General features: G+C 35.5%; 7 protein-coding genes across 12 annotated transcripts in view; 2 read left to right on the top strand and 5 right to left on the bottom strand.

Moving 5' to 3' along the window:
• Window positions 1–2,685: 2,685 nt before the first annotated feature.
• Window positions 2,686–7,893, bottom strand: LOC105959748 (two-component response regulator-like APRR1). Its single transcript, XM_012983887.2, has 6 exons — window positions 7,248–7,893; window positions 6,598–6,759; window positions 6,004–6,137; window positions 5,668–5,835; window positions 4,348–4,441; window positions 2,686–3,729 (listed from the first exon to the last, which is right to left on the bottom strand). The coding sequence occupies exons 1-6, from the start codon at window positions 7,378–7,380 to the stop codon at window positions 2,951–2,953; spliced, it is 1,470 nt and encodes a 489-aa protein (XP_012839341.2). The 5' UTR covers window positions 7,381–7,893; the 3' UTR covers window positions 2,686–2,950.
• A 9,473-nt stretch (window positions 7,894–17,366) lies between these two features.
• On the bottom strand, window positions 17,367–21,450 carry LOC105959749 (protein NEN1). Its single transcript, XM_012983890.2, has 6 exons — window positions 20,940–21,450; window positions 19,615–19,772; window positions 19,319–19,365; window positions 19,100–19,163; window positions 18,285–18,970; window positions 17,367–17,764 (listed from the first exon to the last, which is right to left on the bottom strand). Exons 1-6 carry the CDS (start codon window positions 21,220–21,222, stop codon window positions 17,530–17,532), a joined length of 1,473 nt encoding a protein of 490 aa, XP_012839344.2. The 5' UTR covers window positions 21,223–21,450; the 3' UTR covers window positions 17,367–17,529.
• A 2,236-nt stretch (window positions 21,451–23,686) lies between these two features.
• LOC105959750 (Pentatricopeptide repeat (PPR) superfamily protein) lies at window positions 23,687–25,917 on the top strand. Its single transcript, XM_012983891.2, has one exon. It carries the CDS (start codon window positions 23,778–23,780, stop codon window positions 25,752–25,754), a length of 1,977 nt encoding a protein of 658 aa, XP_012839345.1. The 5' UTR covers window positions 23,687–23,777; the 3' UTR covers window positions 25,755–25,917.
• A 62-nt stretch (window positions 25,918–25,979) lies between these two features.
• On the bottom strand, window positions 25,980–29,682 carry RPE (D-ribulose-5-phosphate-3-epimerase). Its single transcript, XM_012983892.2, has 10 exons — window positions 29,198–29,682; window positions 28,665–28,779; window positions 28,410–28,550; window positions 28,223–28,336; window positions 27,805–27,883; window positions 27,470–27,579; window positions 27,334–27,390; window positions 26,624–26,693; window positions 26,423–26,520; window positions 25,980–26,192 (listed from the first exon to the last, which is right to left on the bottom strand). The coding sequence occupies exons 1-9, from the start codon at window positions 29,308–29,310 to the stop codon at window positions 26,471–26,473; spliced, it is 849 nt and encodes a 282-aa protein (XP_012839346.1). The 5' UTR covers window positions 29,311–29,682; the 3' UTR covers window positions 25,980–26,192; window positions 26,423–26,470.
• Window positions 29,683–40,386: 10,704 nt separating this feature from the next.
• LOC105959752 (pentatricopeptide repeat-containing protein At5g66520) lies at window positions 40,387–45,444 on the bottom strand. 6 transcript variants are annotated; one of them, XR_016033677.1, is made up of 5 exons: window positions 45,064–45,444; window positions 41,881–43,907; window positions 41,254–41,446; window positions 40,939–41,151; window positions 40,387–40,631 (listed from the first exon to the last, which is right to left on the bottom strand). XR_016033677.1 is itself a non-coding variant. In XM_088823571.1 (2 exons), the coding sequence occupies exon 2, from the start codon at window positions 43,872–43,874 to the stop codon at window positions 41,979–41,981; it is 1,896 nt and encodes a 631-aa protein (XP_088679697.1). In that variant the 5' UTR covers window positions 43,875–43,907; window positions 45,064–45,444; the 3' UTR covers window positions 41,733–41,978. The 6 variants fall into 6 exon arrangements, 1 of the variants encoding a protein (XP_088679697.1); XR_016033678.1 differs by having other exon boundaries at window positions 40,997–41,151; XR_016033679.1 differs by having other exon boundaries at window positions 41,900–43,907.
• A 7,199-nt stretch (window positions 45,445–52,643) lies between these two features.
• On the bottom strand, window positions 52,644–57,321 carry LOC148767915 (uncharacterized). Its single transcript, XM_088822687.1, has 7 exons — window positions 57,168–57,321; window positions 56,886–57,077; window positions 56,357–56,762; window positions 56,101–56,206; window positions 55,374–55,487; window positions 54,421–54,987; window positions 52,644–53,030 (listed from the first exon to the last, which is right to left on the bottom strand). Exons 1-7 carry the CDS (start codon window positions 57,319–57,321, stop codon window positions 52,644–52,646), a joined length of 1,926 nt encoding a protein of 641 aa, XP_088678813.1.
• A 12,168-nt stretch (window positions 57,322–69,489) lies between these two features.
• The window catches only part of LOC105959753 (galactoside 2-alpha-L-fucosyltransferase), a 2,856-nt gene continuing 433 nt past the window's right edge, over window positions 69,490–71,912 (top strand). Inside the window, exons 1-2 of the mRNA XM_012983896.2 lie at window positions 69,490–69,943; window positions 70,777–71,912. The exon at window positions 70,777–71,912 is cut by the window's right edge and continues 433 nt beyond it. Coding sequence (XP_012839350.2) covers window positions 69,673–69,943; window positions 70,777–71,912 — 1,407 coding nt within the window. The 5' untranslated portion in view covers window positions 69,490–69,672. The remainder of the gene's footprint in view (window positions 69,944–70,776) is intronic.

Genomic DNA, 71,912 nt, shown 5'->3' with positions numbered 1-71,912 from the left:
TCGCTACAAAGCAAGGCTAGTTGCAAAAGGCTTCACCCAACGAGCTGGAATCGATTATCATTCCACATTCAGCCCGGTGGTTAAACTGACTACAATTCGTCTTGTCTTATCCATTGCAGTTCAAAAAAATTGGCCGTTGCATCAATTAGACGTGAATAATGCATTCCTACAAGGACACTTGGATGAAGAAGTTTTCATGCAGCAACCTCCTGGTTTCGAGCATGAAGATCTGCCCTCCCACGCATGTCGATTAAGAAAAGCAATATACGGGCTTAGACAAGCCCCAAGAGCATGGTACACTGAGTTGACATAGTTCCTACTGCACATAGGATTTACGAAGTCCGAATCAGACTCATCGCTTTTCATCCTTAATCATTTGGATAAATCTATCTATCTTTTGGTCTATGTCGACGATATTATTATCACTGGGAATAGCTCATACCATATCTACCAGGTTATCTCTACTCTCTCCAAAAGATTCTCTCTTAAAGATCTTGGACTTCTTAATTACTTTCTCGGTGTTGAAGTGATTCGCAAAGATGATGGAATCATGTTATCCCAGTCAAAGTATATTTTGGATATTCTGCATGACTTCAATATGCAAGATAGCAAGGGAGTCTTCACTCCCATGAGCTCTCACCATACCCTCTCCGTTAATGATGGAGCCACACCAGCTGACGCCACGAAATAACGAAAGGTAATCGGTAAGTTGCAATATTTATCCTTTACCAGACCCGATATTTCCTATTCCGTAAATAAATTATCTCAATTCATGCATTCGCCATCTGAAACTCATTGGAAAGCTATCAAGAGAGTGGTACGATACTTGAAACATACAGCTCATTATGGCCTTCGAATAAGTCATCACAACGACCACAATCTGTATGTGTACTCCGATGCCGATTGGGCAGGAAATCTTAATGATCGGACTTCCACTAGTGGCTATCTCTTATTTTTTGGACAAAATCCCATCAGCTGGAATTCCAAGAAACAAAAAACAGTTGCTAGGTCGTCTACCGAAGCTGAGTATAGAGTTGTCGCGAGTGCCGTTGCTGAAACAAATTGGGTAATGAACTTGTTGCGTGAACTTCAGGTTTCTCTATGTAGACCACCCAAGATTTTTTGTGATAACATCGGAGCAACTTATCACTGCCAAAATCCAGTTCTACATAGCAAGATGAAGCATATAGAAGTTGATTTTCATTTTGTGAGAAATCAAGTTATGAAGGAAGAAATCATTGTCACTCATATACATGCTGCAGATCAATTGGCCGACACTCTCACAAAAGCTCTTCCCAAGCCTGCTTTCCATAGGCACTTATCCAACTTAAGTGTTGTTTCACATAACACTTAACTTGCGGGGGGTGTATTAGAGTTTATATTCAACGGTCCGAGATTCGTTCCGACTATTAAGTTATAGATTATTAGGTTGTTATTCTTGATTTGTATTTATCTTATATCTCCTAGAAATACGGAGAGTTTATTTAGGGTTTGTTTCTTATGCTTATATAATTACGTGTAAATGAATGGAATAAAGTAGCTTCCTCTTCAATCTCTTATACAATTCTATAGAGGTGACTATATTATGAATAATCATTATTTACGAGTGTAGATTTTAACGTATCGTTAGAGAGCTGGTCTTGATTCCTCTTGTTTTGTGTTTGCTTTGTAGAAAAATTACATCGAAGAAGAGATGCTTGAAAGGATGAACCTATCTGAAGAGGTTCTCACGAACTTTTTCACAAGTACTTAGCATTCATAAGCACCGTAATTTGAACATAACTACTTATGTAAATATTAGTGGCGATTAATTAAATAATTGAACTTACTGAATGTTTGGTTAGTCCAATACTTTTTGGGTCATCATGATTAATTATTTATTGGATTTTCCATGGTCCGCGATACAGTTGAATTTTTTGAAATTATTTAATTTTATCTCAGGAATCAAACAGAGGCCAATTGTATTGTCCTGCAAGTATCCGTTGAGCTGTAATAATTTAGGGATGGCAGCAGAGCGGATACCCTCGAAAAAGTGTAATACTAGAACCATTACCATTTAATATAGCTCAAACCATGACCATACAAAATCCTTTTAAAAAGTTAATGGAAATACCAGAACCATTACCACGAATATCCGGATACACACGGATACCCATTTACCATTTAAATTATGGTAATAAAAAATAATTTTAGGTCCGATAACGTTTAAGTAACTCTCAGAAAAGAGAAAGAATAAAAAGAAAAAAAAATTAAATTATACAAATATATCCTCCATAAATTATTTAATATTTTATTTAAAAATTTTGCCAAATTATTTTTTTTATTCATATTGTTGAATTATATATATATATATATATATATATATATATATATATTAAATGGTCGGGTACCCATGACCGTATAGGTAAAACCAGAACCATACCAAAACCATGACGGTTTTCTTTTCTTTTACCAAAACCATTACCAAACCCTAATGGTTTCGGTAACGGGTTTTAAACGGAGCGGATACCCACGAATAGTAGCGGTTCGGGTTTTTTTGCCATCCCTATGTAATATGCTTGAAGTGTGTATTATGGTACATTTTTGTATCATAGCGCTGTAATGCGAGTTACGAGTTTGATTCATTCGGAGTTGGAAAACCAATAATTATCATTCTTTGATAAATAACAACTTAATTTAGAAAAAAAAAAAAAAAAAGATTCGAACTGTCGATAAATTACAAATATTTCGAGATACATCAACCTACCATATAATTGATTGTATTACACAACAAGTAAGGTGCAAGCTTTCAGCTTTCAGTGTGTAAATAAAACTTCACATACAAAAGTCATTTTCCAATATGTCAAAGTTCAGAATACAAGAAATTACAACAAATCATGCAACAAGGACAGAATCTTTCCGAACCATAAGAAGCTTAATCGAAAGATACCTTGTGCACATAATGACAAGTTCATTTACGGAAGAAAGCCGAAGCATCATCCATACTCGGAGGATCCTCCTCTTCATAATCTTCGTCTTCCTCGTCATCATCTTCCGTAAAAGCAGGCTCACCGTTAAGATCAACATTAACCCCGTTCACCTTCCTCACAAACTGGCCCCTATTGCGGGGCCTACGTTCCGCAAGTTTCTTCCTATTAACATATCTAATTTTCTTGTCAAAACATCTCTCCTTCCGTTTTTGCCTGAACTTCATCAGAGCTGCCAACCTTCGATCACCTTTACCCTCGTTGGACGCTTTTTCAAACGAAGTGGTCGGCACTTGGCCCGGTTGTAGGCACATACCGCCAAAGGGGTAGTAAGGATTATTATTATTATTATTATTATTATTATTATTATTATTATTATTATTATTATTATTATTATTATTATTATTATGAAAAGGTAGTGGATAATATGGGATGTGATTGTACTGATGAGGGATTATAGTAGATGCCGTAGCATGGTTAGGAATGTAATAAGGATATGTAGTGTGGTTGTAGTAACCGGATAAATCGTTGGGGTAAAAATTGTTTGTTAAATGTAAATGCGGGGCCCGAGAGAACTCCTCGTTTGAGTGTTTCTTCTGTTTTCGCGAAATTTCATCGGCTTGAGAATGGTTTTTCGTGGAGAGATTCTTCTCTACGTGGCTGGTGATTTTGGGGGTGTCAAAATTTGATTTGACGTACGATAAAAATGCCGAAGACTCGCCTATCTTCAGTTCCTTGTTTTTCGGGAATGGTGATATTTGTCCTGGATTTCAAATACACACACAAAGACAGTCATGTTACGCGGTATCTTCTAGAAAAACGAGTAATATCCATTGAATAGCTCTTATAAAAATATTATATGAAAAAAAAATAAAAAAATCTGACGTGTCACAATGATGAGTTTGTAATACGTTCATGCAACTCAAAGATAAAAGAAAGACTGGTAGAAAACCAAGTATTAGTTTATGTTGCTTTGAAAAGGAACATAATAATTTGTTCAGAAAATCGATAATATTCGGGAAAATACGCGGTTATAATATGACACTAGGTAAAACCTAAGTGAGAAATGTATAAGCCTAACCCAAGATTAGTGATAAGATTCGTCATAGATACACGTGAAAAGATCAGTGCAAAACATGTAGCTCACACCATTTTGTGTGTGTTTGAGCATTTTTCAATAACTTCTCTTATTTAAACAAGATTATTCACAGAAACTACACAACTCCTGAAGCTAATTAACGAGATATTCAAGAGATGAAGTATAAACGTAAAAACAATGAAGAGAAAGGGAAAAGGAAAGAAGCATCCGAGAGACACGAACTAGCATTTAAAAACTATACTAATTTTATATGTTTCTGGCCATAATTTTAATTTATTTTACCTCTCTGTATATCGTTATTTAGTCTTGCGACATTGGGCTGACGTTCCAAAGTAGCCGCACTCACAGTCTCTATAGGGGCAGCAGTAGCATTCATCTGAAATAAAGATGTCAGGTCAAAAGAAATATCACCCCATTAATGAAAATCATTGATTATTAATCATATTGGTCAAATAATAAATGACGAAGATCAGTGCGAAAAATAAACGGCCCTATACATGTATAAGTGATTAAAGAGAAGCCTGCACTAATGTTGTTTTGGGAACCATTGAGCATCCACTTATACAATTGAATCTTCTCGTTAATAGCAACAAACGGTCTCCCTTCAAAGGCATTAAGGGAGTAAAAAAAAAAACCTTCAGTTTCCTGATTAGTAATGAGGTCGAGAATTCCAGATTTTACGGCAAACACTAATATCCGACCTTGAAGTTGTTTTGAGCTAACAATGGTAAAAGTCGAGGGGCAACAAAATTTTGGACCCACAAGAAAATAGAATAGAAAAGCAAACAGGATAAGACACATATTCAACACATGCAGAAAGAAAAGTGTCGGCGATTGACCTTGGTAGGTTGGTTCTCTTCTAGCGTAACATATGCAATACCGATGCAGTAGTCTTCAAAAGTTTTATACGTGCTCTATCCAACTTGGGCCTCGGCAGCAAGCATCGGTACTGCATATGTTACGCTAGAAGAGAGCCGACACTCTCTTTTCGTGTGTGTTCAAAATGTGTCCTACTATGTTTGCTTTATTCTTTTCTATTCACTTGTGGGCCCAACATTTTGTTGCCCCTCTACTTTTACAATTGTTAACTATTTTTTTTCTCAAAACAACTTTAGGGTCGGATACTAGTGTTCGCCGTAAAAGATAGAAAACTCGAGCTAATTGTCAATTAGGAATTGAAAGGGTTGTTTACTCCCTTAATACATTTAAAGGGAGATTGCACAAAAAAAAGGAAAAAAAAAAGGAATGATTAAAGAGTTGAATAAAAGAATTCACCGGTGTTTTTTCTAGTCATGGGTAAAATGAAGCACCGGCAATCTGAAGATATTTTACACAAGTTAAAATAACATGGTATATCAACACAAGAACTAACTGCTATATTGAATGTTCGACGAGTCCATCGATCGTTTAAGTAAACGTCCGTAAGGGAACACAACTATAAATTCCACATGCATTCAGGAGACGGAAAATATGCATTCATAGAGAGAGAGAGACACTCTCAACAATTAACATTTTTACATTTCGAGAACGGAAATGTATACATTGTATTACCCTAATGTGCATCATTTTGCATCGCCACTCAATCCTAAAACATGAACTCACCTGAGTCTCGTGCCGAGTTGAAACACATGTCTCTGAGTTAGTACTCTTTCTAGACTTGTCATCCGTGTCATCAGAAAATAAAGTAGTGCTGTTGGTATTTGCATCACTTGGGTCCGAGACAGCCAAATCAAAATCATAACTTACGAGGTTCTTCTCTTCTAATCCAAGCTGTGCACGTAAAATTGGCACATACATCATATTACATAACATCAAGATAGAAATTACAAGTACATTAGATATATTGTAGAAGAACACATCAACAGATATATACGACACTCCTAGTACGATGATTGTTTAAAGCAACTATACTATACGATGAAAGAGAAGTGTACTTGCCATTCGCCTCCTTCTCCACATATGTGTCCACAGGTTTAAAAGCTCATTTGTACGTAACGGCTTCACTAGATAATCAGCTGCTCCAAATTTCAGACACTTGACAACAACAGCAACCTCATCTTGAGCTGACATCACTACCAGAGAAAAGACAAAGCAACAACAGAAAAAAAATCAAATTATGAGAAAGAATATAATCAGTCATACCTTAAAATGCAGGGAAAATTGCACGTCACCCCCTATAAATTTCTAATTTTCGCACTTTACCCCCTCAAAATTTGGAAATGTGAATGTCCCCCTTCAAAATGTTATTCTTGTTGCACATTCCCCCGATAGCAAAATTTCGATGGATTATTCACTGGATTTGAGTGTTTTTGTTGCATGTTGCCCACTTTAAATGTTATTTTTGTTGTACCTTGTCCCTTAAGAACATTATTTTTCTGTACGACTTTATAATGTTATTTTTGTTGCACAATGCCCAGCAAAAATCGGCTTTTGGGGCAAAGTGCAACCCGAAATAATATTTTGAAGGGGGTGAAGTGCATTTTATCCTAAAATGTAGCATAACGTAAAGAAATACGAGACAAGTACACTTACTGATCACAGGAATGCGCCGCCACTCCTTGTCCCTCATAATATATTTCAACATTTTCAATCCTTTAGTCATAGGTAAGTCGACTTCGGAAAGAATGATATCTATATCAGGCCCCTCAGCGTTCAGTGCATCAATCACCTGTCTCGGCGATTTTACAGATGTCACTGCAAAATACGAAAACTATTCACATTCAGCATGAAAATGACCATGAGGTTTAAATGCACGAAATAACGACAAAGTCAACTATTGCTGATCGAGTTTTCACAAGTTTCTTGAACTTTGAAAGTTATCTTAATAAGATAATTAATCATAGATAGTTCTTATTCTTCTCCGACACAGTCATTCTAATTTCGAAGTCCCGAAACTTTTCTAACAAAACTTGAATCAAATTAAAGCAAGCTAGTCTTAATCGAGTGAGCCAGAGTTTCCGATTAAATATAGCGTATAACATAATATCGGACAATACTGCCACGTTCAAACTAACTATTTGCTTGATGTGCAATAAACGATTTGCGTATGTTAAGATCAAGAAACAACCACTTACGTAATAAAGAAACCGAGCACATTCGTGCTAAATTTGTCAAATAACATTTCTAATTCGATCAAAGAAACACAATAATCAAAAGAAAAATACTTCAAAAACAAATTGTACCTTGATAAGAACATTTAGACAGAAGTGTAAAAACCTCTTGAGAACTCGAGTCATCGTTATCGCAAAGCAGAATCCTAACTTTACTCCTATCAATGAATCCATCACCGTTCTTCCCCATTTCACTCTTCTCCATCACCCTCCCCAATGATTAAACCCTAATTACAAAACTATTAAATCCACCAAAAAAAATAATCGATGCTAGAGAAACTCCATAAAATTCACAGCCTACAGAGGAATAAAAAACACCTCATCTGACCTAATCGATACTGAATTCGTCTACCGAACTGCAAAAGTCCGAAGAGAAGTCCCATTTTACAGATCAGCCACAAAAATCCAGCTATTTCTTTTAAAGCTTCACTTTTTATTCAGAAAAAATCCCCAAAAAAAACAGAGGATTTATGAGATGGAAGTTCGGCAGAACAGTGGAAAGTCCACAATTGACCCGACCCGGATCCAGAGCACGCTAGACAGACCCGTTCGGAGTGTATGTATCTATATCGATAATATATAGATATATATGTATATGTATATATACACACAGACAGAGAAAAACACGGATTAGAGTGGATAATGAAGTCTTCTCATGGTGTAGTTTCTCTCTCTAGTGGTTGAAAATTCTGAATATGCAAACACTACGCCGCAGCACCACTTGAAGAAAGATATTTTCATGGCCGCTTTTTCAACGACTATTGGTGGGGAGTGCTAATATGCGCTTGGCCACCTGTCTATGTTTCGAACGTTGGATCTGAGCAATGGAGGGCGCGGATGGAGAGTTGAGGCGCATGTTAGAATTTTGATGACGTGGAGGAAAATAATTGGGGGAGAGGGGTTAACCGGGGGGAGGGGGTGGGGGTGAATGAAGATAGTTTGTTGGAGATGGATGGATGGCCACGTCAGCAGTAAAAATCTCTATAAAGTTCAAAAGACTTTGTGAATCATTATTCATTGGAATCAAGACGGAAAATTATAGTTTACACCCCTCAAGTTTTGTCATATTTCACATTTGGACCCCCATGTTCACAAAAATACATTTGGTGCGTCGTGTTACAATAATTTAACACTTTTGGTCATTTCCGTCAATTTACCGTTAATTCGTCAGTTAAGGCAGTGATGGGCACCAGCTTGAATTCCGTTATACAAACGGAAAATTGACGAAAATGACTAAAAGTGTTGATTTTTTTAAATATGAGGGACCAAATGTATTTTTTATGAACATTGATGACCAAATGTGAAATCAGTGCAAATTTGAGGGATGAAAACTGTGTTTTTCCCAAATTTGAGGGATGACATCTTATGCTCATTAGATTGAAATACTTTATGATGTATTTAGATTGAAGAATTTGAAATAAAAGAATTTGAAATGGCTCCAAATATAAGGAATTTGAAATTTACCATCATTATTAAAAATAAAAATGAAAGTTATGAATTTGAAATTCTTTGTCAAATAACTCAATCGAAATAAGTTCAATGGATTTGCTATGATAAATTCGATATTATGATAAATTTGATATGAAGATTATTCAACACTGGTAATAAAAGAAATTTAAAAAAAAATGCACAAGTTATGAATATCGATGCCACAACACGAACTTCTTTATCTACTTAACGACCAATTGAAAACTCTTGGACTTGATATTGCTCACATAAGAGGTCAGTTAAACTCGAGAGCACGGTATACCATTGTCATCAAAACTAGATTGGACCGGCCGGTTCGATTAGTTAAACATGGTTATTCGAATCGGCTTGTCTTAAACCATTTGGGCCCTTTTTCTTCCCACATTAATCAACATATGGTTATCGGAATCGGAGAAGAGCAGTCGGTCGACTAGGAATAATCACTTTGAGCCATCTAGTTCAACACCAAAACCACTTGCATATATATTCATCTCAACATTTCTTCTACGAAAAATAACATCGACCTTACCAAAGACTAAAATACCCATTAACATCTAATTTACTCTAATTTCCTTCCCAAACTCTAATATAACCAATATTGTACATTGACCCAAATTTAAAAAAAAAAAATTACATACTAACCTCCAATTTGATCAAATTTTGCCCCGCCCGCCCACCACCACCGCCGCCTCCGACCACCATTGCTGCCACCCTCCATTCGTCGCCCCTAAAGCACTAAAAAATCTATTAATTAAAAGAAAAGTTATGCTACAACTAGGAATACAACCCAAAACCTCTAGGATAACACAAAGTAATACAAACCTAGACCATTTGTGTTTTCTTGTTGTTAATATAATAATATTAACTGAAATGATTTGTGCAGGCACAAATTAAACATTCAGGCACATTTTTTACCATTTCTCAAAAAACAAAAGGTAAAAAACTCAAAAACTCTCTCTACCCTTTCGATTTTTTCTTTCGCAAAGCCCGTGCAAATCGTCAACAGATCGGAGGTAATTTTTACGTTTTTACGATCCTCTTGTTATGTAGATTACGAATCCGAAAAAAAAAACGAAAAAAATCGGACTTTGGCCTGCTCGTGTGAATTTACGCGAGCACTTGGCAAGTGCTCGCGTAAATTCACGCGAGCAGGCCTTGTTAATTTTTTTTATTTTTTTTAATTGCTCGTGTGATTTCACACGAACAGAGACGTTCTGCTCGTGTGATTTCACACGAGCATATCTTCTCTGTTCGTGTGAAATCACACGAGTGGGTTAAAAAAAAAAAAAAATATTGTTAATGTGCTCACGTGAATTTACGCGGTAAAAAAGTGCCTGAATGTTTAATTTGGCCTGCATATATCATTACGCTAATATTAATTAAGTTACACAATAACATTCACTTGTACGATAACATTGATTGTCACAGTAATATTATTTTTTTCTTACAATTTTGCAGGAACATTAATTTTCACAATAACATTATTTTGTTTTTACATTTTATTTCTCACAATAACATTGATTTTCACAGTAAGAATTGATTTTCTTAGTAGCATTAATTTGTTTTAAGTTTTTCTTTTTCTTTTTCTTTTTTTTTTCTTTTCAGTAATTTTACTGTGTTGATCGGTTATTTACTGTTCACGACAGCATAATAGTGTTGTTTCACTGTGGACCACAGTATAATAGCAGTATTTTACTATTGGCCACAATATAATAGCTGCAAAAATAGTAGTACAACTTTGTTGGCGGATCAACACATCAAAATTGTTGGAAAACAAAATCAACGAAGGCGACGGTAAAAATTGGGTTAGCAGTCAAAATTGGTGAAATTATGTTTTAAATTATGGTTTAAATCATGAATTGGGCGTGTTTATTAGAGGTAATTGTGTTATATATTGTTTGTCAATTAATTAAATGTATGAGTCTCATATTCAAATAGTATTAAAAAATGGTGTGGTAATTTTGATATAGAACACATAAAATTGTTTTAAAAGTTCATAGAATATAAAGTTAATAGGTCACAATCTACATGAAATTGGACTCCATTGCAAATGATTATAGAACAATATTTAAAGTAATCTATCTTGGTTAAAGTAAACAGATAATAACTTAGATAGTTATTGTTTTGAGTTATCATGCTAGCACATCCAACATGTGTTCAATTGAGCAAAATGAAAAAAATGTTTTATCACTATTTAAAAATGAAATTGTATTATTTCTAGTTGACAGTAAACGTAAGCATTTAATTGATAATTAACGTACACATCTAATTGATGATCTCTACTTTGATGTCGCAGTGAGAGATATTCCTATATTGAGTTGGGTGAACTCCGGTGCTTGGGTACAGACATTTAGAATTAATAGGTGAAAATTAATTATTGAAAGAAATAAACATCACTAATATAATGGGATTTATATATAACCGTTGAGTAGCTCATGCGTTTTGTTTATGCTAAGTCTTGGTCAAATGGATTTCGTGTCCGATATACTTAAGTACGTTAAGCGGATAAGATTTATGAGAATAAATCATTTAATTTATTTAGAAGTGCATTAATTATTTGGTGTTTATAAGATATCTTAATATAGGGAGAATCGAAGTAACGATCGACCATAGCTCGAATGTGATATTTGAGAATACAAATTAGAGTTCAATAATTATTTGGCAGTGAAAAATAATAATTATTTAATGATTAATTAAATGATTTATTTTTATAACTTGGATTTTATTAATTATTAGTTGTCCAGATTATATTGTCTCATTTAGTCCATATTGTAGTCTAGTGGATTTTCTAAATAATCGATAAAATAAAATTTAACCAAGAAGAGAGAAAGTGATAAAAAAACTGAGGTGAATAAATTGTTTGGAAGAAATTATTTAATTTATTTGGCCGTGAATAAATTATTTTGTGGTTATAAGATATATGAATGTGAGAGAATCTAAGTAATGATCGACCGGATTTCGAATGTGATGTTTAATAATACAAACAAGAGTTCAATAATTATTTGGTAGTGAAAAATAATAATTATTTAATTATTAACTAAATGAATTCTTTTTAGAATTTAGATTTTATTATTTCTTAGTTGTCCGGATTATATTTTTTCATTTAGTCTATATTGTAGCCAAATGTATTTTCTAAATAATCGAGAAAATAAAATTCAACCAAGGAGAGAGAAGTGATCAAAAAAACGAGGTCTCATAGGACTCAATTTTTTGGCTTTTAGAGTTGTAGGAAAAAAAGAATTTCAGTCATTTCCTTATTATTCACGTTAATACACGTTTCGAAGAAGATTTTTTTTCTCTTTTTTTTTTTATCTTTAAGTTATGTTTCTCAATTATGGATTTAGAATTCTTCAAGTATAACCCTATACTTGTAGAATAACTATTAATTTGTGTTGGATTTGATCATCAATTCATCTAGATGAGTGGTTGCGATAATAATAAAAGAATATGAGGAGTGTCGTGCAAGCAACTAATTGTACATGCAATGGATGGTGGATCACATAAGAATAACATCTAATTGTATTAATGAGGTGGAACCCGTGTATTGGCTGAGGTGGAGCTCAAGACACGTGCTGAAGACATGGGGATGAAGCTAACTTCTGGGAGTATATAAAAAGAGGAGTAGTTGTCTTTAGTTAGGGTTACGAGAGAGAGAAAAAAAATTGTTTTTGCATTCAGAGAGAAAGAGAGAGGAGAGAAATCAGAGAGAGAAGACCGAGAAAGAAAAATAGGATTTGTTGAAGAAAATCTCTATAGTTTGATCATCTTGTTGATTGTTTTCTAAAATCTTGCTCTTATTAATTGAATAAAGATCTATTTCATCCTCCAATTATTTTGTGTTCTAGTACAGTTGAATCATTAAATTTCAAATTAAATTTTCATACTAGGGTTCCTACATAATAAGGATTTGCTTGTTTGTTCTGATTTTGCGCAGCAACTATTCTCAATCGTGGTTTGTCCTGATTGAATATTTGTGTTGAATTGAGATTATTTCGCAATAATTCGGGATGTACAATAAAATATTTGAGATTTTGAAAGCGAAATATTTTGGACGTCACAATTTCATCCACCGTCGAATCGTCAAAATATTTTTACTAAATGTTTTTAACATGTAGGCTACGATCAAAAGTAAACGGGTTGTCGATCAGACTCCCAAAGAAGAAGTAATGATTTTCCCAACTTCGCTAGAAATTCCTTAGCATCAACAAAGTTTTGGAGAAGCTTCGTTCGTGATTCTAGAGGACGTTGTTCGTGTTTCATGTTGTTGGTACAATTGAAGACGTCGGATAGTATTTGAACCCTGTTGTAAGTTCTATATTTGATTTTATACTCACGCTATATCTAGAATTATTCCATAAGCGCATTCTAAGAAAATTTTAAACTGTTAAAACGAATCTCAAGCGAATTTATCAATGATGTGCTGCTGGGGATTTGGTTTCCCAACAATTGGTATCAGAACGAGTTGATGGATTTCAACCAAATCCCAGGAGTGCGTTATTGATAAATTCGAATGAAAAATTGAGAAATTCATTTTTATGGTATAAACTTTTTCTAGGATGCGCTTATGGAATTATTATAGATTGTTAGAGAATATTATATTATAGAACTCTCCTAATATTAGGATTCTAGTATGATTCGGTTACCTAGATTAGTTAGGATTTAGTTACCTAGTCAAACTCTATTACCTTGCTATATTTCTCTATATATATTCCATGTAATCAACCCATAACACAATGTGGGTTTCTATTCTATTACGTATTAATATTTCTCTCCTTGTCCTATTCTATTCTTCCTATATGGTATCAGAGCACCAGGTTTTTTAACCTAGCCGTCTTTCTTCTCCATGGCGGTGACCACCCGATTTTCTCCCTCCCCCGGTGGTGGTACTCCTAATATCTTTTTTTTTCTATCTTTTTTATGAACACCACCCGAATTTTCTCCCTCCTCGGTGGTGTATCTATTTTCTCTATCTTTTTCTATCTTCTTCTTCTTCTTCTCCATGGCCTAAAACCTAGCCGCCGCTTCTCTTCTTCTCCATGGTCGGCGACCACCAAACCGAATTTTCTCCCTCTCTCGGTGGTGTATCTTCTCTATCGTTTTTTTCTTCTTCTTCTTCTTCTTCTTCTTCTTCTTCTTCTTCTTCTTCTTCTTCTTCTTCTTCTTCTTCTTCTTCTTCTCCATGGCCTAAAACCTAGCCGTTGCCTCTCTTCTTCTCCATGGCCGGCGACCCCTCTTATATCTTCTCCCTCTCTCTCTCTCGATTCACAAAAAAAAAAAAGTTCTCTTATTTTTCTCTCACCCGTTATTATTATTATTATTTTTTTTTAAATTTGGCAGATATTTCAACAGAGAAATTCTCTAGCGATGTATTTCGCGGTTTCTGTCCAGTCTTCACGTTTGAAGTTTATTCGTTCCGACTGCGGGAGCGTGCTAGCAAGTGATTGTCCAGTCTTCACGTTGGTCACGTTTCGACTGCGGGGGCGTGTTAGAGAATATTATATTATAGAACTCTTGTAATATTAGGATTCTAGTATGATTGAGTTACCTAGATTAGTTAGGATTTAGTTACCTAGTCAAACTCTATTACCTTGCAATATTTCTCTATATATATTCCATGTAATCAACCCATAACACAATGGGGGTTTCTATTACGTATTATTATTATTTATCTCATTCTCCTATTCTATTCTTCCTATATGGTATCAGAGCACCAGGTTTAGGTTTTTTAACCTAGCCGCCTCCCTTCTCCATGGCGGTGAAAACCTAGCCGCCTTTCTTCTCCATGGCGGTGACGACCCAATTTTCTCCCTCCCCCGGTGGTGGTACTCTAATATTTTTTCTTTATCTATCTTTTTCTATCTTCTTCTTCTTCTTCTTCTTCTTCTTCTTCTTCTTCTTCTTCTCCATGGCCTAAAACCTAGCCACCGCTTCTCTTCTTCTCCATGGCCGGCGACCACCAAACCGAATTTTCTCTCTCTCTCTCGGTGGTGTATCTTCTCTATCTTTTTCTTCTTCTTCTCCATGGCCTAAAACCTAGCCGCTGCCTCTCTTCTTCTCCATGGTCGGCGACCCCTCTCATATCTTCTCCCTCTCTCTCTCTCGATTCATACAAAAAAAAAAAAAAAAGTTTTCTTATTTTTCTCTCACCCGTTACTATTATTATTATTTTTTTTTTAAATTTGGCAGATATTTCAAAAGAGGAATTCTCTAGCGATGTAATTTCGCGGTTTATGTCCAGTCTTCACGTTTGAAGTTTCCAGTCTTCACGTTCGTCACGTTCCGACTGCGGGAGCGTGCTAGCAAGTGATTGTCCAGTCTTCACGTTCGTCACGTTTCGACTGCGGGGGCGTGTTAGAGAATATTATATTATAGAACTCTCCTAATATTAGGATTCTAGTATGATTCGGTTACCTAGATTAGTTAGGATTTAGTTACCTAGTCAAACTCTATTACCTTGCTATATTTCTCTATATATATTCCATCTAATCAACCCATAACACAATGGGGGTTTCTATTCTATTACGTATTAATATTTCTCTCATTGTCCTATTCTATTCTTCCTATATAGATTAATTGCGAAATTATTAATCAAATCTAGAACTTACAACAGAATTCAAATACTATCTCAATCACCGTCTTCAATTTTAACAATGATATGAAACACGAACGGCATCCTCCGGAATAATGAAGGTATCTTCTAAAAACTTACGCTTATGTCTAGGAATTTATAGTGGGGTTGCGAAATTCATAATTTCATCGTCGAAGTTGGGTAGACGATCCAATTACTCGGGATTGTAGCCCTACATATTAGAAACCTTCAGTAAAACATTTGTGATGATCCAATGGTGAATCAAGTTGTGGCGTCCAAAATGTATGGACTGCTGCGGTAAATCTGAGAATAACCTTTCGCTTTCAAAATCTCCAATAGTCTATTATATATCAAAGATTATTTACTTTTCAATAATGGTGGGGTTATTTTTTAGGAATTCTAAATCTATAATTGAGAAATTGAGATAGAAAAGAACTTAAAATCTTATATTTTTTGATAGATTGAATTCTTATCTTATGTCTTCCACCAAATCCTATATATAGAGGAAACTTAGATAGAGTTGTACAAGAAAACAAATTCCTTCTACACTAAGTAACCTAGAGTTCCATTAGAAGGGGATTTTTGACGTCCTCTCCTATTCAAATATATAATTGGTTTGATGTGGCTAATTTGTCGGTTGCCCTAAAAGTAAATATTAAAATTGGGCTTAATTCCACTTTGCACCCTTGAAATATACCATTTTGGCACTTTGCACCCTCGAAAAATAATAATAGCACTTTGCACCCTCAAAACACAATAAATCATTCACAATGCACCCTCAATTGAATAATAAAGGCAATTTTATTTTTCATTGGTGTTTTTCTTTTTGGGGTACAAAATAAAAAAAAATTTGTTGTTTTCTTGAACCTCAAACCTAATTTCGAGCGGACAAAGTGCGAAAAAATAAAAATTACACCGGATTATTTAAAAAAAAAACTACATTATCTTACAAAAGAAAAATAAAAAAAATAATCTTTTATCACTAAATTATTCGATTATGGATCTTTTATGTCACTGTTTGTAAAATATTAGGTGAAAATATTTGGAAGAAAAAATAATTTTCAGATTACTTGATAACGTAATAGCTGAATGATTTTTTTTCGTAAAATATTTTATTTTGATAAAACAATATAATTTTTAAATATGTTGATGGAATATATTTTATTTTTGAACTTTATAGTTTCAAAATGATTGATGAATAAAAAAAATATTTGACATTTGGCATCCTAAAAAAATATCACTACAAATATTAAATTTATATTTTTTAGCTTTAAAAAATCATTTGGGGTGCATTATGCATGATTTATTGTATTTCGAGGGTGCAAAGTGCTATTAATTTATTTCGAGGGTGCAAAGTGCCAAAATGATATATTTCAAGGGTGCAAAGTGGAATTAAGCCTTAAAATTGTAATAAGTAAATTAAATAAAAGGAAAGGAAATAAGGTGGATAGTTAAATGGAGAAGTATAGAGAAAATAGTATTTTTAAAGAATTAAAATTATTAATAACTAATTTAAAAAATGAAGAAAGAAAAAAAACCGAGTGAACCGATCCGACTATAACCTAGTTCTCTGTCTTATTTTGTGTCTGGTCCGTTTGAAAAGTACTGATAATAAGGCCAACATGAAAGAAAATCAAATAGGTGTTCGAAGATGACAATTTAGAGTCAACTCAATAGCACACTATACACTACATAAGCCATGATTAATCGAATAATTAAGTCTTATAATTTTTTATTGGTGCAATAATTTGGATTCTCATAAAATTGCATAATTTTGTCTTAATTAATCATATAATTAAAACCAAGCGAGGGTTGAAGTGGGTGTACTTACAATTAATTAACAATACAGTATAACATCGATAAATTAATAGCCTCGCTTAAATAATAATTTCTCCCGGTGAAAACATATTAAATTAGTAGTTTGATAATTTAATATTTCGCTAAATTAATAGAATTTTACTAGTTCCGACTGTATTAATTTATAATTTAAAGAATACATTATTAATTTATAGAGGTTTACCTGTACGTAATACTTATTATTGAAGTTGAGAAATAGTAATTATACTACTAAGAGGCTACTAATTCTTGTTCAGCTTGTAACCAATGAAAATCAAGTAAATTCTCCTTGTGTGAAGGAAAGAAAGAAAGTGAATACTATAGAAGAATTATCCCAACATTTACAGCATAAGGGGTTAAACCTAAGCATCTTTACGATTCAACACGACATTTTTTTTTCTCCGAATTAACTTATATCGATCACAAACAATTAGAATTTATAACCAGCTAGCCACTTGCATATCAGCCTGAATGAACAAAGAGTTTCTTGGCGACCAATCGTACGCCAGCATTCTGCTGATAATCGTAGGCATCCAATGCGAAACAAGCGTCCAGAATATTCCCCGGGGTGAGCAGTGAACAAAGCTCGTCTACTTCATGCCTGTTACTAAACACAACCTTCTGTGTCGATGAATTCTCCTTCTCGTATATATCTGTCGCCCATCGGCTGCTTTCACCATCCGCTACGGTCGGCAGGCTGGTGCATTTACACATAGTCAAAGTCAATCTTCAATCGGAGTAAGTATTATATAATAGCAGTAAGTATTATATAAGCCCAAAAAAAGGATAAATTACACCTACACCCCTAAGGTATGCTAAAATAACTTTAAGGTCCCTGTGGTATCGATAATTACAAAGACCCCCTGAAACATTGTTACAAACCCTAACGGAATAATTAACGGGCTATTAGTTTCAGGAAGCGCGGATTAAGGGGTGACATGGCTCCCTCAACAGTCAACATTTCTTAAATCTTTATTATTTTATATATGATTTATAAATTTTTCGTCTATGGTAGCATTAACGGCCCCGCATAAAACAAATATAGTGCATATCGGTCCCTAGGACATGAAATCTTGGCTTCGGTAATTGTTTCAGGGGTGTGGCTGTAATTACCAATACCACAGGGACCTTAATGTTATTTTAGCATACCTCAGGGGTGTAATTGTAATTTACCCCCCAAAAATTGTTAATACGAGTTAAAAAGAAGAGAAACTTACTGTAATCTGACGGTAGGGGAGTTGAAGAAACCCGGCTTCCTAGTTACAACAGGTCGCCACTCGGACGAGCTACCGGAATTAACGGACAGCTCTTTGGCAAGACTATCGGTTGCATCGAGAATCTTGCATAGAGACGGTGACGCATCGACCACAAAACTCAATCTTGGCCTTCCGGCGTTATCGACAAACTTCGTACTGATCCCGAACCGAACCTTCAGCGATGCACACTGAATTTGCAACGGCGAATTCAGATGCAGTATTTGTATTCTTTGAGTCCCGCGGTAAAACGGCGCTAGGGTAACAGAAATCGAAGGTATCGAAACATCGTCGGGCTCCAAAAAGTCATTATCCGAACGCTCAAGAACTACTCTACTTGGAGATTCTTGAGATGTTGAGCCGTTTTTTAAATCTTCTTCCATGTTGTCCATTTGATCACCGATTGCCGACAAATTAAAAGTATTGGAATTTACGTCATCAGTTTCGCGTGTCGCCAACGATAGTATTGGATGGTTTTTCTCTACTGTGTGCTGTGGTGGAGATGATTCTGAACGATGATCGACCTTGGCATTTGACGATGATGATTGCCCGGCGTGCTCGATGCGACTTTTTCCGTTGCTTCGACTTCTTGTGGTGGCGTTGGGAGAAACCCAGCTGTTGTCGGTAAATATATCTGGGAGGCTCGATTCCTGGAAATAAAAAGATGAGGAACAGGGAATCAGATCAAATTTGATAAGTATGAAACTAAAGAGATGACGATGTTCGATTTACGAAACTTAGATTCTCGTTAAATAAAATCTATAAAATTGGGGAATTACCAAAAATAAAACAGTTGCACAGTACTTGAGGACTTCAAGATTCATGCGAACATCATCCAAACTCCTGGAATGTTGACATAAATTTATTAGTAAAACTTAAGTTACGTAACCAGAACATAAGTTCTTCGGATTTTACAATTTCACAAGACAAACCCGACTAAATTATATAACACTGAAAAAAAACACGTGATAAATTAGATTTGAAACAAACACCCTTACCTATGTGTTTGCTGGCCAAGCCCGAAATATGTTGCGAGAGTTGCCATCTGCAAAAGAGTCTCAGCGTCGTTATTTAAATATATAAATCCCAGCATGCTCATAAAATCGATTTTTAGAAACATAAGACGCACGAGGCCCAATGGATCACGATGCAAGAAAATTGAAAACATTTCAGCAAATATTGGTTACAGCCATTGTCTTTTCTCTTCATGAAGCAGTGGAATTTTTTTTTTTAAAATAATAAAAATAAAAATATAATAAAATAAATAAAATGCTCGATTTTCAAACGAGATTACCTTCATGTCGCCAGCTCTCCTTCCAAACTTTTGTGTTAAGAGTGCAAGTGAATCAATAGTTCCTTTAGGCTCTGGAGCTGGCCTGTTAATCTCAGCAAATGCCTCTCGTATACGAGCGCAATCGAATCTCAATATATTATGGCCCGCCCATATTCTTCCTGTGCACGAAACGTAACAAGATTATTACTTATATAGTAGCACCGAAAATATCAAAAACCTACAGAAAAGAAGCTGGAGCCAAAATTACAATAAAATAAAGAAAACAGTATATCCTAAATCACCTTAAAAGCTAAGTCTCTCGAGAAATTTCTAAAACAAAATCATTTAGGACCATAATATCCTTAAATCAAACTATATGCAAATGAAAGGACGACCTTTTTTTCCCGAATAATTCTTTCCCCCATACAACCACCATAAGGCATCAAAATGGAAAACAGTTCAATAAAAAATAAACAGTAAAAGTTACAATTGAACTAATAATAAAATTTGCAGTTACTTGCAACGAAATGATACTTTTTACGACTACTAGAGTTCTAATTAATTTCTTTAATCGTAGAACTTGTCCGTAATCTGCTAAATGTCTTACATCCTATTAATAACTAATCATAACCGAGTTAAACCTTTACATAAAGAGAGGAATAAAATAGTGATTTCAGCCTCATCGTTCCAAGAAACGAGCAATAGCACCAAAGCATCTGATGAAGGAAATAGGAACAAAAGCGTAATTCACCTTCTATAGGCCACTGCCAATAATTTCAATATAGGGTAAATTACGGTCATCCCCTGAGGTAAGATCAAATTACGAAAACACCCCTTATGTTTGGATAATTACAACCACCCCTCACTATAAATCATCTTACACGTCCACCCTTGTGGTGTCAAATTCAACGGAATCTTCTAGATTCCGTGGAATATTCTCTAATTTGTACTCGTTATACCACATAATCTAGAAGATTCCACTAAATTGGACACCGTAGGGTGGACGTGTAAGAAAATTCATAGTCGAGGGATGGTTGCAATTATCCAAACTTGAGGGTTTTTTTCGTAATTTACCCTTTCAATATAATATACAAACTATCTATATATATGTAATGAGTAAACAGAACAGAGCATGTCATTTACCAACTAGCATTCAATAAATTCACATTTTTTTTTTCTTAATTTATGATAATGAAATTAATAAACAGAAGAAAAAAAAAATGCATCCATCAAAATCAGCTAATAGAAACAGTTTATATTATTATCCAAATCACAAATTCAATTGCAACCGAAAATTCAGCAAATTCTCTAGAAATTGGGGGTGGAGTGAAAATCGGAAACTTTACCGTGAAGGATTTCGTAGACGGAATCAGCAATATCAGCAAAAGTGGGGGCCGAAACGACGGCGTCTTTAGTAATGCCGTTGCATCGGACTGAGAGAGAAGAGATGTGTGAGAGGTCGGCGGGTCGGATCAGGGTCGAGTAATTGTGGAGCTCCACGAGCTTCTTGGGGCATACCAGAATGGATCCGAATTCCAGAATGGCAAAACCCTGTCCGGGTCGGGTCGGGACTGTTGTTTCCACGTCGAAGAATGCTATCTCGGATCTATCTTCTCCCGTCACCGCCATTCTCTTTTGGTTTCCTTCTTCGTACGTACGGGCTGTGTGTGTGTGTGTGTGTGTGTATACACGTAGTTGAATGTGTTGAATATGTGTGTGTACGTATATTTGTATGAAAATGGGTAGCTTGTGGTGAAGGGTTTAGAGAGGGAAAGAATGGAGGAGGGGATAAAGAATACGTGTGAGAACGGAACACGAACAACGATGCGTGTGCTGTTTTTTTTTTTTTTTGTTTTTATGTGAAATTACGCATAAGCCCATCAATTAAGGACAAAATGCAATTCACCCTTAAAAAAAATTCCATTTTCACACTCTCACCCCTAAAAATTCCAAAAAGGGATAACCCCTTTTGAAATATTTTTTTGACTGCGCGTTGCCCGAAAACTAATTTTTGGTGGGCAATGTGAACCAAAAATAACATTTTAAAGCGACAATATGCAGACAAATAATATTTTTAAGGGGTCTTGTGGAGCAAAAATACATTTAAAGGGGTAACGTGTAATAAAAATAGATACTCAATTCCAGTGAATAATCCATCAGGATTTTTCCATTGAGGCAACGTGCAACAAGAATAATATTTTGAAGAAGACATTAACTTTTTTAAATTTGAAGGGGGTAAAATGTGAAAATCAGATATTTATAGGGGTTGATATGCAATTTACTCTCAAATTAATAATCTTGCAAATATGTTCCAGATAAAAAAGTATTTTTATTAATAGGTCCTTCATTACAAAAAATATACTAATCTTGTCCATATTATTGTGCTTTTAAACTAAAGGGAAGAAATCAACATAATGGGGATAGTTGAGAAGTATTTTTAAAAGACTATCGGAGGAAGCAATGTGATATTACTGAGATGTTGACGAGAAGTCGCAGATTCTATATGTAATACTAATTTCAATCGCGCAGGATTAAATTAAAAAAATATTCCAAATATTATATTTTATTAAGATGAAATAACAAATATATCCATAAATTAAATTGACTTTTGTTTGTTCATCCAAGACCAAATAACAAAACAAAAAATTAAAAAAAAACGTAAAATTAAATTAAAGTAAAAAAATTCCAAACCCCCCCCCCAACTCTTTCTTGTCACCATATCTGTGCCGCCCAAGCTCCGCTGCCGCAAGCCACCGATCCCCGCCGCCAGCCCTGCCGCTCACAATCATGAGCGACCTAAACCCACCCAACAACGCCAACGCTGCCAGTATTTTTCAACTTTGATTGAAAATTTCGAAAAGGGTTATTTAAATTCGATAAATCCGTAGTTTTATTTTGTTAAAATGACATTAAGAAGCTTCTGTTAATAAATTGTTGTTTGGAGGGCAGATTTTTTATCTTTTTTGATTCATATTCATTCGACCTGCAAATGTCGTTTTTGAAAGGGAAAATTCGACATTTGCAGGCCGAATTTGGCTGCTATATTTCGACACATGACCATTTTTATTACTGTTTCTCGACATTTTGAAGATATCGATTTCTAACAATAAAAATCGACGCCAAGATGTCGTCTTTTATAGTCAGGAATCGACATGTTCAAGATGTCGAGAAACAGTAATAAAAATCGACACCAAAATGTCGATATGTATGGTCAGAAATCGACATCTTCAGGATGTCGAAATTTAAATTTTTAATTTTTTTTAAATGTAATTGTTGTTTGTTTTTTTTTTGTAGAAGATGCTCGTGTACGACAAACCGCTTCGGAGCGAAAGAGGAAATCCACAGTCCGTCCTCCTGAAACGGCGATGCCACATTGAGACAATTTTTCAAGTACATGGGGCAAATCGATGCAATCGAATGTAGAAATTGGTAAAGTGATATCGAGTCAAAGTACAATGGGAGAAAGTGAAACTCACTCAAAAAATTATGGTGGAACAAACTTTTTTTCATTCCAATTTTTGTAATTCTGATTTTAATTAATTAATTTATTTATTTTGGAACGAGATTAGAATAAGAATTCTTTTTTTAAAACAAGACCGGTATTTTTTTCGAAAGTGCTAAATTCGCCCATAATTTGAACCCAGTAATTAGTGAAGAGCTACAAAAAAAAAATTAAGATTAACACCTTCTTAAGTGATGATATTACAATAAAACCCCTCATACACTATTATATATTAAGAACAAAAAATATAGGGCAAATTACGGTCACCCCTTGAGCTATGGTCAAATTACGAAAACCCCCCTCCTGTTAGGGTAATTACAGCCACCCCTCAACTATGTATTTATCTTACGAAAAGACCCCTCCAGAGGTAAATTTAGGGATGTTAATTCAGTAAAAACGGACAAAAATTTCGGTACGCCAGCATTTCATACCGTTTACCGAACTAAATATACGATTTGGTTCGGTAAATAACCGAATTACATAAATTTTACATAAAAATATTTAAAAGGAGGGGTGGCTGTAATTATCCAAACAAGAGGGGTTTTTTCGTAATTTGACCATACATCAGGGGTGGCCGTAATTTGCCCAAAAATATATTACAAGTTCATCAAAAATTTGGTTGCCGGTTGTCTTTGTCGATGCAGAAGTTGTAGTTAATGGAAAACAAGAAATCAGTGTACCAATGTTGAAGTTTCTCCCTCCAAAAATCATCAAGCATCTTTCCAATTGTAATAATGGACCATCTTCATTAGCTTTATTCTCCTCTTCTGCATCGCCATCATCGCCTACTTCTTCATCCCCATATCTTTCAAATCTATCCGCATCGATACTCGATTCACCAACCACATTGCAAGCGCTACGAATTTTCAACTCAGCCTCAAGAAATGTGAACCCCGCCAAAACCCTGAAGCTCCATTCCGCCATTGTTCACTTTTTAACCAAGGCGAAATTGTACGTGAAGGCAAGGTGTTTGATAGAAGACCTCATCGAGATTTTGAGAAAAACCCGTAAACCCCACAAAGTTTGTTCCTCGATCTTCAATGCGCTCAATCAAATTCAGGCGTCGGGGTGTAGCACCAACGTGTTTGGAGTGCTGATCAGTGCTTTGTGCGAAAAGGGTTTCGCCGACGAGGGGTATTGGGTGTACCGCAAGATCGGGAAACTGCCCGCGGTGCAGGCGTGCAATGTGCTGTTGAACGGTATTTTGAAGTCCGGTCGAAATGAATTCATGTGGGAAGTTTACGATGACATGGTTTCGAATGGTTTATTGCCTAGTGAGGTAACTTACGGAATACTAATTGATGCTTCTTGTGGTCGTGGGGATATCAAGAAGGCGCGGATGCTGTTCGATGAAATGACCCAGAGAGGATTAAAACCGACAGTTGTGATTTACACGACGCTCATACGCGGACTATGTGCAGAGAGTGATATGTCGGAAGCAGAAATCGTTTTCGCAAGAATGCGCGGCTCTGGCGTGGTCCCTAATCTCTACACTTACAATGCCCTAATGGATGGATATGCCAAAATGGTCAGTATTGATAAAGTGCACAAGTTCTATTATGAAATGTTGGATCGAGGGGTGCTGCCGAATTTTATCACATATAGTATTTTGATATATCTTCTTTGCAAAACGGGCGAAATTTGGGCTTTTAGGAGCTATTTTGTGCATATGGTGAAGCTAAACGTCGTTCCGAATGTATACATATATAATTGCTTATTGGACGGCTTCTGTGAAGGTGGCGATTTATCTGCTGCAACGGACATGTATTCGGAGATGGAGAAATTCGGTATTTCTCCAGATGTTGTTACGTATGGCGTACTTATGAAGGGATACTGTAGAATCGGTAGAGTCGAAGATGCGGAGAATTTATTTCGTAAGATGAAAGAAACGGAATTGGTGGCAAATTCTGTTGTGTATAATACATTGATCGATGGGTACTGTAAGAAAGGAAGTATGGAGAAAGCTGTGGGAATTTGTACTCAAATGACCGAGAAGGGATTAAAACCCGATATTGTAACTTTTTGTACACTGATAAACGGGTATTGCAAAGTCGGAGATTTGGGTGCTGCTATGGGACTTTACTATGAAATGGCGATTAAAGGCTATAAGCCGGATGTTGTAGCTTATACTTCTTTGATTGATGGCCATTTCAAGAATGGGTATACCGATGCAGCTCTTCAATTGTACAAAGAAATGATGGATGCTGGTATTTATCCGAATGTTTTCACGATTAGTTGTGTGGTGGATGGATTGTGCAAAGATGGGAGGATTAACAATGCAATTAATTTCTTCTTGGAACAAAGTGGATACGGGTTTTGTGGGGATATTACGTATTCGATCTTGATTAACAGGTTGTGCAAGAACGGTCGGGTTTTTCAGGCGAGTAAATTCTTTTCGGATATGAGGAAGAGCGGTTTGACGCCAGAAGTGTGTGATTATGGTGCTATTGTACAAGGGGATTTCGGGGTGAAGCACGTTTTTCCGGCGATGATGGTGCATGCGGATATGGTGAAGATGGGTGTTTTGCCGAATGCTTTCTTGTATAAGGTATTGAAAAAAGGTTATGGTGAGATGGCTTATTTTGCATCAGCTCAAAAATGTTACAATGAGTTGTTGAATTCGGGTATGGATAATCCGAGCTATTCTTTTACGCAATGACCTGTATGAACTATGGTTTTTATAAGGGGTCACAATTCATGGTTGGTTTGACTATCGCACGAGAAAGAATTAGTTTACGGGTTCCTTTGTCGAAAGAGACTGTAACACCATAATCTTGTTTGCTTAATTTGGTAATAAGAAAGCTGATGTCATTTTTATACTATATATATATATATATATATATATATATATATATATATATATATATATATAGCACAAGACTGATTTTTCAGAAGATTCTTGATCAAGGGGTATTATAACACATACATTTGTACACACAAAACAAAAAGTGTACTGAAAGATGAATCTTTATTACACAAAATTATGCTACAGATATTAACTCTCAGGCCATTTCTAATTAAAGCTCAAGCTTTTTTTACGAGAACAAATCAATTCATTTCGATGAATCTCTCCAAACGCTTTCGCAGCATATGTTCTCTGCAAAACAAATAAATAATATCATAATGTAGAAAAAGCGATGCAATTCGAGTCGGGTTAGCTTCTGAAACGTGCTTCTACTGCTCGAATAGTTGATAAAATCACATTCCAAATGAATTTGTCATGATATACACACTGTCATTGCTTTTTTACATATTTTTATTACAGCGATAAAAAGATCAAGAAACACATAAACGTATATATCAATGATTAGTAAGGCGACTGACTACCTTAAAAGAGAGGTATTTGAACCCTAAAATTGTCTTCAAACGGAAAGTTTATACCGCAACAGCGACAGGCCTTTTGCTCGTTTTGATCCCCTTAATAGCTGCCAACAAAAAAAATTACATTGTACACGAAAAAAAGTTAGGAAAAAACCCCCGAGTACTAATGGTCGAATTAAACTATGATTGAATTAATTTTGTGCTTGCCTTCAGCATAATCAGGAGCTCCAAAAACAGCAGAGCCAGCAACTAATGCATTTGCACCAGCTTCAATTACCTGTTCATATTTTAGCTAATTAAAACCAGCCCACTTCCTACTTTGTGTAGCATAAACATATATGGAAAAAAAATCTTAAATCAACTAACGAAAAAAAATAATTTAAAAATAGGTATAGGTATAGGTAAAACCAGATATTCTGGTTGATAACTCAACATTTGAAGTCGTCAAATGCCCCGAATATGTATCATTTAGTATTTGGAAAGCAGTTGGATTCATTTTCGAAACTGACATGTTTTGACAACTACACCAGCAATATATTTTCACTAGCATACACGAAAAAAAGAAAAGAAAAAAAAAACCCTTTAATTTCAACACTTTGGGCAGCTACATTAAAAAAATATCTCGTCTTGCAATCTACAATTAGAGTACGAAGAAACATTACTTTTGTATCAAATCATTTACTCAACATACATCAACTCCCAAAATTATATGAAATTGATTCCCAAAAACTTTCCAAACATAGCCTAAGATTTCCAATTTTCACTCACTCGAGTAATACAAACTTAATCTAGGAAAATAAAATTACTAGAAGATTAGCATATATATTTATCTATATAAGAAATCCACACGAAGTATGTAACAAAAGCATCGTTTTTCGAGAATATAAGCACGATATGAGAGAGTTTTGAGTTTTGACCTTATAAGCGTTTTTAGGACTAACTCCACCATCAACCTCGATCCACGGGTTCACTCCCTGTAAAGCAAAACACAAGAATGAGAATTCCTCAAGCTTTGTGGACAAGGTGAAGCAAATAGGGGAATAAGTAGACTACCTTCTCAGCACACAACTTTCTCAAGTCTGATATTTTCTTTACTTGGCTCTCTATAAAACTTTGCCCACCAAATCCCGGGTTCACGGACATAATCAGTATCAAATCAACCGCTGTTAATCAATTCGAAGGAAAACAAATGTGAATTCACTACATCAAACATTATCTCAGCTCATATTTCATCGTCTATTATATTCTTGACTCGAGTCACTTCATCTGTAATAACATGTTTATTCGAATGTAACAGTCACATACTTTTCGAGTTGATTTTTTTTCATGCCAACTATAAGGAGCAAATTCTAACGAAATTATTTTACTTAACAAAGGAAAATACTTACATTCAAGAACATACTCTATGGCACTCAATGGAGTTCCAGGGTTCAGTACAACTCCAGCTTTAGCACCCAGACTTTTTATCTAACGAAGGCACCAAAAGAGTGTTAATTCAAATGTATAACACAGAAATAAATTCCAACCTTACGAATTATTGTCTCGGAAACACTAAATATAAAAAGATGCAGGTAAGAATTTCCTTCATCTTAGCAACCAAAAATATAATTTGCACTAATTTGCTATTATCACACTGTGAAAAGAGGTGAATCTACGATGTACGTGTTTATCCAGTCAAAGAAACCTAATAATATGATCAAGACTCACACATGAAAATAATATAGATCGTGCCGTAGATTAAGTAATAAAATAACTTTGCTATTAAAAGGAAAAATTAAAAGATTTGTCAAGTTAGTCGAAGCTTACTTGATCGACTGTGCGGTGCAAATGGATGGTTGAAGATTGTTCACAATGAACACTAACAATATCAGCTCCAGCCTTAATGAAGTCTGGTACTCGCTGCTCAGGTTCCACAATCATCTGCAGTGCTTTTACATTGTTAAAAAATTGCAACGGCATTCGTAAATTTAACATCACAAAAATATTAAAGTACCAAATGCACATCCAATGGGAGATCCGTGACAGGGCGTAGTGCATCAACTATTAGGGGCCCAATTGTAATATTTGGAACAAACCGACCATCCATCACATCAACATGAATCCAATCGCAACCTGCCAACTCCACTGCTTTAACCTAATCGATAGGGAAGCGAGTTATACGATTAAATTGATATGAAGAATAGCAATGCAATATGAAATAATTTTGTTTACGAGATCGAAGGACATGAAGAAAAAGCAGAAAGTAAACCTGCTCTCCTAATTTGGCAAAATTAGCGGAAAGAATTGACGGTGAGACAATGATGTCACTTTTCGAGAACCTATCGACCCGAGATGTTGCTTTCACTACAACTTGAGATCTTCTTCTGCAAATATACATAAGAAATCTAGCTAAAACATTTCAAGCCAGTAACACTTGGGATTAATTTTTTATTTTTTATTTTCGGAAGAAGATTGAATTCCAGATTTATGAGCATCAAATTGACAGAGATTTTTTACTTGGTGACGGAAAGAATGTACAACTAATTTTTTTTGGTTACTGTGAAATGCATTCTAAATAAGAGATAGTTGATAATTCTCTCTCTAAGAACAACTAAACTTCACAGAAGCATTTTCACAAACACATAGACGTCAAAACCCAAATAAAGGGAACCAGCAGTCAAACGGATAAATTGAAGAAAGCTTGAGCAACACGACATCAGAAATTAAGAAACCCTCAATCTTGATTAAAAAAAATTAAAGAAAAACATTGCCCGTCAGAATTATGTAAAGAAGAACACGTACCTGGTAGAAGTAATTGAATTGGGAGTTGAAAGAGAAAGTTTTTGGCCCTTAAACCCGCCGGAAATAGATTGCGCCAAAGCTGATGAACACAAAGAAGCAGCTACTGAAGCCATAATTTTTTTATAATTTTCTGCTTTAGGGCAACTCAATTTCAATTATTTGGAATAATATTCCGAGGAGGATGAGAGGAGAAAACGGACGATTTTCCCTCTTCGGTTGAGTTTTTGACAAATAATAAAAATAATAACAAAAATCAAGAGAGAGAGAGAGAGAGAGAGAAAGGAAAAGATATTGGTTATGGAGGAGTTTGTGAGGGTGTCGTAGCGTGTTGACACGTGTCAGGACTTATTATCTGGAATGGTTGGCCATTCTGTTTCTCAACCGCCGTGTAATTTACAGTGGAGCGTGTGCATCACACACGGCTCAATATCTTGTTTCTTGGATTGAAATTGAAATATATGTGGGAACTGGGATTTCAATTTTCTATCTGATTTTAAAATTTGAAAATGATTAAAATATCTGATATTTTTTTTTATGTGCAAACAACATTTATAATACCAATGTTATGATGTATTTTTTTAATAGTATAGCCAAATAAAAAATAATAGAATTCCCATATTCTGTAGATTCTCGATCAGAAAGTTTTTTATTTTGGAACAAGTTTTCTCGTTCTAATTTTTGAATTTTCGGTTCCAATTTATTTGAATTTTCGGAACAAAATAAGAATTTTTTACTTTCGAATAAAAAAATTGATTGTGTTTCGAAGTACTAGTTTATAACTGATCCGTCCAATTTTGCCCCTATAGCCTATGAATTCTATGTACTATTTTACACACACACATATATATGTAGTATATATGTGTATTATATTTGAGTATTATTTGTAAGAGAAATTTGAAATGAAATACAAATTGAAACAAGGAATGCATGTCCTCCCATAAATTGAAGGGACATTTAGAAATGGCATCTCACACCACCCCCACTTGCTATGGAAATGTATATATAACAAAAGTAAATGATAATGAATAATGATGGACTCAAATTCATATACCCGAACTGATTGACCAGAGTTGACCCAAATTCTTAAGTTCTTAAAATAACTCATCAAATGAAAAAAACTTATCAGATATTTAAAATAAGTTTACCTAAACATCTTCTATTTCTTATTCTTATTATGCAAAACTTATAAGTTCTTAAATATTTTATTAGATGTTGTTTTAAACTATATGTTAATGGAATATTTTAGGGGTGGTTTCGGTACTGTTACCGAATATTTTGTTCAATACCGTGTACCTACCGTATCTTGCGGTATTGAAAAAATGTATACCGTTACCGTACCAATAATTGCGGTATACCGTTACTTTCGGTACGGTATAATCGGTACGTGGTACTCTACCAACACCATTTTGTTGACGAACTCGGATAATACAATAATTATGATAAATACTAAATAAATGCACAAATGCATAAAGGCTTCAAATTAAGCAAATGTAGTTGACAATTAAACAATCTAAGGTAATATACATTATACAACCATATTTGAATATAATTTTAGTTTAGATAACTAATGCTTACTAAGAGATCTATACGAAATACATAGAAATTAATAATGAGTAAGAACGTTTCGTAGTTTAAGTAAAAAAAAACAAAAAAAAAATATGCTACTATGCAAAAGAAACAAAAGGCTCGGCACTTAGGGGTAAAAAATTAAGGGAGAAGAAAATTGTTGAAAAAAGTATTCCAAAAAAAAGAGATCGGTTGAACTTTGGAACTAAAGAAGTATGTGAACATAAACAACTTTAGCGAGAGGCAAATGATGAATTTGCATAAATATGTGAAGATAATAAAATGACCATATCCATATATATATATATATATATATATATATATATATATTATTTATCATATTTTTATTCTTGTTTTTGTTTTATTTATAATAATTATTAATTACATTTTTTTTATTTAACAATATAAAAGAAAATATATATTAACTAATTTTTAAAATATAAAATTGCGGTACGGTACGGTATTACCATGGTATTGAAGATTCAATACCGCTACCGTACCGTAAAATAATGGTACGGTACCAATACCGTACCAAATGTAGTGGTAACCGATAGTTCGGTATTTGTTCGGTAATTTGTGGTAGGTATACCGTGGTAATCGGTATTTGGTAAATTTTTTCCAACCCTAGAATATTTTATAATCTCAACTATTCAAAAAATATAAAGAAAGACCAATTTAAATATTGTGTTTTGTAGATAATATTGTTTATAAATTAATTATATAATTACTTAGTATGTTATTAATATCCAAATGTATATGCCAATTTTTTTTACGTAATTAAATCTTAAACCAAACATTCATATCACAAAAAGATTGAAACGAACTGTTGTCGGTTGAGACGAACAATATAATGATCAATATATGTACTTTTAATAATTTTGATCAACGATTGTTTTTTTCCCTCTCCGTAATGTGTTGTTTATGCATGAAATAGATGCATATATCATTATGTCATCAGATGTTTTTACAATGCCAACAACATTAATGTTCGTATTTGATATATTTCAAATTCATATTGTTATTTTCAATAAAAGAGAAAAAAAGTTTGTTTATTACATAAGATATTTGTTAAAAATGTGTACCAATAACAATATAATTTAAATACTATTTAAAAAAAACCAAAGTAATAATGTTAAACTCCGCTTAGGGCCCCGAAATTCTCAGGACCGACTCTGAGTAGGCTATGATCAATTAATTTTCTCCTACAGTCTACGATAGAAACTCGTCTGCAACAATCATCTGCATCTTCGATCAACTTAATATTTGGTGAACCTCACAAGCTACAATCAGTAAGTTGTTGTTTAACCTAATCAAAGTGGTTCTACATCAATTTTCTATCAAAATCTATCTTACGCAGTGGTCTACGCAAAATAGCCTCAATGGCTATATAGGGATTTAGGTGAAAATTCAAATCGTACATTTTTCATATACGTACATGAATTAGTTAAACTGTCATTTGAAATCGGTTAGATATTTATAAATCATATTTTTTTCAATTAACAATTAATTTAAATTATAAACATAAATTGTGGATAAATATTTAGCTAAATAAATTTTGACCACTTGGTTTCTTGAAAATCTTGTTGGCTTTCTTGATGAATTTTTCATTATTGTATGGTGTAATTATGTTGTTGAAAAGTTGATTGATTTAGATATTTTTTCTTTGTTTGTCATCCTTTTGATGTTATTTATTGGGGATTTAATCGGCTCATTTACATCCCCAGTATATTTCAACAGAGCCACAAAATGCCCTCAAATGAGAAGGGTAAAATAGTCTCTTAACACCCATTTAATATACATATGTATATATATCTTGAGATTTTCTGTATTTAGTATATTACCAAACATAACGTAAATATTATTGATTCCCATCAATTTTTCATACAATCAGATTTTATTTTTTAAACTTCATTTTATTATGCACATGCATGCATAGTTTAAGTAGATATAAATTTATTTTGGTTGGACAATAAAATATTGGAAATTCTATCTCTACGGCACATATAAACATATGTTTACAAGTGGTAATAGGAATTTATTTTATAAAACGTTATCAGCATACATCGGGGAAATCAGTGAAGGGGCCAGTGAAGGCCACGGCCACCCCTCAAATTTTAATTTTTTTCACTACTATACATGTTTATATAATTTATACCCTCTCATAATTTTGAACAATTAAGTTTTATATAAAAAAATAAAAATAAATATTTTTAATATAAGAAAATAAAGAAAAATAATAAATAACTCAAACAAGTAGGATAAGGAATATCCTACTTGAGACATAGATTTCCTAAGATTATTCTCGAATATCCTTTGATTTTTAAAAGAACAAATATTTTGACGAGTGCCTTTGATTTTTTAAAACGAAAACAAGAGAGATAGATTTCTTCTTATGGTTGTCATTTGCCTTTGATTTCTGAAACTAAATTCAGGTGATTTTGATTTTGCAAAATTTAAAAACTTGTAATTGCCATGTGTAATTTTACATTCTTTCAAGCTATGGCATGTTGGCTCAAGTTTTGATTTATTTATTCAATAATCTTGTTTATTTTAGCAAACCTAAATGGGCTGATTTAGATGCAATTAGATAATATTTTTTTTTTATAATAACCCCGGACGTGATTACCGTTGAGATGACGGATATAGTTGTCCCAATTAAGGGCCGATTTAAAGGCTATGACAATTACTCTGAACATAATGTTCATAGAGACGGTGCCCGTTAATGGCCGAGATAGAAGCTGTAAATATAAATCCGGGTGTGCTATCCGACCCGAGAATTTTTTTACGAAATCCGTACAGTTACTAGATGTGATAATTCCCGTCAAAAGTCAATTAAAAAACGGAAAATAAAATCAATTGGGCATGGTACCTAGACATGGCCACGGGCCGGGTCTGACCCGGACCCGACCCGTTGACCATGGACCCGGACCCGGCGGGTCAAACCGAAAATATCCGGTTTTTTTGTCCAAAAATGCACATTTTGGGGTTTGAACTCGGGACAATAGGCAAGAATGTGCAACTCTTTACCACTGGGCCAACCAACATATTTGATAAATATATATAATATACAGCTATGGTGTAAATGATAAATATGTTAAATAAATTAATAATTTTCATATTAATTATTATTAAATAATTTTAATTAAATAATTAACAAATGCAATATAAGAAAAAATATATATAATCACGGTTCAATACTTCAAAACATCTATTATTAATTAATATATCAATATAATCTCCAATATTGAAAAATATAAATTATTGAATCAATTCACTTATGCTATTGAAATCGATAGTGTGAAAAAATCGATTGAAAAATAAAATAATATGTTTATTTAAAAAAATAGATTATAACTCATTTCAATTAATTTAAATCGATTTACCTCAATTATTGACAAGAACTTATTAATATTATTGAGGATTTTATCATAAGATAATTATTTAAAAATATAAATGATGTTTGTTTTAACAAAAATAGATTATATCTCATTTCAATTAATATTCTTACTTTAAAAATAACATTATATATGACTAGTATAATCAAAATATTATAATGTGATTTCTCTTTAAATAATTGGTTTAGTTTGTAAAAATCGTAAGAATTAAATCGTAGATCATATGATTTAATTTTTTTTTTACATTTACATTTAATTCAAATATTAGAATCGAATCGTAAGATTTAAATGGATTAATATAAAGTCCTTTTAATTTTGATATTATATTTGTTAATAATGTAATTAAAATTATTTAATAATTATGAATATGATAATTAACAATCCATTTAACATTATTTATTATAATCATTTTATACTGTGTTTATATGTTATATCTATATTTCTTGCAAGTAATTTATCAAATATTTATCTTGTCACAGTGGTTCGGATTCCTTTTCAGGTGTGTTGTGACCCGGGTTCGAATCCCATTTGTATCAATTTTGGACAAAATTTAAAAAACCGGTCCGAGTAACGCATAAAACTGAATTACTTCGCAATATTAAGGTCGATACATTTGAGATCGGGCATGATAATAACTTTTTATGGTTACGGTAAAACTCCATGGATGGTAATTTTCGAGGTTGAGTCTATTGGTTTATCTATGTTCATGAATAGTGCCTCAGACGATATATTCATGAGGTCGAACCTATATATATAATACTTCTTAGTTCTTACGGAGGATTCATTCCCGAGATTGAGTTTATATATTCACTCGGACAATAAATTAATGAGCCAAAATCAATGTATCTCTCTCGGACGATACATCTCCGAGATCAAGCTTATAGTATCTCACTCAGACAACATGTTCCTGAGTTTGAATTTAAATATATCTCCAAAAGTTCTCGATGTCGAGCTTATATATCTCATCAATGAAACACATTAAAATTGAAATTACATCTCTCTCGGACGATAGATACATTCCCGAGATGAAGTTTATAATATCTCCCTCAGACGATACATTCCTCAGGTTGAGCTTAAATACATATCCCGAATAAAATATTTACAACTCTCTCGTATGATTTATTTCCGAGTGTGACCTAATATTTACTCCCTTGGAAGCAATATTCTCAAGATCGAGCTTATACATCTGATAAAATTGATAATATTTCTAAGCTCGAGTTATTATGTCTGTGAATTGTGTTCCATAAACATATATCACTCAGATGAATCATTCATGAGATTGAGTTTATAAAACTCCCTCGCATGAGAGATTCTCGAGGTTGAGCTTATATAACTCCGTTGGATGCTAAATTCCCGATGTTGGGTTGATATTTCGTAATTATATTATTTAATACGGATCTACATGTTAAACACACACATAATAGACATTTGTCTATATATTTATATTTCGAACTGAGAAATTAATTTGTGTACATCTTTCTCGAATAGTTTATTTCCGAGGTTAAGCTAAGCTTATACATATCTTCCTCGAAAATTATATTCTCAACGTCGATCAAATGAAATATTCCTGAAATAGAGTTTGAATATCTCTCCTGAATTATATATATTCCCGAGGTCGAGTTTAAACATCTTCCCGGACGATAGATTGGTCAAATTAGAAATGATATATTATAGAATTTATTGGGTGTGATATGGCACAAAAGCACGAGCTAACGCAATATTACATCTCGTAGAGATTATGGCACCACGAACTCAACCATTGAGTGTGATATGGCACAAAGCACGAGTCATGTCACTATGCCATGTAAACTGGTTAATGATGAAAATTCAGGTTATGACACGATTGTCTAGGTAACTCATAATCGAGTATGATTTGTAGGATCACTAAATATATTCAAAGGCGTTTGCTGAGGATATCTAATATAAAAAAAAAAGTTTATGTGAGTCGTAAAGGCTCAAGATAAAAGCTTCAGAGTGGACCATATAAAATTTTAACAATTTGGGTTGACACATTTTGTATATGATTTCACTTGTGCTTATATCTCGTGCAATATGAGTTTGCTCGTTTTCCAGCACAAATTACTATACCTCGATCATATAATATTGATTATTCATATGAGAATGGAGATTTGTGCATTACTTGGAATAATATCAGTATCATTAGCACACGCTCAAACTCATAATGAATTCATTGAATTCACCGAATAAACGGGTCATAGTGAATGCTACATATATATGCAAAGCCTAATGCTAAGGAAAAGGTAATTATAAATTTCGGGATCATTATTATAGTGAACCACATTGCATAATGGAACAAGGTCTTTTTAACTTAAATATGAGAAAACTATTAAATCCAAATTGTGTTTCTAGAAAAATGAAATAAATACGGACTAACTGTACAAACTTCGAACAATATCTCCAGGATATTAAGAGGTATTTGTTCATTAGAAGAATGAGAACAATAATAATATTTTATGATATAGATTATAATATCTTTCTTGTAAATCAAGGATTCTTCTAAGGATATGGGATTGATTTTTTTATTTTTTTTAGCGAAATGGATCATTCATTAATTAGGCAAAATTAGCCAACATTGAAGGAAGAAAAATACCTTCGCTACAGGAAAACACAATTTGAGAAGCTAGTTTATGGGCAAGCAAATTACCCTAGCGTCTGACAAAATTAAAAGTGCAAGACGAAAAAGAACTAATAATTGAAAGACCTTTAATAAAAGCTCCATGCTACGAAATGTAATGAGATGAAAATATGTATGTATTCTTCTCAATAGAGGTATGGGTGTATATACACAAAATAATAAGTTAACAATGGAAAATACAATCAAATCACTAAATTACATAGTAATCAAATTCCATAATAATGGATATAATATATTAACATTTCTAATCAAATGCCATAATAATGGATATAATATATTAACATATCTAATCAAATTCCATAATAATGGATATATATTATATTAACATCCCCTCAAACTCAAGTTGGATCAACATAAACCAAATTGAGTTTGGAAACTAGAGAGTTGAATCGACTCGGTGAATGCACTTTGGTGAAAAAATCAGCAGTTTGAGCAGCCGAGGTAATGTACTGAAGACAAAGAGTGTTATGTATCAGATGATGGCGAACAAAGTGACAATCATTCTCAATATGTTTTGTTCGCTCATGGAAAACATCGTTGTGAACAATTTGGATTAGAACTTTGATTGTCACAAATGAATAATTGTTGCACTTTGATGTGATACACCAATGTCAATAAGTAACCACCGAAACCATAATAACTCTGAAGTAGTGTTTGTTAATGCTCGATACTCAGATTTAGTACTCGAACGGAAGACAATAGTTTCTTGCTACGCCAAGAGATCAAAGAATCTCCAAGAAAAAAACAGTAACCAGTGACAGATCGTCGATCAGTAGAATCACCAGCCCAATCAACATCATAATAAGCATACATCGTTAGCGATGACTGAGCTGAGAAATGAAGACCATGAAACAAAGTACATTTTATGTAACAAAGTATATGAAGAACAACGGAGAAATGAGTAGATCGTGGAGCTGCCATAAACTCACTAATATGATGAACATCGTAAGCAATATAAGGACGAGTAACAGTAAGATAAATGAGACTTCCAACCAACTGTCGGTAGAGCGTAGCATCAGTAAGTAGAGTTCCATCCGTAGGAGTAAGTCGAGTATTCATCTCTAGAGGAGTGGAAGAAATTTTGGTATCGATTATATTTGAGTGGGAGAGAAGATCAGCAGCATACTTAGCTTGAGAAATATAGCAACCATCAGAAGCAGTGTGATTTCAAGCCCCATAAAATAACCGAGGGTGCCAAGATCTTTCATTTCAAAATGATGATGAAGAGACTGTTTGAGAGACTTAATGCCTGTAAGATCATCACCTGTAATGATCATATCATCATCGTAAAGCAGCAGAAAAATAACCCATATATCACCTTTACGAATGAAAAGAGCAGAGTCATAAGAGCTACTAGTGAGGTCAAGATGGGCGATCGTGCTACTAAATTTCTCAAACCAAGCACGGGGCGCTTGTTTGAGACCATATAATGCCCTTCGAAGGCGACACACCTGTCCAGAAGTATGAGGATATCCAGGAGGAGTTTTCATATGCACCTCTTCGTGCATATCACCGTGAAGGAAAGCATTTTTGACATCCATCTAAAATAAAGACCATTTCCGAATAGCAGATATGGCAATGCGACTGCAAAGAGTGGGTAATCGAGCAACATGAGCAAATATTTCTTCATAACCAACACTATATTCTTGGTTGAAATCTTTAGCAATCAAGCGAGCTTTATAAAGTTCAATAGTCCCATCAAAATGAGTTTTAACTTTAAAATACAATTGCAACCAATGGGAGTCTTACCCTTCGACAAATAAACTAAATCTCAAGTTTGAGTCTTATGTTACGCGTCAAGTTCATCAGGTATTCTTGTTGCCAATGAGGGTCAGTTTGTGCCTCTCGATATGACTGAGGTTTGTGAAGAGAAAGAATAGCATAAAAATAATAAAAATCACGTAAATGAGAAAGTATATGTCTTATCCAAGTTGAAAGACGAACAGATTCCTCAAAAAGACTAGGATCAGTTTCGTTGGCAGGATCCTCAGTTGGGGCAGAAGCAAATGCAATAGGCACATCCGCAACGGTCGAAGTACTTGGTGTGGCAATGGGTTCTGTTTCAGATGGAAAAAGATCACATGAAGGATTTGTAAAAAGAGAAGGAGTAGAATGTGACATTCTAAACTGAGACATAGAGGCAAACATCGTGTCTTCCTAAAAGACAACATGACAAGAAATACGAAGACGATTGGAAACTGGATCCCAACAAAGATAACCCTTATGTTCAATCAAGTTTGGCATACTCATAGGGTTGAAGAAGAACGAAGCAAGCACACAAAAAGACTTTTAGAGTTGAATAATCATCAGATTTCCCATGAAGACGAGAATAAGAAGTCTCATTTTCAATTACAAGTAAAGGGATATGATTGATGGTGTACACGGCCTGTAAGAGAAACTTCACAAAGAGTGATTGATGACAAGAGGCTGAAAGATTTAAAGAGCGATTATAATTTAGAATATGACGGTCTTTTCGTTTGGCTCTTCCATTATGTTGATGAGTGCCCGGGCAAGATCTTTGAACATGGGTCCCATTTTAATAAAAAATATCATAAAGGTGTGAATCACGATATTTCATGTCATTATCCGTTTGAAAGACCTTTATTACTTTTTTGAATTGTGTTCGAACCATTTTGACAAAAGTCTTACAGATAGATGTGAGCTAACAAAATACTCAGAATTTTGATAATAATACTCCAAAACATTGTCAGCTTCATTGGCATATTGCCCATTCAATTTTCAAAAAATGGGACACGATGTTTGAAAACGAGTAATTTGGTTACACATGACTCGTTGGTTCGATAGTTATGTTGGTCGCGGGGCAGTTGTGACAAGCCTACCATCTAAACAGCATGAAAGCACGTGACGAAGCGAACAAGCGTCGAGATAAGTTGAAGGAAGATTGTTAGAAGGAGTGCTTCCGAAAGCAGGAAGAATTGATAAACCAATTGCGGAGTAATTTGATGGAATTTGAGAAACTCAATCAAGCCCTACAACAAGGAAACGGAATTCTGCATTCTCGTTTGAAGAATATATAGTTGTTTGATTTCAACCTAACATAGACATTGTTATTAATTGGTTTGAAATTTTGTTGATAATATATATATACCATTAGTAATATTAGTTCGAAATATTGTAGATAATATTGTTGGTTCCAAATTTAATAATAAACTTTAACTTCCACCACAATACATATTTTCTTGATTGTAATAAAAAATCTGCACCATGTAAAGATTTCTTAAATACATATTTCTTAAACATTCAGGTCCACCAATTTCAATTTGATCTTAATCGATTGGACTGCACGACGGATATAAACAGTCTAGAAAAGTAAAAAAAAACCTTTGGAAACATTGTTCACGATTGACGGTTTAAAACCGTCAAGAAAAAAGACGTTAAGAAAAAAGACATCGTATATACTTTTATATATGAAAAAACCGCGGGACATTTTAAAAACTATCACGAATACTTGTATTTTTTTTTTTTTTTTTTTTTTGGCTTTTGGCTCCGGAAACCTATTCATTACCCAAGCTGCCAAAACCGAAAGATGATTCTTCAAAACATATATTTGATTTTAACATTCACAACTTACCAAATTACATCCACAAAATCTATCTGAAAAATAACATCCACATACATTTCAAGTTGCAATGTCGTTCCAAAAAAAAAAATACAAGGAACACTTGAAACAATCTTCCTTTTCTAACGAAAATTCTCGATACCTTTTCCTATTTTTCTTTAAGAAAAGAAAGAATGTGTTCAATTAGCAGCACTGCACCAGCAACAAGAAGAGCATTTGATGCGGGGTCGAAAAATTCTGCACGAGAAGTAAATTATTTTAGAAAACAATAAAGAAATATGCGGGGTCGAAAAATTCTGCACGAGAAGTAAATTATTTTAGAAAACAATAAAGAAATTTGGAGCATTAGTTTATTCAGGTTAAAGGCAACAAAATCGTACAAGTCGCAAGATCATACACTACATAAAGCGCAGCTGCTCGGAACAAATAATAGAGCATTATTGAAGTCAACAGATAAAAAAAACGGAACTAAGAACAAAAGGATGATATTTAACTCATACTTTATAGCATTTAATCGAGAGCAATCGGAAAATAAATAACATACTTGAGCCACGTATCGTTTGATAATACGACGGGAAAAGGTCCCTTTATAGTATAGTGGCTTTGAGAGTTAGAAATTGTTTTATCATATAATTGCAGTAGATGTCACTTTTGCAAACGGTACATACTTTCGTAAAGCTACACCATATATAACAATCCAGCTTTTGAAACCGATTCGCCTCTGAATCTCTCTTCCCTCCGTATAAACAAGGCAAACCTGTGGAACAATTTGAAGACGAAAAAAAATACATTTTAATATTTCTAATGTCAGCACTGGTGTATCAAAAAACAAGCCGTAAGAATATTATACAACTCATACCATTATTTCTAACCAGTAACCGCAAATGCGCGATTCACATAGTTTTTTTTTTTAATTCTTTTGAAATCAAATCGATCAGCGGCTGCAAGCATCTTTCCCAGAAATGATTCAGGCGTGAACGTGCCAGAATCATTGATAGCTTCGTACCCTTCTTCTGGCAGATTTCCCGTATATATAGAAACAAAAGCATTGCCTACCAAATCAAATGAAGATGCTTAACAACATTTACTGCGTAATCAAAACTCAAAGGGGCTAAATACATTTTACAATAACCAAAAATAAAAAAGAAAAAAAATCGAGTACAACACGTTTTCAGAGACTCGAAAGTTATTATGAAACCTTGATATTGATAAATCAATAACTTAATCAAAATAAAACAGACAATGGGAATAAGAGTTAGGTGATTTTCTAGCCAAGAGAATATACGGGATCAAAAAAAGGAACATGCAATTAAAAAAAGGAAATCATTATTTAAATTAAAAAAAAAAGACCTTCCAGAATAAAATTTGTAGTTACTAATTTTCAAAAACTTCAGTCAATGTAATACAAATTAATTTTTTTTCCCCACAGAAGTGAAGAACAGAAGAAACGAATAGATACGAAAAAATAAATATAATATTGCCATACTTGTTGATTCTTGACTCACTTCATAAGAACAGCTCTCTGCATCTTCAGTTTTTTCCCTTTGGAGTGTACAGTGTAGCAAAAGTGAGTACAAATGCAAACTACCAATAATCCCTACAAGAACAAGAACCATCTTGAAAAGAATGAAATCTGTTTCGATCACGCACAACTATTTCTCGATCCACAATCTCCGATATCAACTTGAAAGAAGCATGACAATCTTCACACACACGAAGATTCTTGAAAATTCGAATCGTTTGTCCAGGCGGCAAGCTAATAAGCCCAAAAACCAGCGCTAGTTTCTCACTGTGCCGAAACAAAACCTTCTCTTTTTCCTCCTCCTCCATATCGAGTAGAACAACCGAGGTATTCGGTACATAGCCTTTCGATCTCATATGCACTAATAACTCGTTCCACGTGCTATATATCTCCTCGGAATGATGATGTGTCTCGTCCCCAGCCACAAACTCATGGACCGCACCTTTTACGGTTACCGAACTCCATGCAATTGTCTTCTTCAAACCTTTCTCTCTCATCAACTTTCTCACTCTAGCAGCATCCTCCCATTTCTTTGCTTCGGAGTATATATTTGCTAGAACTACATAATAGCCATCGTTTAAGGGATCCAATTCATGTAAGTGTCTCATTGCTAGTTCAGCCATTTCGATGTTCTTGTGGACTTTGCACCCACCGAGAAGAGCACCCCATACAGCGGCATTGGGCTTTATAGGCATCTCTTCGATGAAATCACGGGCCTCTTCTAGAAGCCCGGCCCGACTTAATAGGTCAACCATGCAACCGTAGTGTTCAATACTTGGAACGATTCTGTAGTCTCTAGTCATGCTAGAGAAAAATTCACGACCCTCGTTTATCAATCCCATGTGACTACAAGCGTTCAGTAGTCCGATGAAGGTGACTCCATTAGGCTTCATTCCTGTCTGAATCATTTCGAAGAAGAGCTCCAATGCTTCGTTTGCTTTCCCGTGAATTGCTAGCCCTTGAATCATGGCTGACCATGAGAAAATTGTTCGTTCTTTCATACCCTCGAATACGCGATATGCTGCGTCCAGACATCCGCATTTGATGTACATATCAATCAGGGTGTTAGAAATGTGGATGTTTTTCTTGAAGCCACTCTTGTCTGAATATTCATGAATTCTAGTCCCAAGATCGAGTGTTCCGATATCAGCACAGGCAGCTAAAACAGCCACCACAGTCACCTCATTGGGCCTCAATCCAACTTCTTCCATTTTCGAGAAAAGTTCGATTGCCTCCTTGGGCTTCCCACACTGAACGAAACCCGAAATTATAGCAGTCCATGACCTCACATTCCTTTTGGGCATTTGTAGAAACATTTCGTATGCTGAATTAATATCGCCACTCTTCACTAGCTGTGTGATCATCGTATTCCAAGTAACAATGTCTCGTTGAGGCATATTATTGAACACTAGATTTGCATCCCTCATGTTCCCACAAGATGCATACAAATGCAAGATTGCATTTTGAAGAACTAAGTTCAACTGAAGCCCGAGTTTCTCGACGAAGGCATGAGCCATTCTCCCATGGAAAAGATCCTGTAACTTCACACACGCCTTGAGAACAAAGGAGCAAGTAAAACTATCGGGACACACATTGTGCCTTTGCAATTGGTCAAACAGCAAAATAGCATCAAATGGAGAATCACTCTCTGCATAGTCTTTTAAGCAATAATTCCATATAAAAGTTGTCGGCTGATTAACTTGCTGAAAGATTTGTTGGGCGTATGGAAAACTAGGAGTAAGAGCACAAACAGAGGCAACACGGGATACTGGGAGATCTGAAAGAGGTGTACCAGTTTTTATGACAACGGTGTGGACTTGTCGGAGCTCAAACGGAGAGTTAAAATTACGAAAGAGTTGTTCTGACATGGGGTTCGACGAACTTCGTAAGGGGTGTCGTTGTTCGACATTCAAGGAAGCGATCATACAAAATGGTACAGAGGGTACTGGGCAAACCATAACAGCTTCTTTCAATTTGTTGACTAGTTATTACTGCAAACATCAAAATACAACGTTCTTCAATAGTAATAAAAAATGAGTAATCAAATGCCTTTTAAAATTTAATTACTGCTTCAATTGTTTTAGATAAAATAATCGAACGAAATTTTGAATAGTTGATATATAATACCATACAATTCAAAAGCTTAAAAAAAATAATATCCATTTCATTTGATTTAAGTACCGAATTAACAAAATAAATGATAAAAGAAAATTTAAAATGCGAAAAAATTGTGATATAAAAAATAAGATACATCATCCGACCCAAATGCCCAAATGGTACAACTATCTCGTTTAGCAGCATTGATCGATCTAGAAGGGCACTATTATGAAAGTTATTTTTTGTACGTAATTGAGTATGTGATACTTAAATATCTTAGAGGATGGTATTGGATTGGATACACACAAAAATAAGTAATGTCAGAGCCATTACAATTTAATATGTCACACTAAAATCATTTAAAATTTGTCTGAAATACCATAACCACGGTAATCTTTACCATTTAAATTACAAAATAAGCATTAGGTTTTAAAATTACTCATTTACAACGTCAACCACGTACAAATTCGCTTTATAAAATTTGAAATTTATTTCACATAAAATTTAAACATTATCCATAGATTATATTTAACATTTAAGCAGTATATTTTTAATGAGATTAAAATAAATAAAAATATGATTAATCATTTTAAGAAATCAAATTGTGTTTTCTTATTGTTTAGCACAGTTCCTACTTATGGTGCAAATCGGACGGATGGAATCGGATTTGAGACTTTCGGAAAATAAAAACCAATCGAAATTTGCGGAATTCACAAGTTTATCTCAGTTTTCACCATTACTCCTACCATACATATAATTTCCACCTAAAACAGTAACATAAAATTAAAAGTCAGACAAGAATAATGTATTGCTACTTTTCGAAAAAAAGACACAAAAGTAATGCTTTATTTCCTACCAAATAAGAGAGAGATGAAATTTTGTTCTTCAAAGAAGTACTGAACTTCATTGAAGCATTTTCACAAACACATAAACTTCAAAACCCAAAAAACAATTAACCACCAATGTAAACAGATAAATTCAAGATAGCTTTGACCAACACAACATCAGAATTACATTGCCCATCAGAATTATGTAGAAAAAAATTGTTACCTGGTAGAAGTAATTGAATTGGGAGTTGAAAGAGAAGTTTTTTGGTCTTTAAACCCGCCGGAAATCGACTGAACTAGCAGAACACAAAGAAGCAGAGCTACTGATACCACAGACAATTGTAATTTACCAACAGTCCCCTATCTTTTTTTATCTTTGAATTAGGTCCCTCATACTCTTCAAAACGGTCGATTTTCTCCTCTTCCCAACGCCTTTAGTTTTCTCAAGACTTAAAATTTTCAACCACATGGAAAGCTTAAAATTGATAATGTGATATAATTCGCCTTGGCAAAGATAATATAGTCGAATTGTTTCTTCTTATATGACTTTTTGAAAGGGGCTTTAACATATAGGTGTCTGGTGACAAAATTTATTAGAACTAAATGACAAGTCTAACTAAATTTTTGCTTCACATCTTTTATAAATTTTATTCCAAAAAGTCCCCCACACACAAAATATGAAATTTGCACCAAGTAATAATTAAACTGCATTTATCATTTTTTATTATGCATTTAACATTTTTATTTTGCATCGAACATTTTTTTTTACGTAGAACACGTTACTCTTTTTTATTTTTCTTTCATTTTCGTATTTTTTCAGTATTATAGGAATCTATTTTTTTTTTCTTATTTTCTATATAATATTGAAAATTATGACTTTTTAAAAAAAAATCGGTCTCAGTCATCTATAGACACGCATAGGAAGCCGTAGTAATCCGTAGTAATCCACAGACATCTCTGATAGCATATTCTTGAAACCCTAACCTCTCATTTTAACCTTAGCCGCCAGACACCCATAGTAACCCATAGACATTAAATCGAAAAATCTTGGATCCATCCTACCAAACCCTAGATCCACCCACCAAACCCTAGATCTGATGATAAATCCACCCACCCCCATCCACGCCACTAAGGATACCACCCACCCCACCCACGCCGCCATCGTCTACTCCCAGTATCACCGCACCACCAGCACCATTCTCGAACTCCGAGCACCGCCGCTGGGCCAACGTCATCCTCGAACTCCGAGCGCCGCGCGACCACACGGCTCCTCTCATCGTCGTCGCTTACTTACCTTCATAACTGCCTTCCCCATGTGTCGTCGCTTACTTACCTTCATAACTGCCTTCCCCATGCCGGAGCCTCCATCGCCATGGTCGTCGCCATAGCCACCACCTTCTTCAAGCATGGAGTGGTGGCGAGAGAGAGAGCGAGAGAGCGCCAGAGAGAGCGAGACAGAGACAGGGAGAGAAGAAGAAGAAGTAGAAGAATAGATTTGATGGAGAAACGTAAATAAGTAGTTTATGAGATTTAGAGTATAAGGGTAAGATATGGATTGATTTTTTTTAGGGATGTGAGTCATATATTATTTCAAATTAGGAATTTAATGAAAAAAATGAATTTGGACTTGTCATTTAGTTCAAATTATGTTTTGTTTGAGGGGTTCATAGCATATTACCCCTTTTGAAAATATCGTTAAATTGGGTAAATTACATCTTTATATAAATATTAAAATATAGGCTAAATTGCAATCAACCCCTAATTAATGACGCAATAATTTTAAGGTCTACATGGTATTGATAATTACAAATACTCCTAAAAAATTAACGGAACATTAGAAACACTAACGTCACGGGTTGGTTGTAATAGGTGAATGTAGCATTTTGACTCTATTTAAATAATTTAAATTTGTAATTTTTTTACATATTTTTTTTAGTGGGTGTTTGGCTAAACTTATAAGATGTTAAAAGGAGCTTATAAGATGTTTTAGAGTTTATAAGCTCTTCCAAAGTGTTTGGTAAATTTTTAGAAAAAGATCTTATTTTTTTTTAAATAAGCTGTTGGAGAGCAAATAAGATCTTTTTAAATAAGTACCTCTACCCCACCTTTTTATTTAAGATCTTTTAATGAGTAAAAATATGAAATAAGTCCATTATCCAAACACTCCAAAAATTAATCTTAAAAATAAGATGTAACAGCTTATCAGCTCTTAAAACATCTTATCAGACGTAAGAGCTTATCAGCTGTTTAAAATAAGCTTAGCCAAACACCCTCTAAGAGCTTAGTCAGTTGGTGCCCCAGGGTATTTTTGCAATGCATATAAAAAGAATTTGTCAATCTTTTTACTTAAATTCACAGCATACTTGATTTAAGGTTTTTAATTTTCAATTCAAACTTCCCATTTTTACTAATTTTGAGTTTTCAGATTTAGGGATTCTATTTTTTGCAAAAAAAGAAAGAAAAAGAAAAAGAAAAATTGGACCAATTCTTTTTGTTCATTCATTACAATTACCTATTTGGGAACAAAAGACTGTAAAAAAAATAAAATGATTTACGCGTACTAATATCACGAATACTGTTCATTCTATTATTGACTTTCTCTCTCTAAAACTACCCAAACCCACCAAACCCACCAAAACCCCCAAAAATCCCAAAACTCACAAAAACCCTAAACAATTCTCACAAATCCTCCAAATCCGAAAATATCTCTAAATTAAAGGTAATTTCTCATCCAAATTAGTTATATGAGTTTAATTAGTGGTTAATTTGGTGTTAATCATGTGAAAACCCCCAAGAAATCGCGTTTTTTGGGGTTTATTTTGTTGATGTTGCGCGATTTCCACGCCAAAAAATGGAGGGAGGACGCCTGGTTTAGGCGTGGACCGGAGGTTTGGGCGCCCGATCTAGGCACGAGTACCGGTCCATGCGTGCAAACCCCTGATCTGCGCTTGGACTGATCGCCCGGTTCAATATCTATTTTTTTTTTTAAATTTATTTTGTTAATTGCAATCTTTTGTTTTTATTTCATTCATTTGTTGATTAATTTGTATTATCGGTAGACTACTACGTATTTTTAGGATTTTTTTATTATCGGCAGACTACTATTTATTCTTATATGTGTTTTTTTATTATGGCCGGATTACTACTTATTTTATTTTATTTTTTATTTTACATAAACATCAAACAAATATATTACATAAAAAACAGCGCAAAACTACATAAAATAAAGAGGAAAGTACAGTTTGCACCCCTGAACTATAGGCTTTGTCATAAACACCCCCTGAACTGTAAAATATACCAAAATGACCCCTCTGATTTGTGGTCAACGTTTAAACAAATGACTCCGTTAATTTTTTTCTTCATTTACTTCTTTGCCCTTCCAATGTATTTGAAAATTTTGAGCCCATTTCTTATTATTATGCACAACTTTCTATGCAATAATCGAGCCAAAATTAATCAGGTTTTCTTCTTCTCCATTTCCGTATTTCTCTCACCCCTCTTAAATATGGTTAGGCTCTCGATTTTTCATGTCATCCATTCCAATGAAAATATTTTTAGGCGGGGTTTTTTTCTCCCCTTCCTCTCTCTATGTTGCTTACTCCGGCTCCACCCTCTCTTTGCAGGGTTTGACCCAGTTTAATGCATCTTGTAGGCCTCTTGCGCTGCGTCGTCTCCAATGATGTGTGCTGCAACTTTGGGTTCTTCGTGATGTTTCGTGTGCTTGCTTCCCTCCACGGGTCGTCCCTGGTCGCCGGAGTTTCATCTGTCGTCGTTCTTGTTGGTGGAAATACCTACACGCAAGTGCACGTATCGAACAAATAATATAGTGGACAATTAAGTTCGGATATCGATCCTACGAGGAATATTCAACTGACTAATCCTAAGTGCTAGATTCTCACAACTATGTTCAAGCCCACCCTACACAGTCTAATTTGGAGAAGATTAACTAATTTAACTAAAATATTAAATGCAAATTAAATAAACACAAAGATTATCAAAGTAAACAAGCCTAGGATTTATCTCCCCCCTATGTGATTATTGATCCCCCAATTCCCTCAATTATGCAAACAAATAATTCGGATTACTAATATGAGATGCTAAATTAATCATAACCCGCTTCCGCGTGTATTACGATTCTATTATTCAGGACTAAATTACTGTATTCCTACGCAATTCAATCAAGAACAAATCTCAACAATTGCTACCTAAGAGGTTAACTATATTCCTATGATAACACAACAAAGACTCTTCTACCACAGTTCTAATTGGTAAACCGATCTTCCGATTCATGCGTTCAACAATAACAATAAAGTACATAAAGTGGCCAGTTTCATGCACTTAATAAATCAAGTAGAAGAAATAATCTAAAATTAATACTTGCATAAAATCATAGAATTGGGTTCACATCCTACATATGGTTTGAATAAAACCCTAGAAATAAAGACTTTGCTACTCGTAGTTCTTATGATAAACAAAATCTAGAATTCATAAAAGAAATAAGAAAATCTATGCTTGAGTCTTCGATCTTCGCGTTTTGTGGTGTCAAATTTCGTGGTTATAATGTAGAGACTTGTTTTTTTTTTTTTTTTTTTGAGGGTCAAAAAATATATCATTAGGTCATTCCGAGCAGAGGATTGACTGAATCTTGACAGGAAGAACACACAAACTACATGGACCTTTCTTAGATGGTGACGCTACTTCGTGAGCTACCCGATTCCCTTATCGAAATATATGTTGGACTGTAAAAGCGGCAAAAGTCTCACTCATTTGTTTAATATCCTCAATGATATTTCCATATTCGGTTCGTGATCTTGATCTTCCTTGGATGGCTGCAATAGTCTCTTGTGAATCACCTTCTAAAATGATTGTCTCCCAGTTGTTTTGACGTGCCATTTCGACAGCCAATAAAGCCGCTTTTGCCTCTGTCGATGTAGGATCCAAAGAGGATTTAAAAAACATCATATTTCATCCTTGTTATTCAGCGAAGCATCAAGATTAATTTTCACCACATTTGGCTCAGGGGGAATCCATTTCACTAAGGTTCGATTGCGCAAAAGGCATGAGTACTTGAGTACTTGAGATGTAGCTGTATGTAGTTCATTCCAAAATTTATTGGAAAACTCTACTATATTCATAGCATCGGGAATTGTACCTTCAAACACTCGTTTTTTAGGAGCATACCAAATTGCCCAACACGGTAGTATGCATTGTTCAAAAACCTTGGAATCTAGATTATTTTTTACTGTATGCAGCCATGCACCCAACTCAATTTCCGATGTATGATATATTGATACGCGTTTTCCTCACGTATAAATTACCGCAAGTATACAGTATCGCATTTTGCAGAACAGTGGTTCCGGATATCGATCCATAGGGACCTATAGACTCGCATGTTGAGTAATATAATTCTATCATCGTTATATTATCTAGCCGATCGTAAATAATTGGAATGGTGATAAACCCTAATTTAATAACAGACAAGATCGTAAACATGCAAATGTAGAATGTACGTAAATAGAATAGCGACAACTCAACACGGGAGAGTTTCGATTTAAAAGGGACTTCTAGGGTAAAATCCACCAACGTATAATCAACAACGATCTACAAATCCGTTATCTAAAGTCACATTCCTATTCGTTAACCCAGACGCTAAAGTACTCTAACCCCCGTCTCCAGTGTAGTTAGAGTCTACCCACAGGTCCGACGTCTCCGTTCAAAACCTGCTATTAAGAGAGCATTTAGATCAAGTCCTTAAGGGCTACCCGAGGTGCATCACGTCTTCGTTTCCACACCCCGATCTATGTTTTCCTAACTTCAAACAAGAAATTCTCTCTCGAGTTCATTCCTATTTAATATCAATCCAAGAGATGATCAAACACTCAGAAGCATTTAATACAGGAAAACATAAACGAAATCAAAACACGACAAATAGATAACAGAAATGAAGATCGAAATCAATATATACAAGGTTTCATTACCCTAGAAGAAAATGTTCTTAGTTCATAACAAACAAAGAGTCAAAAGAATGTACACAAGAAATGAAAAACAAAACGTAAGGAAATTGCGTAAGAAAAACCCAAGTCGAAACTCCCGTTGATGATTCCCGCGAAGAACTGTCGAAAACCGTAAAAAGTCGAAGAAGCCGTGAGGGCTTGCTTTTATTTATAGTAAAATGCAAAGCTTCCTCAAGAAGCTTTGCTTTTAAAATATCTACCCTCGAAAATCGTGTCCATATCGCGATCCAGTAAAGTCAGATCGCGATTTGGCTTCTCATGAAAAAGGTGAACCGCCTTCCCAGATCGCGTTCCAGAAGAGTCGAATCGCGATATGGCCAGCTTTCTCGCTGCTACTGGAATTTGCCGCCAGATCGCGATCCGACTTTCTGGATCGCGATCTGGGTCTTAATTTGCTGCTCACTGGAATTTGGGTCTCAAAGTGCCTTCTTGGTCTCTCTTGCCTCGAGGGTGTGCCTTTTTCTTTGGTGGGGCTTTTCCCTTTGCCGGAGCCTTCTCCTTGACATTTGGTTGGACCTTCTTGGAGGTCTCGCCCGTTTTTAAAAGTTTCTTGGCCGGTGACGTCATTTTGTTCGAATTTGCACGAGATGGATGGTCGAAAGCTTTCAGAAGTTCGTTCGGGAATTTTGTCGAACACGTGGCGTGCCCAACTTGGTATGTTTTTTGGATTCCAGTGGTTGTTCGGTACCTACCCCTCCTACATCAATCACAACACGTGAGAATCCACCACTACATACAACAATAGATAGTTAAACAACCAACCCCAGTCATTCATATTTTTTTTTTTCATTTCGAAATTAAGAACAATAAGGCAATTCCTATATCTAAACATTGGTTCACCCAAAATTCATGCTTTCAATCCCAACACCAAGTACAAAATCACGTACTGGAATACACATTTAACAAACAAGGGGAACAATCATGAAATTTTGGGGGAAATTCGAAAGAAATGAAGAATAAAGAAAAAAAACGAGGACTAGGTTGAGAATTTACCTTTTCTTGAAGATTCACCCACAAATTCTTGAAGTAAATAAGCAAATCGTGATTTGTAATGATCAAATGTGTGATTAATGTGCGTTTTATGAGAGAAGGGGTTTGCCTTTTTGAATTAAGTATTTCGATCCCAGATCGCGATCCACAATAATCGGATCGCGATCTGGAAAAACGCCCCAGATCGCGATCCAACTTACTAGATCGCGATCCGGGCTCAAAAATCGCTTCTTCTGGAAAAATGCCCCAGATCGGGATCCGACTTACTGGATCGCGATCCAGGCCCAAAAATTGTTTTTTTTCTGGAAAAACGCCCCAGATCGCGATCCGACTTACTAGATCGCGATCCGGGCCCAAAAATCGCAGCTTCTGGAAAAACGCCCCAAATCGCGATCCGACCTTCCTGGATCGCGATCTGGTCCATCTAAAACCTGCCAAAAAGGAAATTTAAATGGGGGCGAATGAGAGATTGAACCTAAAAATAAAAAAATGCAAACGAGGCATGAAAACAAAGGCGAAAGCATGAAAAATAAAAGAAAATGACAGAAACTATGAGAAACAATGGGGTGCCTCCCATTAAGCGCCTGTTTTACAGTCAACGGCTCGACTTCGTTTAGATTTACTGGGAGAAAATTAGGGCGACACGCTCCACTTCCTCGGGAGCACCATTCGGGTAGTAATGCTTGACTCGTTGCCCATTTACTTTGAACGATGGACCGTCTCGTCCTCGGATTTCGATAACTCCTTGTGGGGTTGCGCTCAGGACTACGAATGGTCTTGACTAACGTGACTTGAGCTTTCACGGAAACAGTCGTAGCCGAGAATTGAATAGCAGGACTTGGTCACCTGCCCGTAACTCTCGCTTTGTAATTCTTTTGTCATGCCACTTTTTCGTCTTTTCTTTGTAAATCTTGGCATTCTCGTAAGCATCGTTTCTGAACTCCTCCATTTCGTTGAGTTGAAGCAATCGACGAGTGCCGGTAGCTGTTTGATCGAAATTGAGCTTTTTGATGGCCCAATAAGCTCGGAGCTCCAATTCCACTGGCAGGTGGCACACTTTCCCAAACACGAGTTTGTACGGAGACATCCCAATCGGTGTCTTGAATGCGGTTCGATAGGCCCAAAGTGCATCATCGAGCTTTAATGCCCAATCTTTTCGGTTCGTGCTCACGGTCTTCTCTAGAATCTGTTAGATTTCTCGGTTCGACAACTCAGTGTTAAGTGTATATTTTTACACTTTATCGTAACTTTTTATTTGAGCTTTTGGTGTGTTTTAACGATAATTGGTGCTTAAAAAGTTGATTTATTGTATTTTAGGTACAAATTGAAGAATTGGAAAAGTATGGGGTCAAAACTGCAATTTTGGCGAAAATATGGGTCAAAAGTGAAAATATCAAAATTCTGAAGAAACAAGGCTCGGACCCCCGTCCCAGTTTTAGGGCAAATTATGGGACCCCCGTCCCATACCCCGAAGTTGCGCAGTAAAGGGATTTTAATTGCACAAGGAAACTGCCTTCTTCCCCAAGTTCTTCACCCTATATAAGACCAAGCCAAGCACACAATTGGGGATCAACCTTTTTTACGCAATTTGGAGAGCAACAAAGAAATAACAAAGAAGAAGAATTCGAAGAATTCAAGCATAGATTTATCGTCTATGATTTATTTTATTTGTGTTTTTCCTTTAATCATGAGTAGCTAATTTTCTTATTTCTAGGATTTTATTTGGAACCCTATGTGGGGTTTATGAACCCAATTCTATGATTTTATGCAAGTTTTAATTCCGGATTATTTCTTCTTCTTGTTTTATTAAGTTCATGAAACTGGCCACTTTATGCGCTTTTATGTTATTGTTAATCGCATGAATCGGAAGATCGGGTTAATAATTAGAACTGTGGTAGAAGAGTCTTTGTGGTATTAACATAGGAATATAGTTAATCTCTTAGGTAGCCATTATTGAGATTTGTGCTTAATGCTGTGTTCTAGAATTAATTGCATAGGAATATAGTAATTGAATCTAGAGTATTAGAATCGTAATACACGCGGAAGCGGGTTATGATTATTTTAGCATCTCAGGTTAATAATCCGGGTTAATTGCTTGCATAATTGAAGGAATTGGGGGAGTAATAATCACATAGGGGGAAGAATAAAATCCTAGGCTCGTTTACTCTGATAAATCTTCGTGTTTAATTTGCTTTCTTGCTTTGTTGTTTTAATTTGCTTTTTAGTTTAATTTAGTTATTCTCTCTAAATTCGACTGTGTAGGGTGGGCTTGATAATAATTGGTAGAATTTAGCGTCTAGGATTAGATAATTAAATATTCCCTGTGGGTTCGATATCCGGACTTTTAGTCCACTATATTACTTGTACGATACGTGCACTTGCGTGTAGGTTTTCGACCAACACTCAGCAAGGCCATTTGTTTGTGGATGATAACCTAGCGAAATTTTGTGTCGGATCCCCAACTTGTTTGTGAGATTAGTGAGCAGTTTGTTGCAGAAGTGGGATCCTTCATCGCTAATGATCGCCCTAGGTGTCCCGAACCTTGAGAATATGTTCTTGTGGAAGAATTTTAGGACCGTACGAGCATCGTTGGCAGTGGTGGCAATTGCTTCGACCCATTTGGACACGTAGTCCACGGCAAGCAGAATGTACAACTTTCCATTTGAATGAGGGAATGGTCCCATGAAGTCTATGCCCCAAACATCGAAAAGCTCCACCTCTTGCATATTGTTCAGTGGCATTTGGCTTTTGTTGGATAGATTCCCGGTCCGTTGGCATCGATCACACCATTTCATGAACTCGTAACTATCTCGGAATAGAGTTGGCCAAAAGAAGCCTGACTGCAGAACTTTGGCGGCTGTGCGAGATTCCCCGTGATGCCTGCCACAAGGTGAAGAGTGGCAATGTGTGAGTATATCGCGTATTTCGGTTTCCAGAACACATCTTCGGATAACTAGGTTAGGGCCGGTTCTGAAAAGCAATGGCTCGTCCCATAGAAAGAAACGACTGTCGTGAAGGAATTTTTTCTTTTGGTGATAAGATAGACCATCAGGAATGATTCCACTGGCCAAGAAGTTGGCCACATCAGCATACCATGGAGTGTGAGTGCTAATGGCGAGCAGTTGCTCGTCTGGGAATGATTCCTAAATATTTCCTTCGGCTGGAACTTCGTCAAATATGAGTGTGGAAAGATGATTTTCTACCACATTCTTGCTTCTTTTTTTGTCTCTGATCTCCAAGTCGAACTCCTGGAGTAGTAGTACTCATCTAATGAGTCGGGGCTTGGCGTCCTTCTTGGCGAACAAATATCGAATAGCTGTGTGGTCGGTGTAAATGATCACCTGAGAGCCCAAAATATACGGTCTAAACTTGTCAACGGCATAAAAAAAATGCAAGCATTTTTTTTTCGGTCGTTGAATAGTTCTTCTGTGCCTGATCAAGTGTACAACTAGAATAGTAGATGGCTTTGAAGATTTTGTCCCTCATTTGTCCCAATACTGCACCTACAACAAAGTCGATCACATCGCACATGATCTCGAATGGTTCTTCCCAATTGGGAGTAATCATAATCGGTCACTCGGTTCTTCTCCTTGAGAAACGTGAAAGCTTGCAAACAAGCAGAATTGAAATCAAAGACGGCTTCCTTCTCAAGCAAAAGACATAATGGTTTCACTATTTTCGAAAAATCATTAATGAATCTACGGTAAAACCCAGCATGCCCTAAAAAACTTCTAACCCCCTTGACATCTTTCGGTGGATGAAATTTTTCAATGTTTCGATTTTTGCCCTATCCACCTCAAGACCCTTTTTCGAGATCTTGTGACCTAGAACAATACCTTCACGAACCATAAAATGATATTTTTCCCAATTTAAAACAAGGTTTGTTTCTGTACATCTTTTCAAAACAAGTTCTAGATTGTGCACACAATGATCGAAAGACGATCCAAACACAGAAAAATCATCTATAAACACCTCAAGAAATTCTTCTACCATATCATGAAAAATAGACATCATACATCATTGAAAGGTAGCAGGTGCATTACACAAACCGAAAGGCATCCTACGAAATGCAAAAGTGTCGTAGAGGCAAGTAAAAATAGTTTTTTCTTGGTCTTCCGGGGCGATTGAGATATGATTGTACCCCGAATAACCATATACTCGAAACCTCCTAGCCTGTCTAGCATTTTATCAATAAAGGGAATGGGGAAATGGTCTTTTTTAGTGACTACATTCAATAATCGGTAATCAAAGCATACACGCCACCCAGTGTATGTCCTAGACGGAATAAGTTCATTTTTATCATTCACAATAACCGTCATCCCACCCATCTTTGGCACAACCTGCACCGGACTGACCCACGAACTGTCAGAAATTGCATAAATCATACCAGCGCCTAACAGTTTTAAGACTTCTTTTTTGACTACCTCTTTCATTGACAGATTTAACCGCCTCTGAGGTTAGACTCTCGGTTTATAGACGTCTTCCATTAGAATTTTGTGTTGGAAAATAGACGGGCTAATTCCCTTAATATCCTCAATAGACCAACCTATAGCCGACCTATATTCTCTAAGGATCTCCAACAGTGCGTTTGTTTCGGCCTCGCTCAAACTAGAAGAAATGATCACCGGATAAGTCTTGTCTGCTCCAAGAAAAGCATAACAAAGATAATCCGATAATTGTTTCAATTCCAGTACGGGGGCCGTTTTCACACTAACTGGTATCTCATGGATGATTCCTACCTCGTCTATGCCCAAAATCTCGGCACATTCAAGAAACAACACACAATCAAGCACGTCATTTTCAATTGGAGTTTCAGGGGAAGCAGAATGCAAATCAATAGAGTTTACAATGCAGTGCTCAACAGAATCACATAATTCATACAAATCAAAGAAGGAGGAAACACAGTCCTCGATCACGCCTATTCTACTGCAATGCTCAACATGTTCAGAGTGTTTAAATGCATTCATCAAATTAAAAACAACCTCTTCCCCATTCACCCTAAGTTTCAAAGGTCATAATTCCATATCAATCATCATCTTACCAGTGGCTAAGAATGGACGACCTAGAATGATTGGTGCTTCATCATCTTCAGGGATTTCAAGTACCACAAAATCAACAGGCAAAATGAATTTGTCTACTTTAACTAGCACATCTTCTACAATCCCATCAGGGTATTTCAATGAACGATCAACTAATTGTAAAGTCACGCGAGTGCGGTTTAAATTTCCTAAACCTAGTTTTAGAAACAGAGACATAGGCATCAAATTAATACTTGCCCCCAAATCACATAAAGTTTTATCGAAAGTAGAATTTCCAATAATACAATGAATAATGTAACTCCCTGGATCTTTCATTTTCTGTGGTATATTCGACTGAAGGATGGCACTGCAAGTTGCCGTGAGTGTCAATGGTGTGCCTTCTTCGATTCGTATTTTTTTGGATAATACTTCCTTCATGAACTTGGTGGAGTTTGGCATTATCTACAAGGCTTATGCAAAAGGGATGTTGATTCAAATTTGTTTGATCCTTTCGATGAAATTCTTAATTTGATTGTTGAGCTTCTTCTTTTTCAGTCTCTCTGGAAAAGGAATAGGAGTTATCAGAAGAGGAGGATTATCAGGGAAAGAAATGTTATTAGGCTTACGAGCCTCTTTTGTACTACTCCCTGAAATGGTGATTTCCGGTTCAACCAGGATCGGTTGTACGGCTGGCTTTGGTGACTCGTCTGTTGGATAAGGAGGATCTGTCATTTGCAAACCACTTCGGGTGGTTATGGCTTGACAGCTTTCTTTTGGATTGACTTCGGTATTGCTCGAAAATCCACCCTTTGCGATCGTGGACATGGATTGGGCGATTTGCCCTATTTGCTTTTCCATGTTCTTCATTGTTGACTTTAGGCCCTCCATCTCTTGTTCTTGTCGGTGAAGACGATCGTCATAAAACAGCCCTCTTTGCTCTCTTTGATGGTTGAAATCAGAAGGCGGTTGGAGAGCATTCTTTGGATTGGCGTAGGAGAAGTTCTCATGATTTCGAATTCCCGGGTAGTAGTGAGTAGGGTTTTGGTTCAGATTGTTGTTTCCCCGAAAATTGTTGAATCGGTTGTTTATGTAGTGGGCCTGCTCCCAATCGTTATTTGTGGCTTGTGAAGTACTCGTTGCTGCTACTTGTTCAGTTTGTGGTCCTCGAACCGACCATTGGGTGACCTGGTTTGATAGGGTCGATAACTGTGCTGATACCGAGGCTAAAGGATTGAGTTGGTGGACTCCGGCCACCTTTTGTGTACCACTTCGTTCGGACGGCCAATGGTAAGCATTATCACACATTCGCTCGACAATGTCTCGAGCGTCTGTGGGAGTCTTGTTTTGCAATGATCCATCTGAGGCAGCATCAACTAGAGATCGGGCAGGTTGATAGAGCCCATTGTAGAACAACTCCATTTGATCCCACGGGTTGAATCCGTGTTGAGGGCATTGTCGTAATAAGTCCTTGAACGTCTCCCATGACTCGTGCATCGACTCTTGACTCATTTGTCTGAAGTTGCCTACATCTCTTCGTAGTTGTGCAGTCTTCGAGGGTGGAAAGAATCGTGCCAGAAAGGCTTGTGATAATTCTTCCCAACAGGTAAGTGATCCGGGATTAAGACTCAGAAGCCAACTCTTCACTTTGTCTCTGACAGAAAATGAAAATAGCTTCAACCGAATGGCATCATCAGAAATACCGTTAACTTTGATTATGTCACAAATCTCCAAGAAATTGGCAAGATGGAGATTCGGATCTACAGTGGCTGCTCTAGAGAATTGGTTCGCCATGACCATGTTGATGAGCCCCGTCTTTAGCTCAAAGTTGTTTACGGCTATCGTTGGTTTCCTGATTCACGAATAGTTCTCATTCACAGATGGAGTTCGGTATTCTCGCATTGTTCGCTCGGGTGGTAGGTTCGGTCTTGGCTGCTCGTGATCTCGTCCTGGCTCTCGATCGTACTCAAAGGCCAGGTGCTCTGGATTTCCTTGATCGTCGGCCATAGGTTCACTTCATTGGTTGCGCGTGGCCCTTCGCCTTCGAAATATCCTTTCAATCTCGGGATCGTAAGGTATGCTTTCCAAATTTCGACGCCTGGGCATAAACAAAGTGATCGGTTAAAATCAAGGTAAAAATTGAAAATAAAGTAAGTAAATGGCTAAAGTAATAGTTAGATAAATGGTAACAATATCAACAACGATAGAATCAAATTAGTCCCCGGCAACGGCGCCAAAAACTTGATACGCGTTTTCCTCGCGTATAAATTACCGCAAGTATACAGTGTCGCATTTTGCAGAAAAGTGGCTCCGGATATCGATCCACAGGGACCTGTAGACTCACATGATGAGTAATGTAATTATATTATCGTTATATTATCTAGCCGATCAGAAATAATTGGAATGGTGATAAACCCTAGTTTAATAACAGACAAGATCGTAAACATGCAAATATAGAATGTACGTAAATAGAATAGCGACAACTCAACACGAGAGAGTTTCGTTTTTAAAAGGGACTTCTAGGGCAAAATCCACCAACGTATAATCAACAGCGATCTACAAAACCGTTATCTAAAGTCAAATTCATATTCGTTAATCCATACGCTAAAGTATTCTAACCCCCGTCTCCAGTGTAGTTAGAGTCTACCCACAGGTCCGACGTCTCCGTTCAGAACCTGCTATTAAGAGAGCATTTAGGTCAAGTCCTTAAAGGCTAACCGAGGTGCATCACGTCTCCGTTTCCACACCCCGAGCTATGTTTTCCTAATTTAAAACAAGAAATCCTCTCTCGAGTTCATTCCTATTTAATATCAATCCAAGAGATGATCAAACACCCTGAAGAATTTAATACAGGAAAACATAAACGAAATCAAAACACGACAAATAGATAACATAAATGAAGATCGAAATCAATATATACAAGGTTTCATTACCCTAGAAGAAAATGTTCTTAGTTCATAAAAAATAAAGAGTCAAAAGAATGTACACAAGAAATGAAGAACAAAACGTAAAGAAATTGCATAAGAAAAACCCAAGTCGAAACTCTCGTTGACGATTCCCGCGAAGAACTGTCGAAAACTGTAAAAAGTCGAAGAAGGCTTGAGGGCTTGCTTCTATTTATAGTAAAATGCAAAGCTTCCTCAAGAAGCTTTGCTTTTAAAATATCTACCCTCGAAAATCGTGTCCACATTGCGATCCAATAAAGTCAGAAATCGCGATCTGGCTTCTCATGAAAAAGGTGAACCGCCTTCCCAGATCGCGATCCAGAAGAGTCGGATCGTGATCTGGCCAGCTTTCTCGCTGCTACTGGAATTTGCCGCCAGATCGCGATCCGACTTTCTGGATCGCAATCTGGGTCTTAATTTGCTGTTCACTGGAATTTGCATCCAGATCGCAATCCGACGTTCCTGGATCGCCATTTGGGTCTTAATGGCCACTTTCTTGGCTTGAAAAATCGGTTTCGCTTTCAAATGTTTCGACTTGGCAAAAAACCTAACAAAAACTAAAAAAAAAAAGAAATAAAACAAGAAACGTAATAATATATACAAATAAAGCCGAAACTCGGACGAACGAAGACCAAAATTCGAAGAATTGATAAGTGAAAATAATGCAAAATGAACACTTATCATATATTGACTGCGGTATCCCACTTAATTTTGCTTGGTATTGTGAGGATTCGAGCTATTACCAGGTTAGCCACCGCCATGTTGTCGGATTCTAACATCCAAATGATAAGCACTACGAACTGAGAAAAGTGCATTTCGGTTATAATGCCAATTATAGCGGTCTGAGTGCACTAGCCTACCCGGAGGGATAGCAAGAATTGCTTTGCAATCGTCTTAAAAAAAGATCTCTTGGATTAAATCAGACTTCCACAGCCTTGTATCTTCGTCAATCAGTTCGCTCACTTTCATTTCCGGCTCCCTATCACCAATGGGTGTGAAAATCTGAAATGTATTTTCTCTCGGCAACCATTTATCTTTCCAAATATTAACCGAACGCCCGTTGTCGATTCTCCAACGAAGGCCAGCTTTGACTAGGTAAATAGAACCGTATAAGCTTCTTCATGTATAAGAAGGATTCGAACCCAAAGAGGCCTCTAGTACACTTGTATTCGGGTAATACCTTGCCTTTAGGAGTTTGCCTAACAAGCTTTCGGGATTCTCTAATAATCGCTATATTTGTTTGGCAAGGAGAGCTGTATAAATTCGTCGAGCACCCTAAAACCAATCTCACATAATTGTTTGCTATGCACCTTCAGATAGATCTTTCAAAGGGAGACGGCTCTTTGCAACTGATCTGGCCCTACATTTACGACATTACACGATTACTGATGACAGCACGGAGCAGCGTGTTCAGCAGCATACCAGGTGTTTACTGTTATTGCTACTTGGGGGGGTTATGTGTCCTGACACATCTTCAAATGCAATCTCGTTGTTGCATCTTCGTCATTTCGAAGATCTTGAGGCAGTGCGTACTTTCAGTTGGGGTAGTGCAGTTCTTGGATATTTGTATCGTGAGCTATGCACTGGGGCTTTACTTAGGAAATTTGTGGAACAAGGCGGCACTGTTGAGTTGGATAAGAGGAAAACTAATCTAGGTGGTGCGCTTACTCTGTTACAGGTAATATGATTTTTAATACTTTTAAAATTTAAATTAATAGTTTGTTATACTTGCGGTTTTTTATATTTTTTATGTTTAATAATTAGTGTTGGGCATGGTCGAGGACTATCCATTATTGAGTTTAGTGGGCCTTAGACAGATCCAGGATACTACGAGTGCTATGAGAGGCACACACGTCGTTTGATATCACCGATTGAAAATCTTGATGATATCAGTTTTCAGGTCGGATACCTAATTTTACTAGATCTTGTGGTTAGTATTTTTCTCAAAACAACCATTACTTTCGATGTTTTTCAATTTGTTTTTTCAGTTTTTTTAATTCTTAAACTTGTAATACCTTTTATTTCAGGGTAATCAGCTTACATCCATGAGTCTTGCTGCTAGGGAAGTGTCTCGAGATGACGATCGGATATATGATATGTATCAGGACATCGCTACACGGATGTATGCAGCTGGGACTCAACTTCTACGTAGAGATGGTGCTTCGTCCAGCTTACCTCCGATACCTGCCATACCTCATATACCTTCTCCGCATCGAGATAGACATACCAGAAGAAAGTCCAGCGCTGCCGAAAGAGCTACTGAATTGGAGCATGACGTGAGACAGACGAGAGAGGGGAACTATTATGCATCTACATCTCGGGTACCTCCATCTGGAGATGTTGCCGGTCCATTTGCTTCTCATACTCCCTTTTATGCAGATGTTTCTGTGCATGGAGGTATGGACGATTTATCTACTACACAGGGATTTATGGATATGTTCGATCCGTCTACATCTCAGGTACCCACATTTACAGATTTAGTTGGTCCATCTACGAATGATTACGTTCCAGATATGCCATGGTCCGATTCTCTAGCTACCCCATATCCTCCTGCTATTGATACTCGGTTCTCTTCATGGGGTCCACATTTGGAGCTCAACTTGGGATACTCAAGTCCCCAAGAGCGGATCCAATCACAGTATAATGTTTTCCCTGTTCCATATCCACCGGATGACACCCAGTTTGTTGATGATGTACCAGCAGAACCTGACATTCGTCGAGATGGTAGGCCGCGTAGGACTAGACATGCACATGCATGTGGCACTGGTTCACATAGGCACTGACTTCATAGTGCCAATTTTATTTCCTTGTACTCATTTTGTTTTTGCTATTGGACATATTTATTTTGTATGACTCTTTTATTTTCTAGAACTTCTTTTGTTTTTGTCTACGTGTTTTTAAGATTGTACACTATTTTAGTGTGTTAATTAGATAAAAATATTCAATGATTAATTTAATACTAATGGAGAAAATATATAAAATATAATAAATTTAATACTAATTTCATACTAATGAATTTAGTTTGAATTGTTTTATTTTGTAAAAAAAATTAAAAATCAGAAAATAAAGTAAAAAATATATATGTTGAAGGCGCCGTTGGTGGTGGCGCCTCCTTCCGGTGCCGCCATTGGAGGTGGCGCCTCCTGCCAGTGCCGCTGTTGGTGGTGGCGCCTCTTGCCGGTGCCGCCGTGGGGAGTGGCGCTCAACCCCAATTCGATTACCACCTACAAAATAACACCATTTTAAAAACTTTTTTTCAAAACAACACTAGAAAAAAAATTGCCCCCTTCTTTGCAACTTTTTTCTTTATTTTTGATCATTTTTCCTTCATGGACACTTAATTCTCGTTTTTTACCTATTAAATACAAAATCAATCAACTAAATCGTAAATATAATTAAATATAAACAAAAGATCCACGTAAAATAAACATATTGAGTGTAAAATCTACACTCAACAGTTCTCAACTTCCCCGTGTAGTCCGTGCTCGTTGGATCTTTGTGCTTGCAATGACGCCCTGTGTTTTTCGTTATTGGCCAGAGAGAGTAATGGGTTTGTAAGCCATGAGAGATTTTTTAGGCTAATTTCATCTGGGGGGCATTAGTGGTTCTTGATTGGAGAGGCCGAAATGTGAATTGCATTTGAATGCAGGGGTTTAATCAATTTGTTTAATTAGATTTGATTTACTTATGAATAAGTGACGATAATGAGTACCGTAAGACCCATTTATTAACTAAATAAAAATTAAAATTAAATATATTACTATATTAATAAAATAATTATTAAAAAAGGAATAATTTGTAAATAATATTTTAGGTTGAATTTAAGTTGATTAATTTGGGGGTAAAATGTTTATATATATATATATATATATATATATATATATATATATATATATATATATATATATATATATATATATATATATATATATATATATATATATATATATATATATATATATATATATATATGCAAAGTGAGTGGTAAAATTGTCAAAACAATTTAATTGGGGAAAGTCAATTTGCCACATCAGCATTCTACGAACGGAACGGTTTGAAAATGGAGAGGTCGTTTTGTTACGTCTTGTAGTTCAGGGGAGTGTTTGTGACAAACTCTGTAGTTCAGGGTGCAAGCTGTACTTTCCCTGTAAGAAAATATATCAAGTATTGTTTAGAATGGGAATAAACATCAAACACAAGAACTATATACAAAGAAAATACATCAACTATTGTTTAGAATGTCTCACGCTCGAGGTCTACCTGCCAATGCATCGTCCAAATCTATCAACTCATCACTCGAATTAAATAGTTATGTTACTACCAGGGGTGGGCATTTGGATCGGGTTATTCAGGATGTGACCTGACCCACGTTTTATCCGACCGGGTCGGGTAATTTTCAACTCTACCGGGCTTTGCGAGGTTTGGGATACCCGGTGTTCTTAAACCGGGCCGGGTCCGGAATTTAGTATTCCTAACCGGGAAACCGATCGAGTACCTGGCTAAAGAAAAAAAAAATAGAAAAAAAAAATAAACTACATAGCCCACTCTCATCCAAGCCCAACCCAATTTCTAGCCATCTAATGTTATATCATATGTATATTCTTTTTATTTATTTATTATTGGGTCTCATCTAATATATTTTATTTTTGGGGTAATATGCTAGAGGTCCTTAGTTGGAAACATAATTAGATGTGGAATACAACCTTAATATTTTTTTATGAACTAAATCCTTTTTAGAAAAATAAATATGAGTCACATCCTCAATTTTTCTTTTATCCCTAATTTACCCTTAACCTAAATCCATAAATTCTAAAGTCACGTTTCTCTCAGATTTATTTTCTTTTTTCTTCTGTCTCTCAATCTCGCTCTCTCTGTCTCGTCTATTTCTCTCACTCTCTCTCACAATCTTTATCTCTCTATTTTTCGATATCGCTATCTCTCTGTCTCTTTCGTTCTCCACCACTCCAATCCACTATTGTGGGGGCGGTGGTTATGGCGGTGGAGACGGCGGCAATAAGCGGATGGTTGTAGAGACAAGGAGACGGCGGCTATGGTGGTTCAAGGTCAGATCTATGGTGGAAGGCGCGGCGACGGTATTGGGTATGGATGATGGCGTGATGGCGGTGCTCGGTGATGGTGGTGGTGGTGGATGGTGGTGGTGGTGGATGGTGGTGGATAGAGGAGCGGATCTAGGGTTTGATGGGGAAATTTAAAAAAAAATCGATTTGAATGTCTATGGGTGTCTGTGGGTCTGGCGGCTAGGGTTTGTAGGAGAAGTTATGGTTTCAAGATGTATTAGGGTTTGAAGATGTCTATGGGTGACTACGGATTACTACGGTTTTCTATGGGTTTCTGAAGATGTCTACGACCGAAAAAAAAAAAAAAAAAAAATCATAATTTTTACTTTACGTAGAAAAGAATGGGAAAAAAATAGATTTTTATATAATGATAAAATACGGGAAAAAAAAAAAAAAAAAAAAAAAAACGTGTTTCACGTAAAAAAAAATGCTAGATGCAAACTTTAAAATGTTAAATAATATCATAGTTCATCATAGTATATTTACAATTTGGTGTAATTTCGAATTTGTGAGTGGAGGAGCATTTTTGGAATAAATTTAATAAAAGCAAATTTTAGTTAGACTTGTCATTTAGTTCTAATAAGGTTTGTCACCAGGGACTTATATCTTAAGTGGGTCGGATTCAGGTAATGATTTTTATATCAAAAACCCGAATAACCCGACCCGATCTGAATGCCCACCCCTAGTTACTACTAAATGCTCACTATGATCAACTTCAAATGTAGAAAATTTTTGTTGGTCTCTACCTGAAATAATTACGAAACAAAATAAAGTTAAAGAATAATAACAATAGTAGTAGTAAAAAAAAATACATAAGTGGTTGGCCCCCTAACCGGGCACAGAAAGGCCGACTGGGGCTCCCACTTTGGGCGTGGATCGTTCTTTTTCGCGTCCAATTTGGGCGTGAAAATCATTTTTCGGCACCCATTTTGGTTGTGAGCCACGTTTTCCCAATTTATAGAACAAAAACCAACAAATTTTACCTCATGGGATTGTGTCTCTCGATCATATGATCTGATGCACTCGTTTTCCTTTGAAAATCGCTACAATAAGATGGGTTTCTGGACAATTTCTAATATAAAAGCTTAAGAGGATTTTTTTTTCCAGAGAGAGAGAGCGGGTAGATAGTGAATTACAGTAAACCCGTATTCGTAAAAATGCTACCGCGAATATCGAGTCCCTAAAAAATGGTCAACATGTTAGAAACTTTTATTATATAAAAATATTCTATATAATACATTACTCTCCGTAGGGATGATATAATAACTTTTAAGTCCATTGTGATATTCATAATTTCAGCCACCCCATGACATAGGATTTCTAACTTTCTGTTAATTGTAAGGGGTGATTGTAATTATCGATATCACGTGAACCTTAAAAGTTATTATAAGAAACCTCATGTGATGGTTGTAATATAGTCTAAAGTATATTAAGGGTTCGCATTAGCCAACATCCTAGCATTCAAAATAGGTATCTACTTCAATCAGTAGCTGCAACTATAAGTACTTCATCTACCTGTTTTGGATGTAGCACCGCTCTTTCTTTGGACGAATAAATATCAACCAATTCCTTATGAAGTAAAGGGAAATTTTTTTCAAGGTGGGCAAAAGTGTCCAATTTCTTAATGGGTTAATATGTTAGGAGTCCCTTAAATAAAAAATAATAATTAGAGGTGCAATACAACCATAATCTGAAGTGATCTACATCGAACCCAAAGCAAAGATTTTTCAACAAAGATGTATTACATCTCTCAGCAATCACTAGAATTTCCGCAAAGCGATTGCGAGAGATGTTCCTCCAAATGTGAGATTCAAAAATATTGTTTTAGACATCTCATTACATACGTATCTGTTGTTTTTTTAGTAAGGACATTATTTACTGTATCAGTCAAATTTTTGTTACTGTAACAATCAAATCATGTTTAGAGAAGAGATGAACTTTTAAAATTATTGCTGGTATTATTTTTGAAAATCTAAGCAAACACGAATTTATTTCCGAGAAAGAATAAAAGAGAAATAGAAACCAAACCAAACATTGCCTATATATTCACCTTCCACAAAAATAAAAAAACATTGAATTCTATTGTAGACATTGTATTTTAGCTGTTGATAACTTCATGCATGACAATGTTTTCTTTCTTCATTTTATTTTTATTTTTTTAATCGGTATGAACGAGAAATAAGGAGGAAAACAAGGAGGAAATCAGTTAAGTGGTTGAGCACTCAGCTAGTATTTATTGAGATTGTGGGACCCATTTTCATTGGAATCATCTCTGAATTTATATTTGTTTGACCCATTTGACATAAAATATTGAAATTGAAAGGAGACCACGACAAATGCTAGTAATTGCAATCTGCCCCACTCCACACAATCTAAATAAAATTAATTAATTAAAGAAAATAAATATATATCTATATATATATATGGCCCACTCCACCAACTGAAGTGGATCATCTAATACTATCGGATCTATGAAAATTGACCAATACATATAACTTGCATTAATTGTATATTTAATTATGGACTTATTTATTTCGTCAAAAAAAATAAAAAATTATGGACTTATTTATGGTTTTGCCACCATCACCATTCACTATGTCAATATCATATCATTTGAGTTTTTTTTTTTTATATGTAATTTAATGATTCTTCACCATTATATTTATTTCTAAATTAAATACCCTTTTATCAGCAAAAATAAAATTATAATTATGGAGTAATTAAATAAATTATATGATGTCTTGTTCTACAATGAATAATTTTGTATCCTCTCAATTTTACCCCCAACATTAATAATTGATTAATAGAATGAGAAAAATAAGTTACAGAAATGGTGAATATAAACATTTTTTTTCTCTTCCTATAATAGGAATCATTTAATAGTTTCCTTTCGTAGATAGGCATTTATATCAAACGTTACCGATAAAATAGATGGATTAATTGTTATAAATTTTATACCAACTTTGATTAGGTGTAATTTTTTTTTTCCTGCTCATCAATTAGTCTAATATTTTTATTTCTTGATACACATATCCGAGTATTGACTTATTTATATGCTACATTCGGTGAAAGCTATATTGAGTGGATTTTTCTGTTGATCTGCACACATCAATGCGGGTATGTGTGTTTGTGTGCCAATGAATGGTAAACATCTATTAAATGTATTTATTCATGCGGGAAATTAGATACTGCGTCTGGTTATTTATACTAGGGCTGTGCATGGATCAGTTTTAACCATCAACCAACCAATTTTCGACCCGCATTTTGTGATGGTTAATCAATCATCAACCGACCCATTTAAGTTGGGTCGATAATGTCAACCAACCCATGTATAGTTGGGTCGATAATGGTTTCTAATAAGCTAAAAAGTTGGTTAGTCGATTAATATCGGCCAACCAACTTTATTCATTAATTTATTATGTATTAATTTTAATTAAAATATTTAATAGTTTTAATTTCAAATTTCTATTTTATATCACATTTATTAAATTGTTTAATATTGACCAAAATCCTAAAAGCAATAAATCAACCTAATTATCTAATTTGAACTATTTTAATTTTAAGATATACAGTCTAAATATTTGGACGATTATTATTTGTTGAACTATTTATGTTTAATTGCAATATATATGCCCGTAATGTTTTGAATCTTTTATTTGAATATTATTGAACTAGTCGCATTTAATTTATAAAAGATATAGCATTGTAACAAGTAATAAAATATTAAAAAAAAAATTAAAAAATATTTAGATGGATGACCCATCAACAAAACCACCAACCAACCCATTAAATTGGTTTTCAACCATCACCCAACCCATGTAAGTTGGGTCGATAACGGTTTCCAATATTTGCCAAAGTTGGTTGGATGGGTTGAGTTGGTTTTATGCCTGGTTTTTAACCAAACCAACCAACGCACAGCCCTAATTTATACTGAGTGGATTCGAACCGTGGATCTACACATAATCTAACACACACACACACACTCACTATGTAGCACGGAAACTTCAACAAGTTAACGTTTCTGCGTTTAGGAAAAGTTTCGTGTCAGAAACTCGAAAACACATGCCGGACACTTTATGTGCCATTTTGAAACTTCTAAAAAGTTAGAAACATGTTTGGATAGCAATTTTTTGATATTATGTTGTTTTTCAAATTATTTACATGATTTAATAATCAATTGCAAACCGATAGTTGATAGTAAATTTTCTTTTGAATATGTATGTATAAAAATAATTTATATATAAATAAAAACTTAAATATGTTTATATAGAACATTTATAAATATACCCTTATAATTTTAATATTTACACAACGTTTCCCCCCTATCCGTTTCCGTTTCTTTGCTACATAACACATTCGTATGTATGTGTACTTAGTGAATAGTTATTTAATCAAATCTACTGTTCAAATTCACTCAAAGTAAATAACCAGGTGTAACATTTAATTCATCTACACCGGCGTAGTATGGTCCTTTTCTTTTAGTAAAAGTAAAAAAATAAAATAATTAGGGTTTAACAAGACCATATATAAGAATAAAAATAATAAAAAAAATTCCGAAAATAGGAAAATAAATTAATAAATCTTCACCGACACCACCGGTTTTTTTTAATCGTGCAGTTAAAAATACAAAAAAACAAAAGAAAAAAAAAACCCACAAAAAAAAAACACACACACACACTGAAACCGAACCAGACTGTGTAGAATCATCGTACAACAGCATTGGTTGTTATACAAAACCCTGATGAGAAAACGCCATTTTATGGTAATAATAATACACTACTGAGGAAAGAATGAAGAGGTTCAACAAAGCCGCGGCTACTCCCGACGGCGGCCAGCCGCCGCCGCCGCCGTCCTCGGATCACGGAAGCGACGGCGTATCCCGGGGAACGGCGGAGTGCAAATGCGGGTTGAGCATAATGAAATTGACGGGTGTAATCGTGGTCTTCGTGATGGGTTTCTCTGTTTTGTTCTCAGTTTCTGTGGTGCTGAGGGACCCACCCTCCGATGTACTTTGGCCTGTTGTTGATGCCACCAGAATTCTTGATTCTAAGCTTCATAAAGGTACCCTCTTTTTAACGTGTCTCGGGTTTCGGGTTTTCGAGTTTTCGGTTTTTGGGTTTTCGAGTTTTCGGGTTTTGGCTGTTTTTATGTATCTATCTAATCTTGGAGTTTATATGTCACATTAATCATTATGACAAAGATACTACTTTTTTTTTGTTTGGTCTTCACTTGTTTTATTGTATCAGATTCATCATTTTTTTGTCTGATTTTATGTAATAATTTGTTAGGAAGAAAGAATTGAATTTACAGAAATTTCAAGAATTGGGATTTGGTGAAGTAATTGGAGATCAAAATTCCTTTTTTTTTTTTTTTTTTTTTTTAATTAGTGGTACATTGTCCAGACAATATGATTTGGCTTTTAGTGAAAAGATTGTTTGACAATTATAAATTATTTCAAATTCCATGTCTTAGAATTAAGGATTCTGTATGATTTTATTTTCATTACTGATTACAATTGGATTAATTTCGATTTAGAATGTCGTCTGATAAGCAGTTGAAAGAAACGTATAGATTCGACGAAAAAAATGTGATTCGATAGGGTAATGTGTTTCGTGTTTCGAGTCAAAATATAAGTAGAACAAAAAATTTCTTTAGGATATCTTTTTAATTCCCTATAATTCTTTTTTGCTGTATTTCGTGTTTTGCTCATTGCTCGAACAAATTGGAGTATTTGCTATCGAAACCGTTAAATGCTGCATTGTTGTGTACACAAGATTTACTTTCAACGAAATATCCAAATTACACAAAATCGACCGTGAGCTGCAATAGTATCCATTTTTGTACCTCGTTTTTTTTTTTCTCGTCGTTCTTACCTTGTTTATTGTACCTAACAGACATACTAGAAGAAGACGAACTCGCTCAACCGGTTGAAGTACCAAACAACAAACTTCTAGGCGACCTTCTCCCAATCGGATTCGACGAAAAATCTTGCCTTAGCAGATACCAATCCCTCTTGTACCGCCGAGGCCTCTCTCGTAAACCTTCGTCTCACCTAATCTCCAAATTACGAAGCTACGAAGCCCTCCACAAAAGATGTGGGCCCCACACAGATCCCTACAACAAAGCACTCGAAAACCTTAAAAAATCCGCCACCGCAAACTCAACCACCGACTGTAAATACCTCGTCTGGATATCGTTCAGCGGCTTAGGCAACCGAATTCTAACGCTCGCGTCGGCTTTCCTCTACGCCCTTCTCACAGACAGAGTCCTCCTCGTCGATAGCGGAAAAGACATTCCCGATCTCTTCTGCGAACCCTTTCCGGAATCTTCTTGGCTACTCCCCTCCGATTTCCCGTTGACCGAAAAATTCAACGGGTTCAATCAGAAATCGAACGAGAGCTACGGTAATTTGCTGAAGAGAAACTCGTCATCAGGCGACTTATCATACACTTATCTCCATCTCGTTCACGACTACGACGACAAAGATAAGCTTTTTTTCTGCAATCAAGATCAAGAACATCTGCAGAAGAATCAATGGTTGATAATGAAGACGGACAATTATTTCATCCCGTCGCTATTTTTAATCCCGTCTTTCGAGAAAGAGCTCCACAGCCTCTTCCCCGATAAAGAGGCCGTTTTCCATTTCTTGGGGAGATATTTATTCCACCCGACGAATTCGGTTTGGGGGCTTATTAGCAGATACTATCAATCCTATCTATCCAACGCCGACGTAAGAATCGGAATCCAGATACGGGTTTTCGACGCAAAAAGCGGGCCATTCAAACACGTGCTGGACCAAATCCTGTCTTGTACAATGAAGGAAGACATATTACCGCAAATCACCAAGAATCAAGAACCTGAATTCGACCGATCGGTGAAGCCGAAAACCGTTGCTGTATTAATGACTTCTCTGAGCGGAGGTTACTTCGAGGAAGTGAGGAACATGTACTGGGAGAATCCGACGAAAAACGGAGATTTGATCGGAGTTTACCAGCCGAGTTACGAGGGGTATCAGCAGAACGAGAAGAGG

Source organism: Erythranthe guttata, chromosome 9, assembly GCF_056151865.1.
Source record: "Erythranthe guttata isolate IM_541 chromosome 9, IM_541, whole genome shotgun sequence".
Lineage (NCBI taxonomy): Eukaryota > Viridiplantae > Streptophyta > Magnoliopsida > Lamiales > Phrymaceae > Erythranthe > Erythranthe guttata.
Note: the sequence above shows the minus strand (reverse complement) of the source record. Positions and strands in the feature narration are given on the sequence as shown.

Excerpts from the sequence above, each read along its gene's own strand:
- LOC105959748 (XM_012983887.2), bottom strand. The coding sequence starts at position 7,380 with ATGGAGAAGAGTGAAATGGGGAAGAACGGTGATGGATTCATTGATAGG. Across the intron at positions 4,442-5,667 it reads CAACTCGGCACGAGACTCAG|ATGAATGCTACTGCTGCCCC; the intron begins GTGAGTTCATGT and ends TCTTTATTTCAG. Across the intron at positions 3,730-4,347 it reads AAATAACGATATACAGAGAG|GACAAATATCACCATTCCCG; the intron begins GTAAAATAAATT and ends TTTGAAATCCAG.
- LOC105959749 (XM_012983890.2), bottom strand. The coding sequence starts at position 21,222 with ATGGCGGTGACGGGAGAAGATAGATCCGAGATAGCATTCTTCGACGTG. Across the intron at positions 18,971-19,099 it reads GTGCAACTGTTTTATTTTTG|GAATCGAGCCTCCCAGATAT; the intron begins GTAATTCCCCAA and ends TTTTATTTCCAG. Across the intron at positions 17,765-18,284 it reads TCCCCTACCGTCAGATTACA|CCTGCCGACCGTAGCGGATG; the intron begins GTAAGTTTCTCT and ends TAAATGCACCAG.
- LOC105959750 (XM_012983891.2), top strand. The coding sequence starts at position 23,778 with ATGTTGAAGTTTCTCCCTCCAAAAATCATCAAGCATCTTTCCAATTGT.
- RPE (XM_012983892.2), bottom strand. The coding sequence starts at position 29,310 with ATGGCTTCAGTAGCTGCTTCTTTGTGTTCATCAGCTTTGGCGCAATCT. Across the intron at positions 27,580-27,804 it reads CATAGAGTATGTTCTTGAAT|CGGTTGATTTGATACTGATT; the intron begins GTAAGTATTTTC and ends ATTGATTAACAG. Across the intron at positions 27,391-27,469 it reads GAAAGTTGTGTGCTGAGAAG|GGAGTGAACCCGTGGATCGA; the intron begins GTAGTCTACTTA and ends TTTGCTTTACAG.
- LOC105959752 (XM_088823571.1), bottom strand. The coding sequence starts at position 43,874 with ATGGTTTGCCCAGTACCCTCTGTACCATTTTGTATGATCGCTTCCTTG.
- LOC148767915 (XM_088822687.1), bottom strand. The coding sequence starts at position 57,321 with ATGCCAAACTCCACCAAGTTCATGAAGGAAGTATTATCCAAAAAAATA. Across the intron at positions 57,078-57,167 it reads AGGGAGTTACATTATTCATT|GTTTAGGAAATTTAAACCGC; the intron begins GTATTATTGGAA and ends TTCTAAAACTAG. Across the intron at positions 53,031-54,420 it reads CTGCCAACGATGCTCGTACG|ATTCTAGAGAAGACCGTGAG; the intron begins GTCCTAAAATTC and ends GAAATCTAACAG.